A 72,089-nucleotide genomic window follows, 5' to 3' on the forward strand; every position below is an offset into this window, starting at 1 on the left:
TGCCCTTCTCAGGAATGTCCTCACAAACTATCCATTAACCTTCAGCGTGAATGGTCTCTACAGTTCTTCTGTGTGTACAGACACACAGAAAAAAGAACTGGATGTACAACAAATCCAAACGGTGTGTCAGTATGTTTTGTGGGAAACAATAAATGCCAGTCTAAGGCTGATGATTCTTGAACAGGAAGTGGAGAAAAGATTAATCACTGGATGACAGCTGCACCAGTTTAACAGCAAGCCACGCCAGTTGCTTTCCTCTAGGCTTATCTGCACGCACCAAGAGTGACCCATCTGTGGACAACAGTTTCTTTTATTGAGGATTGATTCTTTGCATAGAAAATAACAGTTAATCTAAGTCGAATAGCCACGTATTTGCTTGCTGTAGAATTGGCTCAGTTGTCAGAATGAATGAGATGTTCAAACTTTCCATTATTCTGAACACCTTCTGGTTTTAAAATTTGGGCTTGATATAGCCAAGGTCCCATAGAAAAGCTCAGAGAAACAGCTGTACACTGCTCTTTAACAGAGGTGGAAGTAGAAAAGTAGGACTAGATGTACATTTGACAAAACGCCCAGTTAGTTTAAGTTTGACCTTGAATTATTTTCTCTCGTAAAACTGAAGAACATTGTTTGAAAACACTTCCAATGTAGCATAATATTTAACCTTTGCGTCTCTTGTCAAAGCAATATTACGTAGAAATTGGTATTTTTGTGATTTAGCGCCCCCGGTTTCAAAGTGTCGTAAATACAGACGGTTGTACACGTGTATTCATTATATTTCTATTACTTCTGATCAAAAACTAAGGAGTGACAGTTTTCCTAAGACAGCCAAACGTCAAGCAAGTGGAGCAACACAAGACATAGCAGCCAGCTGATATTACTTCTTTTTCCTCTTCTCCGCTTCATCCATCGACATCAACAGTCACACAATGAACACACTGGGTTTCCTAAAACAACATCATGTCAATCATTAATATCATCCCTGTGACTTTGCCTGTGGGACACTAGTTGGAAAACTCAGCAGAGCAAGAGGAGAATTAGATTTTTTTTTGAGGGTTAAGGAGTATTTAAGAATGTCCTTTGCTGGGTGATGGTGACTTTACTAGTGTGTTTACTACACACATTGGGGCCTCTGGGTGGTTAGAGAGAGGGGGTAGTTGTTTACCTAATGCCACAGCTGACAGGGACATTCACAACACCGCTTGATCACATCACCTTTGTTCCAGAAGCCTTTTCAGAACGAAACATCTTCAGTTGACGGCTGAGTGGAAAAGAGAGGCAGAGAAGAAAAAGATCCCCTCAAGCCACTTTTTTCTTCCCCAGCAGTAAATTCTTTCATAGTGACTGAGGAGTTTAGCACCCAGGGCCCCCCACTTATCCAAAGGAGGAGGGACAGATGAATTTTCTGAGGCTCATTCATTCCAGTCAGATGACAAGAGCTGGGAAAGACACAAGGTAATCCTCCCCCAAGTCCCTCAGGTGTGTTTAGAAGAAGAAGGGATCAACACAGAATAATCTATAATCTATTTTCCTTACCACCTTAACCATCCGGCTTATCTTGACATCCTCATTCCAGTATACACTGGAACAAAAGGTGAGCAGGAAAAAAATCATCCCCGAAAGAATGACGATGGGGGAGGACAGGTGTAACACGGGCGAGTCCAGCTAACGACAAAGATTTCACAATTCAGCTTTGACACATTTCCGAGCACACTCACAAATCTGTTTCCTTGTAGACTTCTGTAATTATTACCCCTCTACTATATTGGTATTTACCTTCTGACTTCTGACAAAAGCACTTATTTGCTATGGAAGTTTCATCATTATTAGGTTAATAATTAATTTTGTCATCATTATAAGTTACACCCCAATCACGTTCATTATGTCACATATGTGAACACTATTTAAGCGATGTCATTTAATGTGATAGATGATAGTACTTTCAAGTAAGTTAAAGTAGTATTGGGTTTTTTTAGTGACTTGGGGTCAAGAGAACCAGGTGTGAACCGTAGTATAAATATGGGTGTCATATCCATGACATTTCAGAGTGTGGTGGCCCTGGCTGCCGCCATCGTTGCAGCCCTGACTCTGCCGCCACCTGGCTAACCTAAAAATGGTCAATGGAGCTGAGGCAAGCTGAATGATGCCTGGTAGCTCAAACAATTGTGAATAAATGAACGTGGAAAGTTTTTTTTTTTTCTTTGTTTGTTGTTGTTGTTTTTTTTGTACCAGGCTATAAACATGTTTATTTCTGCTGTGAAGTAGAACATTTTCATATGGGGGCCTATGGTGACTGATTTGTCATTCAAGGAACTGCAGTTGTTCGCACTTGTGTGCTGTTATGGAGACAGTATTAGCAAACAGTTGTCTATTTTCATAAAAGTCTACTACTTTTAGCTTCAACAACGCCAAGATCAATTTATGGCTCTTTAGCTGCTAAATATTCCACTATGCTCACTGGCTATTTGCAAGCTTTTTGGGGTTGGACACATATTACATTGTATTTTTAGATTTGATTTTTTATTGTGTTACCTGCTGCTGCAAGTTCACGATGGCAGCAAGAATGAACCCGATGAATGAACACAATGAGCTGACAGATGCTAAAACACTCAAGCTGAGTGAAAAAAGCATGCATATCAACAAAATTGCAGTTGCAACCACGTTCTAGTGAGTCAACGCTTTCTTTCCAATGAAGGGAAAGATAGATGGACTGTGGTGTCACCGCGTCACTCCTCTGCAGCACTTGCAGAGTCTGAATCCACAGAGAGGAAAAAAGAATCAAAACGGGAAAAAACACCGCCAGCAGGCAACAGGATGCACATGGCCCTGAGAAGGATGGCTGGTTGAATCCAGGAAATGGAGAGAGAAGGAGAGGAAGTAGAGATTTTGGATCACAGCTGTGTTCGGATTGGGAAAAAAAATCTTGTTTTGAAGCACAGAAAGACCTTTTGTTGTTCTTTCGTCAGACCATAAAGAGGTGGAAGAGTTTGCCACAGCATGGGTTAAGAGTGGTTGTGGTTCTTTCTTGTTAATAATAATAATAATTAGTTTGTTATCCATCTCTCATCTCATTGAGGATACCTTGTGTGTTCTCAGATCTCGTATGACTTCAGACAAAACAAAACTTACTGTAGCTTCTTTCGATTTCCACTAACTGCAGGCAAGATTTGTCATGCTGGAGGAATGCACTTATCAAACGTGCTGTTTCCACACATGCACTTCATAAAAGTCACACAATGATCAGCAGGCTATCATAAATATTTCAGATGCAATCCTTACTCAAACAATGGCTGTAAAGCTCGAAGATCTGTATGCACTGTGTTGGCTCATTAATGCCGGAACCTATTGTTGACGTCAGAAACATACTAGAAAGGATCAACCGGGACAAGTTAGGCTTATAGGTTTGCATATCATGGAAGACTGGACTGTTGGTCTTGGCAGAGGTCTGCGCTCTCCGACTTCCATTGTCTGCCTCCTAATACTTCTACTCCACCACATTCAAGGCTAAATCTAGCACTTTTCCCCCCAGTTTATCTGAAAAACGGTACTATTATTTGGAGCTTATGAAATATGGCACATAGTTATAGAACAAAGTAATTGGAATAAAGTAGGAAAAAGATGTTCAAATGAGCTCCATGTCAGTATGGGACAGCAGTATAAAGAGCCTGATCACATAACTTTTGAATAACAAGCATGTTTAAGTAGTCTGAGGTGGAGTATTCACTTTTTTTTTATTTCACTTGTTCTACACAATAACAACAGTAAATATAAAGAGACTGAAGTCAGTAATGTTTAATGGAATTTTACCCATAAAATTACACATTACACATTTAAGCTTGATTCAGAATTTATACATTATTTACATTTACATTTGTTAATGTCAGAAACATGTTTCTTCACCATAAATAACTCTATAGTCCTGGTATTTAGGGGAATGCGCTCAAAAAATAGACAATCAAAATCATCAATATATCATGTTATTATTATTCTTAGTATGTATCATGCTCATGGATTAGTGTGTGTACACGACGGGTTGGACCCCTGTTCATTGATCATCCACGTCTTGTGTGTATGTGGGCTACGTACGTGCGTCCGCCTTTATAAAGGGGATCAGGGAGGGAGTGCGCGCAGACCTCAGCAGCAGCGCAGATCACACGTCTGCACCGCCGGGCGAGCGACACGGGACTGATGGAAAGGATTATTTGATCATTTTGTACAAAGAGACTTAAAACATCGCTCTTTTTTTTTCTTTTTCTTTTCAATAATCGGCTTTTTTTTTGTTTTGATTGGTTTATTCTCTTCAAGAAACCATCACAGATCGACTAAAAGCATAAGAGAAAATGTAAGTGGCGTCTATTTTGTGTATATATAGATATATTTTTTAAACATTTCATCATTTTAACATGATGTTTACCTGATTTGCCATGTTTTGGTCGAATCTTTTCTGGCATCGTACCGTCACACACAGCTCAAAATCTTAAAACTCCTGGAAGTTACTCATCAAAGATTTTAACTTGAGAACATGCTTCCGATGCTGAAACTCAGAGAGGACTGTATCTTGTGTCACTTGTTTAAGCTTGTTTGTGTGGGGGGAGAAAGAGAAAAAAAAAACACGAACAAAAAGGAATACAGAGTGGGACAGTGAGCCGTGTAAACGTGTGAGAGAGATCCCTCCATAGAGGGGCCACATGGGAGTGTCTCTGGGGGTCGTGGATATGAGATCTGGCAAGTTCCAGGGAGTTTACTTCACTTTCCAAAAACATTCCACAGAACAATAATAGTAGTAATAACAACATTAATAATAATAATAATAATAGTCATGAAACATTTGCATTAGATTATCACATTTGCATTAGATTATCACTTATCATCTATTGTATCCCATTGCATTGTCTGTATGCAAAAATTACTTCCAGCAAAAGCGCACAGTGATGTTAGTATAACGACAACCACACCTCAGGGTATTTTTTTGATCCGCTGGCTGAACATAAAACATCAAATATACCTCCGGACATCATGTTATCATGTGGGAACCTATTCATGGTGACAATATGTCCTCTGCTTTACTTTACTCTGCTATGCATGAAACAGTGCGTATTGAGGTAATTATGTATGTGTGCATTTTTGCATAGATTTCTTGTTATATATTTCTATATTTTCATTAGCCTTATTGCTGTTGCAGTTCTAATCTGTTTCAATCCTAGTACAACTGTTTAAAGTGGTTGTGATTGCAAATCATATAGATCTGATTTACTACTTACTTTTATTCTGGTTTTATTATATGTTGAATTTGTAGTTCAAAAAAGAAAAAAAAGAATAATGTCCAGCAAAAATCTGCCAAACGATGATTTTGCCCCATTTCTGACTGTTTTTTTTGTTGTTTTTTTTGTCTTTATCACTCAGGATGAACAACCGAGATCGCTGGAGGGTGTACAAGAGGGTGAGTGTCATGTTTTTCCTCGCTGTGGTGGCACTAACTGTTGTCCAGAGAGGCAGCATCAATATGGGGACTCCCTTTGAACTCGAGAGGCAGGCACGCATGGAGGTGGAAAGAGTGCAGTCTGCAACTGCTCTTGGAGAGAAGACTGGCTTGTACCACGAGATAAAAAGCTTCTGGAAGTCTAGTAAACACAAACTGGTTCCTAAAGTTCAGGCCACCACAGAGGAGCCTATGATCACTGAGGGCAGCAGCCCCAGAACCTGGGATGTAACCAGTTCCAACTGTACTGCCAACCATAACCTGTCAAGTCAGGACTGGTTCAGGAGCCTGGAGCAAAATTTCAAGCAGTTCATGCTTTATCGACACTGCCGATACTTTCCAATGCTCCTCAACCACCCAGAGAAGTGCACAGGGGACATATATTTGCTCATGGTAATAAAATCTGTGGCAACTCAGCATGATCGCAGGGAAGTCATCCGAAAAACCTGGGGCAAAGAACAGGTGGTTGACGGCAAGAGGATTAAAACTCTCTTCCTTATTGGTAAACCTTCCAATGAGGCAGAAAGAGCAAACCATCAGAAGCTAGTAGAGTACGAGGACTACATCTACAGGGATATTCTCCAGTGGGACTTCATGGATAGCTTCTTTAACCTCACTCTTAAAGAGACTCACTTCCTCAAGTGGTTCCACACTTACTGCCCCAGAGTACGTTATATCTTCAAAGGGGACGATGACGTCTTTGTCAGCGTGGAGAACATCTTTGAATATCTAGAGAGCACCAATCATGCAAAGAACCTGTTTGTGGGGGATGTGATTTTCAAGGCTAAGCCCATTCGTAAAAAGGAAAACAAATACTATATCCCCCAGGCTTTGTATAATAAGACACACTACCCTCCTTATGCAGGCGGGGGTGGTTTTCTGATGGATGGGACCCTGGCAAGGAGGCTTCACTGGGTGACAGACACCCTGGAGCTCTACCCCATCGATGATGTCTTCTTGGGCATGTGTTTGGAGGTGCTTCAGGTCACTCCTATAAAACACAATGCCTTTAAGACGTTTGGCCTGGTGAAAAATAAGAACAGTAAACTAAACAGAGAACCCTGTTTCTTTAGGAGCATGATTGTGGTGCACAAGCTGCTCCCATCGGACCTCATGCACATGTGGAATCTGGTCAACAGCGACCTGGTCTGCTCGCAAAAAGTGGAGATCCTATAGCTCGATGGGTAACACCAGGTGAAGACAGCGCCAACAAGATGAGCTGCACCTCGGTGGATACTAGTATGATGCATGAGTCAAAGGCAGACTTCCCAGTAAAATCTCCTTTATGTGGAGAAGGACTGTGGGCAATATTTCAATTTGCTGTTTCTGTGCAGTAATGCAATTTTTTTGAGGATTTTTCTCAAACATCAAAGTAAATTATATAGAGTTTTTTTTTTATTTAGAATTGTGTATTTATATTGGCATTGTGAAGAACTCACACTGTCAGCATGCAGATTCAGAAACAATGACCAAAGGTGAGCTGCTACATCAATGGGAGGACAGCCCCCTCCCCAGCCCCTTTTTGTGGCCAACACCTATATTTGTTCTTCGATACGGTGGTGGTTTTTCATTGGCCAGTAACCAGTAGTAACCTGTAGTCTTGTGGCAGTGGCAGCTGGCACCAAACCACCAAGGATAGCAAACCCATTAATGTGAATACACATCAAAAAAGTGAAAAAAATATATATATATATTGTGAGAACGAGTGGTAAACAAAACCATGAATATGTTTTATTTTCTTTAGCATATTGTGCTTTCGGATATGTCGGAGGGAAATAATGTTTGACTTAGTTTAATCTTGAAAATATATGGGTGCACAGCCTGTAGATATGTTAGCATTATGGGTTTGTATTAAGTGTTACACACTGCCTTCACTCTGACCGGTATGGCATGCTGTTGAGGCTTCAAATAGCTTCAAGTAAGAGAAAGAAACAACTCTCTCTACCTCAGTGATTTGGTTAAGAAACTTCATTTTCATCATTGGTCACCTTGTGTAACCATGATTCTGTTATCTTCACATGGATTACATCTTCCTAAAGTAAGATTTAAATCACTTTTTGTACCGTAGAGGTCCTTGCACTCGTTTTTTTTTTTTTTTTTTTTTTTTTTTGGGGGGGGGTGTGTGTGACTGACTTGATCTGATGTCTACTACTCCCATACTACTGTAAATTTAAAAAGGAAATGTCTAAACTACTTGTATGCTGTCTGTGGATTTGAATGTGCTGATATACTTGACATGGATTTGGTAGAGGGTTTACAATGACACTGTGAACTAAAACTATTGCTGGTACGAGTTTATGATATGTTAATTTAATCATACCCCAATAAAAGGGGGTAATGTGGGGTCCTTCTATTTAATTTAAAGCATCAGATGAGGATTAGTAATGAAATGTTCAATGACTATAAAGCTGAATGTTGTGGGTGTAGTGGGTGATGATTATGTCTAGGTGATGTAAATATCTGTAAAAATCAAAATGTACATAGAATGTCACTTGTAAATAAACATCTCGACAATACTGTCGTCTTTGAAAATCTGTCCCAGAGAAAATCTGTCCTAGAGTGGCTGTTTTCTGAAAAATGCACTTCGAGACATGCAACAAAAGTGTCCAACCAACAAGTATATTCTGTTTTCTGTGATTTCAGTATCTGCCAACTGTAAGATGTCAAATAACTATGTTCGACTATAAAAAAGAACAGCTGCTGTTCTAACGTTTACAGAACGTCCATTTTGGAATATCAAAAGAAACATGACACAACTTTCTCCAACAGTCTTTTGTTACCTGTTATGAAAAATATTCCCACCGTCTATTTTGTCTTCATTTCCAGAAAGCAGCTATACGTGCTCTAGACTTGGTGTTTAATTTCACACTGTTTATGTTAAGTGTGTCTGTTCACTGAGCAGAACCGTGACTGGCAGGTAACAGTAATGATACTATTTAGAACTTTAAGCTGACCCAAAAAAAAAAAAAAAAAAGGAAGGCAATGCAAAACAAAACAAATGCCTTCTTTTTGTTCTCCACAATCTTTTTCAGGACAAAGGACGAAAAAAAAAAAAACATACAGAAACCGAATCCTCGGTAGTCTTTCACAAGAGGTGCACTTGCAAATGTAGAGGCGTAGCAAGAATGTTTATCTTTTATCTGTCCTCTTTGTTAAACACAATGCACGTCATATGGAGTCACACTTGAGCTGAATTATCTCTTTTATCAGTTTTCTATATCCACCATGACCTGACAATGTACCTATCATTTACTGTCAGTGATTGAGTTCCTATTGAGGTTTAACACAAGAGAGACTTTTAACAAAACAGAACAAAGATTGCAACAGTGGTTAGGAACTGTGTGCTCAAAGTAGATTTATTAGCAGAGATCAGATTTCCTCTGTTGTTTTGGGTTCTGGGAGGCCCAGGTACAGGTTGCATGTGAGTGTTAATAGGGGGGTGACAAGTGGAAGTGAATTCTTCTCTGACATCTCCATGTTCAAAGAAACACAAACTACTCCTTGTGTGAGACTTTGAATTTTGGTTGCCGCCTTATGTCCTTCCTATGACACATCTCTTTTGTGATTACTTGATTAAATGTAGGTTATATATGGCTTGACTTTTCCTCTAGTGCCACCCTGACATTGTGATTTCAGCTTTTGGATGGATTGCTGTAAAGTCTGATATCCTGCTCAGGACGAACTATAATAACTTTGCTGATTCATCCTAGCACCATCAACGACATTCCCATGAGCCTTTGTTTTACTTTTTTTTTTGCTGGTAAGGAGGGCAAACATGGTAATAGTTTCTACTTTTAGCATGCTGCATCCCTGCATAGTTTGCTGATGTTGGCATTTAGCTCACAGCAGCACTGTATCCTCACAGGGTCATTACAGCTTGACTTAATAGTCTTAATCTTGCATTTGTCATATTGAAATATTGGTTTCATATCCTTAACATGGAGTCTAGTTATCTTAACAAATGAATTCATAAAGATCGATCACTGTTTGGTATTTCAGTGGTGTCAGTCAGTGTTTCTGTCACTGCAAATCAACAAAGTAGCGGTGAGTTGAGAGTTGTGCAACTTAAACCAAAGGCAACAAAGCAGGAACAGGAGAAGCACGTGGTTTCTAAAAGAATGCTCACCAAAACCACTTTGCATAAGAGACATTCTCAATTACTTGAACAATTACTAAAACTCATGTGATCATCTGTACTGGATGATATGTATATATGTAGTGTAAAAAAAAATACCTTCATTACAGTCTATAAATCATTGCATCCCTAAACATAAACTATTAAAACTTGTTTTGAACTCAAGACAGAGCTGTAAAATGATTCTCAGTCAAATCACCATTTTGAAATGTCTTTGCAATAAAAATGAATTTGAAAAACACTGTAACTGTAATTTATTATGAACTTCTTTGAGCACATTCATACACTCAGTTGTGTACTGTACATGTGTGTGTGTGTGTGTGTGTGTGTGTGTGTGTGTGTGTGTGTGTGTGTGTGTGTGTGTGTGTGATAAACAAAGTGTGTGGTTACCGGATAAAAAGGAGATAATGACTCATGTCTCCTGCACTTCCTCACTGCCTGTAACACCTGAACTAAAAACCTAAAGATGTGCCAGGAAAAGGTGAGTTACTGTCAAGCTATCAATTGTTCATCTACTATCAGGTAACATTATTCCCAGCCACAGTGAAACTTCCCCCAAATAACAGTGTTTACGGCAGGAAGAATTGACTTATCAACCACCAGCCAAAATTTACATCATCTAGTGTAAATGTACCACTCCAGTGATGATATTTGACTGTATGTGAGCACACACCCAGCTTTCCAACCTGGAGTTGCATATTTGTTAACACTAATTGGAGGAAGCTTTTGATGTCAGCCTGGTCAATAGGTTGGCTGGAAGGGACTGCAAGCTTTCACACCAGCTCTCTATTTTCTTCAAAGACCTCTGGAGCACCATCATTGGCATGGCTAATGTTGTTGCTTGGGCTAAAATTAAAAAGGACATTCCTCAACCTACAGACAGCCTCTCAGGCATCGGGCAATGTCGTGACAGTTATTAATGCTGATGTGTTTCAGTTCACCAAATGTGGTTTTTACATCCAGTAGTGTAGTTTAGGCAAATATGCTGCAGTTAAAGAAATAGTTTGATGTTTTGGGAAGTATACCGGTTCACTTCCTTGTTAAAAATGTAATTATATTGATGTCACTCTAATATGTGTGTACTAAATATGAAGTCACAGCACTGGTTGGGAAACAGTTAGCCTGGCTCTATTTACCTACACATTTAAATGTCGCCAATTAACTCGTTATATATAATTTGTTTAATCCTTACAAACACAAAGAGTGAAAACAACACTGATTTTATTCCAGTTCAAACATGAGCATCTGATTTATGACACTGCAAATGAGTGTGTTGCATAAGGGTGACATGCATTGTTCTGCATTGAAGAAATCAAGTACAGTATGTTCTTCTCTGTTACACACATCCAGGAAATGTAAAGAAGATTGATTCTCATTTGTCATTTCACTCAAGGACCCTGACTCCCCATGACACACTGGAAAAGAGGCCAAGGCAATGCGACTTCATAGTACATCTGTGCTATAGGACACCATGTACTCGACAAAGATCCATTGTGAGGAGGACAGTATACTCCAGTTTAAAGAGGGCCCTATTTAGACCAGCCTCTAAACAAATGAGATAAAGTATCAGTCTCTGAGCGCTCTCCTCTTCACAATGTCCTATTGACTCGGTATGGTGCTTTATCAAAACAGTTTTATGATCAGTGCTTAGTCAACAATGTGAAAATAGAGGGAACATCACTTTACACACTTTTATTCCACAGCTATACTGTATGATTGATGGAGCTCATGTTAATGATCTGCTGTATGGCTGTTAAAAAAGGAAATAAACGCACAAAAAACACGGCAGGAAAGCGATCAAAGATGAACTTGGAGATGGAAAAGAAAGCACACAGGTCATTCTAGATGGCTGACCGAACGCCACAGAGAAATACTAGCATGACCTCTGTCACCATTCAAGGCGGGGGGCAACAAATCTCTAAATGGAGGTATTCAGTGGTGCCATCATCAGTGCCTCACGCCCAGGCACCTTCAGGGAACAAAGATCCCTGTTCAGCTACCAGGACCTCAGGATGACAGCATGATGCTGTCCCCCTGTCTGGTAGTGTGACAGAGAGAGAGACAGAGACTTGTCCAGCTGCTCAGGGTCATTGTTATGTCCTGTTGCTAGTGTGCAACTTTACTGGCCTATACATTACTGTATGCATTTAGCTTTGTTGTTCTTGGTACTATAAAAAAGCCATTAACTTCCTCATATCCCTACACACTAATTTTTGATAATGATTGGCCATTACCTAAATGTTAATTTCCCCCATGGTGAGATTTGCCTTTTGAGCTGCTACTGATTTAGGGCAAGAACTCCTACAAAGACATAAAAATTGAGTTTCTATATGCTCTGAATTTTGTAGGAGGTTCAAATGCTCAATGTCATCTTTACATTCATAAGAGAAATAACCAGCAGGAGGTACACCAAGTGAATAAGGTGCTCAAAAGGGATCTGCAAGAGGCCCTTGCACATTAAAACCAGCAGCAGTTTATGTTGGAACCATGGGCTTCATCTGGTTTCCTTGCTGGTTGTGGACTTTTGTGCATTTCCCAAAGGAAGGCAGTCACTTTAACATTGGTTTGGGGCATATAATCATAGTTTGGAGATGTGATTAAAATGCAAAACTCCGAAGCTGTCAAGGCCCTCAGTTTAGTTTCCAATATGACTTGTGTACAAGTATTCAATATGCAGTTTCCCTGTTTAGAACAGACTAAGAAAGCTACCCAATGAAGACTGCCACCTGGTGGATAAAAAGGTTAGTCAGACAGCAGCTTGACAGTGATGGAGCTTTTTTTTTTTAAAGCAGTGCAACAAAGTCTAGATAAGGTTACTTTTAGTCACTATTGCTTGTAGAACTAAAACTGTCCATTCCCATGGGTTGGATACTATTATAGACATTAATATAATGCAACAACAGCGCCCTCGATAATTAGAGTTGACTCAATTAGTTGTAGTCTTAAGATTTTAACAAGCTTCATAAAGATTTATTGCAGGATGTTTTGTTGCATTAGATACAGCTAGCATCAATCATACTCTCCTACTGTGTTCAAACAGTGACTGACTGTTCTAAATTGATGCTTATGGGACCCTGCTCATACATTCAACTCTTCAGATGGACGTAGGTGCAATGAGGACAGACATTTAAAAATCACCACCTACAAGATTTTATTTAAATCACATGAAAATCTTGGGATTTTCAGATGGGAAAAAAATTAGTCAATGCACTACAAATATTTTATGTTACATACATAAGAGGTCTCAGCCCCTGTGACTCAGACACTGATTGTGCCCCACCAAACAGATATGACATAACACTTTTGCCATATTTCTCAACACCCAACTCTAGAGCACTGACTCGAATCTTCTATCAAAATATGCTTTGCACATTACAGTAAAACTTGGCACCTAAAGCAAACTAAACAACAAACAAAATAAAAACAAAACATATGGATACAGGTGTATTTTTTTTTTTACAAAAGGTAAAATGAAATCATACAAACTGTTTAAATTTACACAATCTGACAAAAACGAGCGTATTTTTTCACAGCAAACTTGTTTGCCAGACCCATTCCATTTTACTCCTTCGGAAAAGCAAGTAAGCTAATGAGGGTGAGGGTTGCAGGTTTGCATTAGGGACATTCAGTACTTGAGCTGAGAAGGTCAGAAGTACCACTCTGGCACAGAAGGGTGGGAACGCTTGAGGGGTCTAAATAAAGGGCTAAAATGCCCATTAACAGTTAAATATATATCAATGACGCTTTCTGGAATGTCCAAAAGCTCTGAAAAGTGATGAAACCAGAGTCCATTCAAAAAGTAAAACAGACTAAGGATTTAGTCATCAAACTTGATTTTCTTCCCCTGGGGTTTGACTCCAAATCCACCGCCACCTCTTCCACCTAAAACGAGAACAAACGTTAGTTTACAGAACAGCATCATCATGTTCACTCAACTCAATTCCCAGAACTCTTTGACCCTCGAAGGGAAACCGTATGAAACCTTTGACTTTAAGCAATCTTCTTTTAAATTAATTTACCTCCAAAGCCACCACGCCCGCGTCCACCTCCACGAGGGCCTCCCCTTCCGCCTCCTCTGCCACCACCACCGCGACCGCCAAAGCCGCCGCCGAAGCCTCCGCCAAAGCCACCGCGGCCTCCTCTGCCACCACCGCGGCCGCCAAATCCACCACCTCGACCTCCACGGAAGCCACCTTCACCCTTCGGCTTGGCGTAGTCCAGGGTCACCTTGCTGCCATCGATCTCACCATCATCCATGGCTTCTTTGGCCGCCTTGCAGTCGTCCTCATTGTCAAAGTCCACAAAGCCAAAGCTGCGTGGGAAAGCAGAAGAAAGGACTAAGTCATGTGGAAAGCTGCTAAATGTTTAGATTAATAAATAATGAGTACTTTAAATTTCAGTCACTGGATTAACTGTTTCACATCAGACATGGGCAACTCCCACTAGGTAGCTGCCTGTTAAACTGCGAGTTTGCTCTACTTCTCATGCGAATCCGTACACTGCCACTGCTGGACAGAGCGGTGCTCACGAGAAGAGTGAACAGCCACAGGGAACATTTACACCTCTATAGACTTACCCCTTGGATGACCCTGTCTCTCTGTCTGTAACTATCCTGGCTGCTGCAGCACCCTCAAATGCATCCCTAAGGGTCTGATCCGTTGTGTCCTCGGAGAGACCCTTGACAAAGAGAGTTTTTGTTGGACCTGGGAGCAGAGAAGGAGATCATTAAAACTCTGGCTAAAGGCTTAGCCTCCATCAAGCTAAAACACCATGCAGACCAGATCAGGACTTGACTATCTTTGATTCATCACAGAGTTTCAGGAGATTAAGTTTTCATCACATCTGGCTTACGTCTGGATCTTTAAGGCAATTTTGCATGAGGCTGAAATTCGAAGACCTACCTGAGTTTCCTCTACCTCCGTCTCCTCTGCCACTGTTTTGGCTGTACTCCAGACGGATCGACCGGCCTTCAATGTCTGTGTTGTTGAGGTTTTCTAGGGCATCCTTAGCATCATCTGTGCTCTCAAACTCTACAAAAGCAAAGCTAAAGAAAGAAGCAAATGTTAGGAATGGGAAAAAACAAAAAACTGGAAAATAGAGTGTCAAATGATTTCTAAATTAGACATTTCTACTGTTGCACAGCAGACATAGGCAACACCCATATGAGTGTAGGGTGAGCCTGTTCTAACTGTGCACGGGGCTCTGCTTCTCGTGCGAATCCATGCAGAATCATGGGTAAGATTAAGAGGAGCTCATGAGAAGGTGCATCCGTTTCAGATTCTATGCAGTATGAGTCTGAAGGATGATGATGCCATACAAAAGACACTTACCCTTTAGGTCTGCCATCTCTCTGTGGAATCCTAATTGAGACAGCCTTCTCAAATGTGGATTGTAGGACTTCCTCTGTGGCACTAAAGGCCAGATTATTCACTACCAGTGTTTTACTGGAAGCTCCTGATGCTATAGAGGGAGAAGAAAGAGGCAGCTGGTGAGGAAAATCCAAAGATAAAGCATTTTCTATGATCTCCTGGACTAAAACGTAGATAGACTAACTCAAAGGCCTTACACACTTAGAAAGTATAACTGGTTACAAATGCAGCTTCTTGCTATTAAAATAGTTCCAGTGACATGTAAATATACGTACAGCATTATATTGCTTTATAATCATTAGTCTTAAGCAATACATCTAAAGTGCTCAATCTCAATTAAAAGCAGACAACATGTTTTGATTGGAGTCAATGATCAAGATACATTAACTCTACACAAAGTGGGACTGAGCAGTGCAAAGCATCAAGAGCTAACTGCTTCGCCTAACCACGGGGTAATGGTAGAATGTCGATTTGGTCAATGCCGCTTTACTAGTATTACAGTTAATACTAATGCATGTAGCTTTAGAAAACGTCCATAGATTTACCTGCTACTTTGGATCCCTTCTGGCTCTTTTCTCCTACAAAGTCAACCATGATGGACCTTCCCTGTACGTCAGCTCCCTGAGCCTCCTCCAGCATCTTCTCTGCTTCAGCCTCAGTTTTGAACTCGATGTAGGCAATGCTGTCACAGGAGAAAAGAGATTATTTGTCTGAAACAAGTCTAGAATACTGCTAATTAACAGTCACCTACATGTGAATGGCAGGTTTGAGTAGCAAGAAACAAAAAGCAGATCTTGACACCTTATAAATTTGAAAACTGGTGGAGAACCAATTATCTTCAACTATATATAGCCTATGAGTAAGGTTGGTGTCATACGCTGTCTAGTCAGATTTCAGGGCTCACATGGAGCTTTCTTGTGTTTCCTATGTATTCTTCCTGTTGGTGTCATCTGGTCCAAGATAATGAGCTAATAATTATGTCTATTAGGCTTGCTCTTACCCTCTGTTTGAACCGTTCTGGCCTGGAGGTAACCTCACATCAACTGCATCTTCAAAGACTTCCTTCAGGTCCTCAACGGTCGCAGAGAAAGGAAGGTTCTTTACAAACAGTGTCCGTGCATCCCTCTCTGTAGGGCAAATATAAACGTCAGTATAAGGACTTTTTTTAACTTTCTTGAAAACATACACATTGGGAAACTCTGCAGAGTCAATACCAAAAGGCAACTGTAACAGCGATTGAGGATAGAACCGGCAGACGATAATACACACCGGTACCGAAGACATAGCGCTGCATTCACTTTTCCTCCGTACATTACACACATGAGTACTACACAACCACATGCATGCCAAGAAATGGAGGGGGTGTTGCCATTTAAGACATATGTCAGTTAGCATGAATGTCAGTACTGGTATTGGGAAGCATCTTTTACCTTTCTTGCCCTCCTGTGAGCTGTCTTTGCTTCTGGCCCTGTCCAGCTTCAGCTCTTGACCCATGACCTTCTTGCCATTGAGCTCCAGTGCCTTCTGCATGTCCTCCTCAGATGAGAATTCCACATAGCCAAATTTCCTGTTGAGGCAAGTCACAAGAACCATTAAACATTCCTGCTTCAAGACAGGACTAAAAGGTAGCGACAACTTAGTTAATGTTTAGTCATCTTTTAATTACTAGATCAATTAGAAGTGATACATCTACATAAAATACAGTTTCTCAATCACTGCCATGCAATGATGTGTAGACAGCATTGGCACTCATCCCAAGTCATTTGGGTATTTAAACAAAATTATATCAGAAGAGAAATGATTGATGCATCCTGATACTTTCTTGTATTTACAGTAAAGCTTATTACTTACTTGGATCCACCTAACCGGACATCGGCGACCTCAAGGCTGTTCTTGGAGAAGAACTTCCTCAGGGACAATTTGATTTCTTCAAAGTCTTTGTTGGAGTTCAAGTTTCCAACAAATAGACAGAAACCTGGTAAAATAAAGCACATTCCCAACTGAGTTTCATTTATTGTGAAAAAATGTATTTAGTATATGAATTACACCAGACAAATTCAGAATAAAACAGGTGACATCACACATCAGTATTAAGTCCCTTGTTGATCATCATAAATTGTTGAAATTTTATTGATTGGGTCAGTGCATTCATTCCTACCATCGCCTTCTGACTTTGCCTTCTTGGCAGGTGGTGTTTCCTTCTTCCCCTCTGCCTTCCTCTTTGTAGCACCCACTGGGGATTCTGCAGGAAAAAAAAAAAATTGTATCATAAATTCACTGACAACAATTTAGCCAAAACAAAGGAAGGGAGTCTCGAACAGGTGGTGTAATAATGTCCATTAAGCTCACCATAAATGTAATCCCTGTTGATTTAATTTAAGACAACACTATTGTCTGTCCAAAACATGTATTGGTTATTTGGGGGTTTGTCTCCTGACCACACATCAAACTACAACATTTGCCGTTTATTACATATACCTTGGACTTTTCTGACACGTGCGCCACAGTGAGAGCACAGTCACACGATGCGGATGAAGCAGAAACATTCATGTACATTTAGTCTGCCTTTAGCGAATAGTCTATATTAATTTGGCCACTTGTCCATGTCAGCTGTGTGTCTCTTAAAACTTACCCTCTTCTTCCTCCTCTTCATCATCATCATCTTCTTCATCGTCGTCATCATCCTCCTCAGACTCTTCCTTGGCCTTCACCATTCCTGCTTTCTTAGCCTTTGCAGCTGGAGCAGGGGTGGTGTCCATCTCCTCTTCAGAGTCTGAAGAACCACAAACATTAAGTGAGTCAGTCATTGTGACCAAATTCAAATCATTGAGCACCCGCCATTAACCTGCATCAGATCCATAAAAAGGTGACATCACACAAAAATCAGTATTAAGTCCCTTGTTGATCATCATACTGTAGCTCACAAGGCAGCTCAAACTTGTCGCCAAAAGTCAAAAAACAGAAAGAATCAAAGGTTCAATCTTACCATCTTCATCATCGTCGTCTTCAGACTCCTCTTTGGCAGCCTTGGCCTTCGCAGCTGGTTTAGCTGGGGTGGCTTTCTTGGGAGGTGGGGCCTCTTCTTCTGAATCCTCATCATCGTCTTCTTCATCATCAGACTCCTTTGCAGGTGCGGCTTTTACCTTGGCAGCGGGTTTAGCTGCAGGCTTGGCTGCTTTCTTAGGTGGTGGGGCCTCTTCTTCAGACTCATCTATAGAAGATATACACATGAGAATTGTGCATTTCAGAAAAAATATCTACCAAGTGAAACCTTAAACACCCAACAAACGTATAAACGAGGACAATTGTAACAGCGATTGAGGATAGAACCGGCAGACGATAATACACACCAGTACCGAAGACATAGCGCTGCATTCACTGTTCCTCCGTACATTACACACATGAGTACTACACAACCACATGCATGCCAAGAAATGGAGGGGGTGGTCAGTAGAAATCAATTTCAGTCCTTAATTTTCTACAATGAAAGCTTTTTTTTTTAAATAAAATTGGAGGGGAAAAGGCTAAACACTTCATACACATTAATATCTCTGATGTGTTTAATAGCAAATACTGTGTTCATGATCATGTGGATCATAATCTCATTAATTGCTTACCAAATACAGTTTTTTAATTCAACTAAGACATTAACAGCGAGGTCTATGACCAACACAGTACAAAGCAAGCTATTAAGCAATAATTAGTTTAGAACTAAATATCATTATTTCCCCAAATGAATTACAAAATTACTTTCTGCCACGAGCACGGCTTTATATCTTACCATCATCATCATCATCCGACTCCTCAGCCTTTGCAGGGGCAGCCTTGGATTTGGCCGGTGTTGCCTTTGCAGGGGTCTTCTTTGGTGGGGGGGCTTCCTCCTCAGACTCCTCCTCTGTAGGTTACATTGACATTTCCAGTTAGTGAAAATGTGTCAACCTGTGTTATCTGTGAACTTGAATTTCAACGGGTGGACATGCACATTTGACATTTTACCACTTACCAGAATCGTCATCATCCTCATCCTCACTTTCTGCTTTCTTGGCAGCGGCGCCGTTCTTAACAGCCGGGGCGGCTTTGGCTGGTGTGGCTTTCTTCACTGCTTTAGGTGGAGGAGTCTGCAAAGCAAAAACAAACAAAAAAAAGTTAAAATTGACTGGTAATTACTTTAAATGTCCACAGATACAACAATAAAGACAGAAAAAAGTCAAAATATATACTGCACCTCTTCCTCCTCGCTGCTTTCCTCTTCACTGGACTCTTCCTCCACTTCTTTTGGGGGTGGAGGGGCTTTTTTCTTCTGGGTTGCTTGCTTGTTTGCTGCCTGTGAGAAGAGCAATAAAAGCAAATTTAAAATAAATAAAAAAAACACACATGGTCACACAGCTCAAATCACAGAATGAAATCCTGTGGTATTGTTCTCTAGATAACCTACTCCAGCATGTCTGCTGGCATTGGGGTTTCCACCATGAGGCGCTTTTAAAAGTTAAACACCGGAACCTCGCGCCTCTATCAAAACTCATGATTTAATCACACCAACAATTATCTGACACGAGCTTTGTTTAGAGATAAACTATTCGCGGGTCTGGCCGGTAACGTGGACCCCCGGTGTTGGTTTTTCACCTCGTGTGTCACTCGGAGCAGGCGCACAACCCACGTGGAGCTCAGGAGGTCGGGCTGTTAGCATGTAGCATGTGGGCTAATTTCACGGACGCATGCCGACAGAAAGCAGAACAACGTGCTCCCGTTTTATTTAAAAAAAAAAAAAACCTATTGACGCCATTTGAAAAAAAGGCGAAACACGATGAATGATAATCTGCATGGCAACAACTCGACGGAAATGAGCTGCAGTTCTGCATTCAGGCTGTTAGCATCGGCTAGCGGGATGTTAACCACAAACCACACGACAGCTAGCGTCGTGTTTCTCTAATAAATGTACATAAAATATCAGTATTAGCACACGTGTTTATGTGGCATGTAGTTTAATGTCGCTTCTCTTCTTTGTGAATGCTTAAAACCGAGAGTGCGCATGAGTGCCGTCTTTAGCGTTAGCAGGCCAGGCCGGAAAAACAGCAGCACGGTCCAAACATGGCCGATCACAACGAAGGCGAAACATTTTGTACGAGCGCATTTACACCACGCTTCGACGAAGTAGACTTTTTTTTTTCCTCCCATTTTTTTTTTTTTTTAGAAAAACGATGTAATAAACGAACAAAGCAGCAGCTGCGGTGCATGAGCTGACATTTTCCCTCGCTGCCACTTTCATTTTGTGCTCACACACGCAGCAACTTGAACGCAATAAAAAAAAAAAATAAAGGCCTCATGCGTAAACACAGCTTTCTATCACGAACCATGAATACAAAAATAAAAAAAATTACAATTTCTTACCTTTGCTAACTTCACCATGGTGCTACTGTGTGTTTCAACGAAACACAAGGAACTGGACGTTTGGAGACAAGTAAGGAAATAACTAACACACACACGTGGCTCAGCCTACTCGGTGGGACATTAGGCAGGAAAGACAGATATGTCGAAGACGCGCTCCTTACTCTCCTGCTCTGCGCGTCCACGCCGACCCGCCCACATGACTGTTTCCACCAATCACAAGCTGGAAACATTTACATCGTGCCCGCGCACTCGCCTACATACAGAGGCGATATGAAAAAAAAAATATAATGAAAAACATGATTACTACAGTGTCATTACTCCACGGAAACAAGCGGGGGTTTTATTTACAGTAAATAAATTAATTAAATAGATTTCAAAAATAACCCACGTGATATTGTCAAAACCTGTTTGAAATGTCCACGTCTTAAGACACAAGTGTGATATAGTGGATTTAGACAGATTTTTCTTTTTAATTATTTATAATTTTATTTATTTGGCTTTAAATGTATAGAGAATATATATAATACATAAATAAATATTTGTTATATGGCCACACGGCACAGCATGTCTTCAAGTCGCATGCAGCTGTTTATATGAACCACGTGGTTTGAGCCAGTTGCAGCCGCCCATCAACCACGTGTTGATCTTACGAGACAGCCGGCCTCGCGAGATCAGACTACCTACAGTCAGGTTAACCCACATGTCGCTTACCACGCGGCACGTGTGCTACATGTACTAGTGTACATACTAGAAGTGCTAGTTTACTACTTCAGTTTCATGCTGCTGTGTTTCTCCTCCACCACAAGTAAGAGAAAATAAACTGTTTTCTAAAAAAAAAAAAAACTTACCATAAAATATAATAAATAATGCATTAGTAGCTTAAACGGCTTCCTTCTCAACCACCTACTCCAATAAAATCTACTTTACATGAATGCATCAGTAAAATATAGCATGCGCCCTAATATAAGAACATAACACAGTAGTTTTGGTAGTTTAATTACCTCCATTTTCCTAATAAAACTTATGCATTAGATACCATTCAAATACAGGACTTTTAATTTGATATTAGTACTTTTAAGACTATTGCCTAAGATTTATTGGACTTTATTAACTGAATCAGAAAGTTTCTATTAGTGTATCACTTGAAAATAAGAAGTAGTTTTTGTTTCCTTAGAATTTCATATTACAGACACTGTGGGCGCTCTTCATGGAGAGTCAGAGGCTGTGCTCTGCTCAGAAGCTGCACAGTGACACCTGTATCCAAAAACATTTGATTGCCAGCCATCAAATTCCTCTGATCATCGCCAATGCTTCTGCATACAGCAAGTGCACTAGAGACTTCCACCGGCAGAGGCACTAACTTTTAATTCCCTCCCCTGTAACTTGAATGGGGGAAAATGATTTAATAGTGCAGCTTTTCTAGACTTTCCAAAAGTTATCGGCCACAATGGATCAAAAAGTGAGGGTTGTGTATCCACTGTTTTACAGCCACTTCTTTAACAGTGTGTGTGCGGCACATGATGGACACTATGTAAAACTGTCTTCGAAGCTCAGTGCACTTCATGGGGGATTGGTCATCTACCATGGAGATGGTTGCTTTGCCATGTTTCTGTAGTAGCCGAGACCAGACAAACCAAACACTGGCTCTAGATAGAGCTTTTCTGCAATACAAGAAAATGAGTAAAACATCCTCATCAACTTGACAAGATATGTGCAGCAATTAGAAAACACAACACATAACACAACAACAAATTACAGCTGTTTATCTTCATGGTGGATTGACCTATGCTATTCTACGCACCTCGTGGGAGCCAAAAAGGAAATCCTTTCAGAGGTCACCTGCATTATCATACATGCATCTGTCAACACTGGTGAACCAGATGGTTTAAGTTTGATACCTATCATTAAGGAATCTTTAAAATGTCCACTTCCACTTTTTGGCCCTGCAAAGTCCTGAGAGTTCCATGCTGCATTTATTTCCACGCAGAGCAGAGCAGTAGTACAAGTCAGTTCAGACATTAACAGAGGTTACACAGACCATTTCTAACTTTATGTGTTGTGTGTGTTTGCAGCATGTTCTAAATGTTGCTCATGTGGTGTCATACTTTGCTTTTGTTTTCTGTATTTGCGTGTGTTTTCTTAATTTGCTGTGTATTGAGCGCTCTTACCTTTTCACATTTTTGACACATTTCTCGGCCACTGTAGTTTCTTCTTCTACTTGCAATACAAGGGCGAGTGGAGGCGGTTGCAATCCTTAACTACACTAAATGCCACCCAGTACAACACACTGATTCTTTAATGTTATTGCATGTTTTACATGTTATTCCAGCACTGATAACAATTAATAAGATTGCTAAATTGTGCCGCTAAATGTGTGTTAGAGGATGGATAGCCACCACAGCACAAAGAATATTACGGTTGTTGACAAAGAAAGCAACCCATAGGGTGCATTTAATAGCAGCAAATTTTCAAGTTTCTATTTATTTCTGAGCTCATTCAAACTTTACATGGAGTACAATGGCTCAAATGTTGTGATTGAAAGTTCTCTCTTGACCTTGGAAACAGCAGTTAACAAAACATCTCGCAACAAAGTCCGTTTAGTAGCTGTTCTGGAGTTTTTGATCATATTGTACAATTTTCATTCAAAACATTGACAGTGTGACACCCAAGACTCAGTTGATTCCCTGGGGACACCGCCAGCACATTTGAGTAATTAACCCTCAACACCACACAGAGGCAGCATTGCATTTTACATCTCTCACTTATTTCACAGAGGTAGAGAAAACCATCCTGTTTCAGCCGGTTTCAGGTCTCACAGTGAAATAAGGATACCTATTATTTTATTAATGAGGAGGTTTCATTGTCTTCATTCACTAGTTCTTTTTTAACTGAGAAGACATTTGAAACTTAAATTTTCTAGATGTTTATAAGGAAAAATTTAACATTTCTGTGTAGAGTTTGCATGTTCTCCCTGTGTCTGCATAGGTTCTCTCCATGTACTCCATGTACCTTTCACAGTCCAAAGACATGCACTCAACAGGTTAATTGGTGACTCTAAATTGGCATTAGGTGTGAATGTAAGTGTGAATGGATGTCTTTACATGCCCTGTGATGAGCTGGGATAGGTTTCAGCCCCACCATGACCATAATGAGGATAAGCGGTTACAGATAATGGATGGGTACAAGGTCATATTTTTCAAATTGAAATAGTTACCTGAATAAGATAATCTCTTATTACAGACTGTTTGTGGTTTAACTTGTTCCCCAGGGAGAAATTTGATGGAGCAGGTGGTAGTGGAGTGGGAAGTGTATAAATAAAAGAAACATGTCATCAACATCAGTGTTTTAGCGTTTCAATACCCTTGTGTTTGTCAAATCTAAAAATGAATACATGTTTAAGATGTTTAGATTGGATTCCAGTTGCCGATTTAAAGTCTTAGTCTCCTCTTTAGTCACCTAATTACTATCTTCTCAATGTCACCCATAATGTCTGCACCTGTTATTCACTGCTGAGTAGGGATGGAGTAAATTCAGTGAATTCAACAAACAGAAAGGGCAGGGAGAGAAATAGATGCATCCTGGGATTTTAGGTCAGAAGAGATTTCCTTTATCATGGGGAAATACACATTTATTTCTGGGCAACCACCCAAAACAGTCTGGATTAAGATTTATACTCAAATGCAAATTGTTTGTAAAAGCATACAGTGGTAAATCAGTGGTAATGTTTCTTAAAATGTCAATATTTCTGCCAGCATTTGCATCATTGCTAATGCAGTTAAAAACTGAAATACTTGTCTGCTGTTATGAGTCACCGTCTACAGCTGTTCTACAAATTCTCAACAGGACCAACTTCTCATCATCGTAAAAAGCTGGCACATGGGGTGGACAAAATAACTGAAGCACAGACTACATGTCTCAAAGTAAACAACATCAGTAGAGTCATTGTTTTTAGAGGTCTTTTATTCTCCTTTCTGGACTTTATATTTATAGATTCTAGGCATTTTTTTCCCCCAAAAAAATGATCACTAGTTTTTGGAAATCAATATTTCACATACTCTACCTTTTACCTTACTCTACGCATTCAGACATCTAAAGTAACTATGTCAAATCTGTATGAGACACATTTTATACAACACTTCTTCCCCAAATGTTCAGAACGATCTAGAAGATTGAAAAATCGAAAGCATGCCATTGTGGTGTCAATGAGTTTCAGTTTCAACCGGTTGATGTCTGATTTTTGAATTGCCATCTTGAATATGGGAACATGTGCCATGGTGAGAAATGAATCTTTTAAGATATTCTCCATATACCTTGACTGTTATGTAACCGTACAGACCAGAGCTTCTATAAGGATTTGTGCTTTCACACATTTATCTTTTCACACTGGCCTCTGTTGCAACTTAAATGAATGTCACAACTATGAGTTTAACAAAGCTCACAACGTGGGGCATTGAGCTTGGCACAGCAGTGTTGATTAAGTTCTGTGGGGTACTTTTAGCAGCTATCGTGTTCAGTGCAGTCTTCAGTTGTCAGGCTTTCGCTTGTGAGAAGCTTTTCTCCAAGCATGTGGCTATCATGTTTTGCACACTACTTCCATTCATTTTTCATTTGTTTTTCTGACTAGGGTACCTGCAATTTGGACATACTACAGTATGTAAGGTGTCACAGTTATTACTCCATACTGCACATGTATTATTGTGGTGCTATTTCTAATTAACCTCACCACATGTTAAAATGTATGCTCATGTTTGTATGCCTAAGCCTCTGACATTTATTAAAACGTGCTTTTTAGACTCTCAGCGGTACCTTGACAAGAGAAAGACATGTCATTCATAATAAATTGCGTTTTCAAGTATAAAACTGGGTGTATGAAATCTCACTGCCGTTATAATATAACACAAGAGAGAATTACTCTTTGTAGATTTTGAAAAAAACATCCATGGAGTCCCTTCCTTTTTAAAAATGTAATATTTTTCATTGTTCAGTAAATGATTGGGTCTGTTGAGTGTGCAACAGGTGTCTTTTCTGTCCTGCCCCCTAGTGTGAGAATGTATTAGTGCAAGTAATCAATGTTAACTTGATTGAGCACATCTTTTGCAATGTATGAAAACGTGATATTTACACGTTTATGTAGATTTAAAAAACTTTTTTCAAAATAGTTTGGACTTAAAATCTTATAACCGTGACTTGTGTTGTATTGTACTACATTTTTATATCTACAGATGACCACAGTAACTTATATGAAGAGTAGGCTATAACAACTGTAGAAGACACCAAGGTTTGAGCCCTTTCTCAGGCACAAAAAGCAGAGTGTACACAGCCTTTCTCACCCCTCAACCCTCTCCTGGTTGATTATGCCATGAGACTGTGGAACAACTTGTCTCAGAAAAGTCACTGAGCTCATTCATTATCACATTTTCCTCATAAACCCAGGTTTATAGACTCGCCTTTATCTTATATTCCTGGGTGGCTTGTCTGTTTCTTTGAATACCTCACATATTTATGTCCTTTTTTTGGTTTCCTTTCACGCCTTTCACTTTGGAAACTCTGTTTGTTGTTTGTCTGTTCCATACAAACAAAGACAATATTGTTAACCTTAATCATAGAATTTAAAGCTGTAGAGGTAAAGGTTTGACTTGGCTCTGAGATTCAAGAGTTACTGCAACAAAACCTGAAAACCTACTGCTTTAAGAATCTCCTCATCTCCTTTGCTCCCTTTGCTCCTCCATATTTCATTGGATGCTATTAATCTAGATTACAGGAACATCATGAACAAGTCTGCATTTGAGGTTTTGGCACACTTACGTCCCTACAATTACTGATTAACATGGTAGTAAACCATATTCTACTGTTGCTTTTACTCACTCTAGGACACAGTATGGATATAAAATGTAATGATATAAATGCCATGTTTCCACTTTCTTTGAAATGTCTGTCTGTATTTACCTCAGTAAGCAATTCACATCCAACTTGGCTTACAGCTTGTCTGTATGGTATCTTAATTTAGGCAGTTACTCTTCACCACTTAATAAGAATATGATGCCAATAATATATCTCTAACTACGAGGTGCAGGTCAAGTGACATATCTTACTATCTTACTTATCCAGAATAATTAAATCTAAGTGTGGCATAGGACCACTCCAGGAAGTAGATGTCATTCCTCAGGTTGGTTATTTTACGTACCCCTATTCTTGTTGAAAGTTTTGTTACAGTCACCTGATTAAAAAGTCTGAACTGCAGAGAAATAGGTGATGTTCAAGCTGACAACAAGGCACCCTTACCCTTAACCCCTTACAAGCTGATACATCCAAGGTGTTGCATTTTCACCATCAAGCCATACAGAAAGTGTTCTGTGACTAGAATTGACCAATGTTATTGAAACATAAAACCCTGAGAGGATACATGTAAGTGCACATGGAATGTTCTTTTTATCATTTTTGAAAACATTTACAACTATTTGAGACAAAAGAAAAAAGTTACAAACAGAATTGACCTGCAGTTTGCATCCATTTTCAAAATGTTACATAAATAAAACTCATATTTATAAATATCTCTTTTTATAAACATATAAATAGTTTTTTAAACATAAATACATTTATGCAGGGGAAGATGAAGTACATGAATGTACAGCAGCAGCAGCAGCAGCAACAATATACAGCTTTGCGGTTTGTAGTTTTTACACCATTGTCCGCCGTCTTGTAGTATGCATCTGTGTTTGTATCTGTTTGACCTTTTGTATGGTATACACATATGTATATATGTATATATACCTGCATATCTATTATATATATATATATTTATATGAAGGTTTTGTAGCATTGTCATCTCAGTCTTTGTTTACGCTGGTCGTGGTGACTTTCGTACCGAAAATCTGTCACTTGGTGAGTTGTTGTTGTTTTTTTTCCGCCTCAGGTGAGAACAAACTGAACCTTTGTTATCCAAACCCATCGTCCAATGATCTGCAGAAAGAGAAGAAACGGGAGACGTAAGGTTAGACTGAGCACTCAGAAACAACTCAGTTCACACAAGTTAATTTATTCAGTAATTTAGCAGGTTTTATCTATCTTTATCTGTGTATTCATCTGCATAGCCCTCTGAAGCTTTCAGTAATATGTTGCCCTGGCTCTTTACTTTACATGTCTAACACAGACTTTCACATTTACGATACGCTGATGCCCTTGAGAGGTAAAGATGGGTGTCACCTGATGAAAAACACGTACACTCACACAGTTAGTCACAAAATCATACTCCCACATCAGGGTTTCACAGTTTGCTACGACCACAAAAAGGCCCTCAGCGTCAGGACTAATTGTGCGTCACCTAACTTCCTCATTACTTCATTCACCGCCACAGCCCCTTTGTTGTTTTTCTTAAGAATACTTGGGTAAAGAGCATGGGTTTCCCAGAAAGATCCTGGTCACCACAGGGTGCTGTGTGTTTATGATGTGTGTGCGCTAAACTCCCTGCATCCGCCTCTTCCCTCCTCCATTTCTCCCCGTCCTTTCCTTCTTCCTAAACTTGATATATGCTACTTGTCTTTAGATGAAGCAGATGGAATCATTCATGATGATGTGCATGAATACAAGAATGGACCGAAATAACCCCTGGGTTGCTTCTCACACATCAGTATACATCAGTTTAAATGGGCTATCCTGTTGTCCTAAGGGGGTTTCTGTAGGAGGAGGGAACACTGCTAGACTATGGGTCAAGGTTTGATGATATCATATGAAGAGTCAGTCAGGAAGTTGAATGTGATTTCCTACGTCAAGCAAATCTTTGACCCAGACTGTGAGTTAATTGCCTGACAGAATACAACCATGCATGTACATCCCATCTGAACTGGACTGTCTTGAGACGCCCACCAAAAGCAACGATAATCTGACTTGAATATCTTTCCTTTATTTTATGTTGTCAGCCTACTTTCTCCCTCCCTATTTCCTTCCTTCCTTCCTGTCCTTTATGCAGCTACAGGCTACAAGATCTTTTTTGCTTGCTTCCATTCTCTGACCTTCTTTGTTATTGTAATTTCCTCCCACCTGTCACCTACATGGAGTCTTTAGATGACCAGTAACAAAAAAGAAATGTACATTAGTACTGTTCATCTTTCTTCTACCTCCTTCCCTTCTTTTTCCCTCATCCATTCTTGCTTCCTACTGTCTTTCCATCTTTCTTCACCATTCTTCCATACACATTCTTGCTTTGGTCCTCCAGTTTCTGTTTATCTGTCTGTATGTTTGGTTACAGTGAATCTGAGTGTGAAGTGGTTCTGTGACTTTGAAGAAAACTCACCATCACAGCGCTGCTCCAACCCTAGCAACCCATGCCGCTGATGGTTCCTATTCTGTCCATTTTGTGTCCGAAGCAGCCACTCCGCGTCGTGGATCCCCCTTTCTTGTTTCCGGATTTGTGCCTCCTGGGTGCGGGTTGGTCGTTGAGGAGACGAGCCCACATCCCTCTGGCCCGGGTGTCCATGCGTAAATCGCGCAGTAACCGTATCCGAGAGCGCACAGCGTCTAGCCGTCTCTCTCTCTCCTCCGACTCCAGAAACTCCGCCAGCTCCTCGCCCAGCAAACTTCTAAGAGACTGGAACACAGATTGAGAAAGTAAATACACGTTGTCTCCCTTAGGCAAATGCGTTGTTCAAAGAGATAGTTTCGATCAAATTAAAAAACATGCTTGGAGCCTGTTTGAGCAAACCATCCTTTTACATAATGCATAATATTTTAAATTGTGCCAAACCTCAACTTGATGTATGTTTAAGTACTTTCAAACACAATGTGCACTGGCCAAGAAAATGTAATCATTCTCATGCGCGGCGCTATGGGATGGATAGTGGTCCTGCTGATCAAAAATCAACTGTCGTATCCTGTAGATCTGCAAGACGCTGCAGTTATTTGATTCAAACAATAAAGCACACACGTAATCTCTAGTGAGGCTTCTCTATTTCACTTTTTGCTATGTGACTATTCAGCTCTGAGATTCTTCCTGATGCCTTTAGTGAAGAGTCACATAAGGCAGGTGCCTGTAGCCCGCTACTCCGGTGTGAACGCAGTCTGTGGCATCAGCTTCCAGATATCCTAAATTCTAACCATCGCAGATAAAATCTAAAAGTGTTTCTTTAAAAAATATGTTACCTCTGAGGTATCGGTAAATTCTATGCGTAATGGTGATTTTACGCACAAAGAGGTTTAGTTTGTTTTAGGTACATATTATCAAGCATTAGGAAAGTATGAAATTAAACTTGAATATCTTCATGGTGTAAAGTCGTTTCTCATATTCCTAAAAAAAAAGTTTTTAATTTGAATGATTCCGCCTGAAGGCTTTGGTTTCTTCTTTTTTTTTCTTGGGAGCGCTTGTCAAATGACTTCATTGGGCGCTTAAATGCTAAAACTGGAGCAAAACACGGTGCTTATGATGTCTTTAGGCGTTACACATAACTGAATATAAACCCTACTTCATAAAATATGTTGGATGTTTTAGATTCAGTGCGTGGAGAAAAAAAAAGAGTCCTCCATGAATTGCTAAGTATGACTGAAATTATGAAATATGATGCGTAAAACAACAGTCAGGAGCGCCTGGACCACAGAACAGCTGTTCACTCTTAAGGCAGCTCAGCTTCCAACGTTTAATAGTGCGAAGCAAATAAACTGTGTTAGTTCTCAATATTGATATAAGTCACTTGTTCTTACCTTTTGCTGCGACTGAGATAAAGGTTTTGCCCCCATCCTTACTGAAAGCAGGGTGACCATAAGTCCACACGCTACCAAGTACGACAAGTTCATTTTGGCAAGTCTTGAATTCTTTTTTAGGGATTCCTCTGTGCTGAAGTTCAGAAAGAGGGACGGTAGCAGCAGCCAATCAGCTGTTAAACATAAGAGGCTTCAGTCCGTCCTTTACTCCAAAGCTCCCCAAGTGCTCCTCTAACTCTGTGTATTAGTCCTCACCGCTTTATAGCCAGCCCATGGTGATGTCATGTCAACCTGCGTAATGGTCCTCCTTCCGCGCCAACTCCAACCAAACTGTTTTCTCTACCTGCCTTGGAGCACGTCATGCCAGGGATTAATTAAATGATATAAGCCCCGGTCATCGGGGCTTTGGAGGAAATGAGATAGCCTATGAGCTATCAAAATGCTCCGTTTTTTAAACTTTTAGACCTCTGGCTGAGATGCAGCAGCTGAAATCGAAGGTGGTTTCAAAGGCTGCGCGTTAAGAGCTGAAGAGCGACTTTGGCAGGGAAATGGCCTCAAAGATGCCAACCGCCTGCCCTGCGAAACATCTTAACAAGTCATATACTGTGAGAGTGTGAATGACATATTTTCTTAACAGAAGAAGTGAAAAATCAAATGATGCCACTGGAATTAAAGACTTTAACTTATTTGCAGAGGAGTTCCAGGAATACTCTATGATCAAATGTCACTTTCTTAATAAACACTTTCTTGAACACAAGTGAAAATTGCTCTTGGAGTAAGTGGATATGCCTCACTGCAGCCACATACATCATTTCTTTATTTGAATGAAAAAGTTAGATCTCAGTATGAAACTGACAGGCTGGTGAATGGGCAAGATCCTTGCGAAGAAACAGGGATGAACTTTGTAATACATCGTGGATCAGATTTAAGCATCTGTGCGCAAATAATAAAAAAAAGACGTTACTGGAAAATTGATTTTGCGCAGAGCGATGACATATGCCACTACGGTGCATTTAAAGTGAAATGGATCTGTTGGTCCACACGACACAAATGAGTCACATTAAACAGGGAGCCTCATCATGACGGAATTATTATTGTGTCTGGATGGGAATTACATTTTGCGCAAAAAAAAAACCTCATACATCATTAGTACATAATGTGACTGTGTGAGTTTGTTTTGTGGATCTTGGAGATATTTGACGGTGTGGGTTTCATTCAGACCTGTCGCATCGCACTAGGTACCGCGGAACAAAACAGACGCGCTGAGGCACAGCCTCACATGAGGAGTGGTTAAACTCCATGGACGTGCGTGTGCTTCAGACAGCCACCTGCCCTCAGAAAGGAGGTTGATTGAGACTTCTTTGGTTAGTAATTATATTAGATTATAGTGCTTCAACTCTATATAGAAACATAGACCCTAGTTTATATTAATAAGAATTACTACAATAATGTAAATTCAGAATGCATATTGTGTGTCACATTGCAGATTTAGATAATTTTGTTCTGTCTTTACACCACAATAAAGGTCCAGAATAGAACCCTTTAAAGCCTGGTGGTATAAAAAAATCTTTTTTGAATTAGTTTAGTGCTACATAGAATCTTTTTTATAGCACCAGAAAGGGTTCTTGGGATAAGTCCTTAATTTTAGGGTTATAAGGGTCCCTTTTCAGGAAACAATTTACCTTAAGGCCATACATAGAGTAAAACCAAGAAGATACTACCACGAAGAACCATCTTCTAATAGTGTTGAGCCTCACATTAATGCTCCATCACCTGATGCCATTTAACATTAAAGTGCCACCTAACCATATATTGACTTTTAATTTGAGATAATTCCACTTATTTATCTATGAAGTTTAAAACTTTACTCATGGATACAGGAACGTTTCAAGAAACGGCACATTCCTTAATCTGTGTCAAGAGAATGACGTAACACTGAAATAACTTGCACTAGATTAAGTCCACAGACAGGTTGTTGTCACTAGGTTTAAGAAAAATGTGTATATGAGGTTTAAAAAAAAAGCTCACTGTTGAGTGATTCTGGAGCAGTCTAGGGTCCTGCAAACTGGAGCTGCAATCTCAGGCAGCACCATCTGTTTTGGAACACAGAGTGGCAGTATTTGCTGTGCCGTGAATACACCTCAAAGTCACATGTTTCTGGATCAATACCATCTTGTAAAAAAAACAATAAGTCATTATTCACAGCAGATCAGAGGTGCAATGTGATGGAAGGAAATAAAGAAAGGTCCTATTTTCTATGTTATGCATCATTTTTTACAGTTACTATTAAAGCCCTACTAAAACTGGTGGATTTGTACTAAATTGTGTAGCAGTTGTAATGTTTGGATACCACCATATAGATTGCTCTCTTTCCTTCTTTGCACGGCTTGACTGATATGGTACAATAGTCACTTATTAGCAAAAAACCTTCAGTGTATCATCTCAAAACCTTACTCTGTCAAATGTGTGAAAGGATAACACACATAATACACACTACTAAATAAATTGTGCAAAAACAACTTTTTTCCTCCAGCGATTCTGAAGAAGGAACTTCTATTGTTTCAAAGATGAATAACACGACCTGCCAACATCTGATAATTACTGTTATAACTGATCACTCGTCGGGCAAATGTATAGTCTCCTATCCCGACACACACAGAATCACATGCTCACACTTTAGTTGCCTGTGTTGTAGAGCTGGCCACATCCAGAAGGGTCAAACACACCAATATTTTCTTCTTTGGTCCTACAACATTTAGCAGTTTGTGTTTATGTACTGCACTTCTAAGAGATAATTTCCGAATAAAACAGTGCATCGTCTTGCTTCAAATTCTTTGATAAATTTTTAGTGAGTTTTAGTGGTTGGCACTCTTGAGCTTATTCGTCACAGCCGTGGTGATTCTTTTCAATTCATTCCCATATGCCCAGGAATAAACAGAAGAATTGCATGGGCAGAATTTTCCCAGGAAAGAGCAACCAGACACTACAACAACAGACTCAAAACCTCTCGTGAACTGGGAGACACTATTGTGTTCTCTTAGTCAGTAGCAGTATGTGGTGAACCAGATATTTACTGATATGAAAATATTGCAGAGTTTTACTATAAATGACTGTGTAAGGAAATTTTTAACTTCCAAAACTGCATTCATGTGTTTGTTCACAAACTGGTCCTATCCGGACAATAGGGATACCGTCAAGCATCATATTAGAGGTGAATTTATTATTTCTAAGAAAGTTTTCTTAACACGCAGACTCTTTTTCTTTACTCTGCTTTGTCCTCTTTAAGAACAGAGGCACAATTTGACACATTTCCCAGTTTGGTGTAAGCAGTCGTCTACCTTTAAGCAGCTCCACCAGGGACATTTCAGGGTAAAGTGTCTTGCTTCAGACACTTTGACAGACAGTTGAGAGCATTTTTATTCATTCCCAAGCCAGATTGTCCTTATTTTAACTAGAGGCTATTGAACTTTGTGATCTAAGTGATGCTGATTTTGATTCAGCAGTTGCCATGAAGATTTTCATGGCTATTATCTTCTGCCAAAACAGTGTGCAATCAAACAGAAGCCTCTGGAACAAAGTAAGACGAGAGTGGGCAGCTTGAAATGCGATAATTATCTATGCTTCTTTGATGGTCAGTGAGACTGTGTTGAAGATGGTGAGAGGCAGTGAAACAAGAAATGTGATAATTTGATGAAATTCTCTCATCACACCATTTGTGGTCATTCACTGACACTTTGTTTCACAGTTCACGAGGTTTGGGTGTGACTGTCCTCATGATAAACTCAATGAAACTAAACTAAACATGTGCACAGATAGTACTTTGCCTGAAAAACATATAAAAAGTTATTAAAAGACAACTGTTTCCTCAATCACCATCAACATGTAGTTCTCTGACATGAGTCATATATCCTTACTTAAGTGACACACTGTGGAGTAACACCGCAATGACATTACTTTCACTGACTCACCCATTTGTTGTCACAGACACATAATTACTGTACATTGCATGAAAACATTTGGGAGCATAGTTTATCTGATCTTTTTTTGTTTTTTTTTGTTTTAATTAACATGGATGACTAGACTGAAGTGCAATTCAACTGATCACACAGCTGTTGAAGGACTTTTACGTGCCTGAACTTTTCGTTTAGTTCACAGTCTCTTGCAAAAGGCAGAAGTTGCATATGGAAGTCGCTAGTTTGTGCATGAATATGCTGTGAAAACAGACACTGCGTCAGTCAACACATTATGTCCCCGCACATTTAACGCACTTACTGATGCTCATATGTTTGCGGCGAGCTGGGAAAGTTGGATGCAAAGGCCTGTGAAAAAATTCTGATATGTTCAAGTGCAAGTTTCCAGACCTGGGCTTGCCCTGTCATCAAGATTTTGTCCAAAAATGACAGACTCCATGCTCTATTGCAGCTTTTTGTGGCAGTGGGGTGCCGCAATGCCAGCTATCATCAGGAGAGATGCTTTTGTTTCCCATACTTAAGACGAAAGGAAGTCTCATTGAGTTGTTTCTATGAACTAATTGAGGGTTTGCCCCTTTCAGCAACTGCAACTGGAAAATCACACTCACATTCTGAGGTACCTGTAGTGGGAGGGAGTAGATGATGCCATTTCATATCTTAACTGCTCCACAGTCAACTTCTCTTTTACAACAACAACAACAACAACGATGTTGTGTAGCTGCTGAACTCTGCTGACCTTGTGTCCATAGCAACTTCTCTGGTTTTATACAGAACATTTTTCTCTGACTGCTAATTCCTTTATTTTGAATTTTAACAAGTGAGCGACACATTCTTCCTTAGTGCCTCAAGTGTTGTGTCACAAGTTTGTCTTTTTTTGTATAGTTTAACAATGTTACACACTTTTCCCAATGACATCACACGGGTTACTGAGAGCAACTATTTTGCTCTGTCCTTTTGTTCCCCCCTCTTTCTCGCTCTGCCTTTGCCGCAAATTCTTATCCGCTCAATTTTCAATAAATCTTTTAGCTTTCATGTGGCTGAAAAAACTCGACTGGTTTGCATCAGGAGGCTATACAAAACCAGCGGAGGGGCCATGTGTTGCAGTAGCCTTAGCAGTGAGTGTCTATGGGAGGATTGAGTGTCTTGGTTCCTCCTCTGGGGTTTGTGTAAGACAAACTACAAGGCTGTTACGGTCCTATAAATAACGGTTTTATTGAGTGGGGAATTTTAATGCTTTTTGCACAAGTGCTCTGAAGGCTTTCGCATGTACCAGCAACAGGCTTGGCTTCAATGGACGGATACTTAAATTTATGTATACACACATGCCAAGGTGCTTTTTTTCAAGAGGCTGATGTTGCCATCTTTCTGGTGTTTTGTTGCGTTGTTTTTAGGTGGCTTGTACAAAATCCTACATTTGCTTCACTACTTTATGGAATAAAACAATGTACACAATCATTTACAAGATTTACAAATGTAAATGAAGTTTTGTGAAAAATACTGCACTGGATCTTCAGATCTTCATTTGACGATCATGATTTGTGCAATCGTCCCTAACAAACTGTAAATTAAAACCCATAAACAGATATTTTTTGCCTTATTTTCGAATGCAAAGTCGTGAAAAAAGGCACTTGTTCTCAAATGCTTTGTTTCACACATATGGATCTTGTTTTGCACAGTTTTTTCCAATGACATCCACACCTGTATGAATCAATCATGTCATTTTTCCTGCTCTCAGAGAGCAGTAACCTCTCGAGATGCAACAGTCCCAACAATGAATTTACTTTATTGTGCACAAATATTCATTTATAGGTACAGTTTCTTATTAACTCCATATAACCTTGTTCACATTTCTAAATCATGTAAAATTTGTCTAAATCATTATATTTCAGTTTCAGTATCCAGATTTAACTTACACCTCACATCCCAGCATACCCTTCTTTCTTCCTGGTGGAAATCAGGCCTTCATTGTCTTCTCTCTGCAGCAAACCCTTCCGTCCTTCCCCTCAACTACTGAGTCTTTATTAGTGGTTGTATTATTTTTTGCTAAGCTGGTGGTTTGTGTTGGGTAAACCTTTTTAGCAGCTGGCTGTATGGTGCCAACATTTTTTGCTGGTACAACATAATAATCTCTTTGGTCAAAAATCACTTAATTTCTTCTCAACCAGGATAATAAACTGGATGGGTTGTAGGGTGTAATAAATCACAGCACTATCGCAGCATAGATGTAACTGCGAGGTCTCCCAGTAAACAAACAAGGATGTCTGGATATCATTGAACCCTACTATGGAGACTAGTGCATGTTATATAATAGAGGAATCTGTGCTATAAAGCAACAATAGGACATATGCGGTTTTATGGATCTCTGTCAGTTCTGTCAGACTGAGTAATGCAGGTGTAACAGCCTGACAGATGAATTTTCCTCAGAAATATTGTTCAGCGTTGACCATGCATGAAGCCAATATAAAGAAAGAAGAAGCCACAAGTTGAATATAGTCATATGAACAATAGAGTTTTTTATTGCCCATTCCAAAGCATGCGCTTGTGTTTTTACTTTATTGTAATTCCATAACCAAAATATACTCATGATTTTTTAGCAGACATTGAGATGACTAAAAAGCGGAAAAAGTTCTGTCATCTACAAACAATTCAAATTGTCTGTGAGATTTAGCATCTCATGATACCATCAAACAGCCTTAGTGTTGCTCTTTAAAACCACAGCCAAAATTCCAACCATGCCAAAAAAAGACGCCTAAAAAGATTAAGTTGAAATCCCTGTGAAGATTTTAATTTAGAAAATGCTGCACTACTTTTAATGGCATGACACTACTGACTATTGAGCCTACTGTTCATATATTTAACTCTTTTGCCAAAAATACACTGCAGATTGTTTCCCATGTGTAATTTTTTGCTCTCATGGCATATTGCCTCAAGTCTGAAAAACATTCCAATCTGGAGCATGAGGAAAGAACATATGAAAGACACTCTTAGGTCAAAAGCTATTCTTGCACAGATATTTTGTTTTGTGGACCACAAAAGATGCTGTCTGGCTTTCATTTTACTGGGTTTGTGTTGAGCAGTTGAAATGACTGCAACTGCACATGTACAAATTGCTAACATCCGCAAATACTGGGCCAATGATATCAGTGTGACAGCATGTTTCTCTTCATGGCATCATTTTAAAAAAATAGCTACAATCATCATAGTAATTATTTAGATAAAAAAAAAATCGCCCCCACTATTATTGATGTCACTGCCAATGTTGCCAGTACTATTAAAATCGTAAAAAGTGAATAATATCCAGACTGTTTTAAGAGCATTTATTCCAGTGTTCACAGCATTGGCACACATACTTAGTGGCTGAAATGTTTTTCTAAGCCACTCTAACACTGGTGTGTCACTTGTGTTTTTCAAACCATGTGGAAAAACGCGTGTTTGGGGTTTGGGTGGCACAAGCTGTGACAAAACCACATGGAAACATGGACATTTCATCGCAGATATATAATCTTGGATCAAGGTTACAAATAATTTGCTTGACTGTAAATTAAGTGTCCTGGTGCTAGACAAATGCCACTGCACAAAAACACTGTAACACACTGTTTCCCTAATTATTTTTTTTATTTGAGAACAGTATTTCCCCAATATCTAATTTATGAGTAATTGCTTTTAAAACTCACAGTGAGTCACGGGGATGTAAAATATGTCATTCATCGTTTTGCAAGTATTAAGAGCCATTTTATCTGCGCTCAACAGAATGACATGTGCTGTTACTCAGTTGCACTGAAACACAATCCTATAATCAGTGGTGTAGAGCAGGGAACATACAAGACTACTCATAGGCTACTATGTAGTATACGTTAGACTGCTCCATTAAACAGTTTGTCATCATTTCGTCATTATTCAATTTTCATTCATTTTAACTATTCATTGTTGAGTATTGACACAGAGGTCTAAAATAAAGACAGTAGTCTTTGGGGTAGGACACACCCTTGCAGAATGAGTGCAAATTTTATGGTACACAAGTGAGTTTATTCACTTCTAAAGCACCATTGATACATATTTCCACATAGCACAATGTCATTATAGGAGAAAACATAGAGCCAGCCATTACACAGAAGTTCGATACAGTTCGAGACCTATGACTAAAAAGACTTCTTCTTCTTCTGTGAGAAGTTAAGTCACTAAGGTTACAGTGATGTAACCCAGCATGAGCTGGACTACAAATCCAGAGCTGTAGACGCTTCACGTGAGGTCACTACATTGCTCCACTTGAAAAACAACAAGGAATGTGTGTCAGGATGACCACAAAGGAAATTCAAAGGCTTGGTAAAGGGTTTTAGGGCATCTAGCTGACGTTTCTACCCAGCAGCCACTTAAAATGAGTGAACAAGCAGACTCTTGGATGGTACAATTTAACAGTGTTTTTATAGAATAATGAAAAAACAGGTATTAAAAGTTGCTGTCATGAACTGGTGTAAAAATAAAAATTAGACCTGTGAATATCCAGCACTGCCTTGGTGGGACCTTGTTGTTTCCGATACCACTGAGACAAAAATACAATTCAAGAAGGCTGGTTAATGACTTGAAGGCTTATCAGACGCCACAACATTGCTCAGTGGTTTAAGACTATGAGAAAGGATTTTACTCTGAAAAGACATCACAGTGACAATCACTTTATCCTCTGTTTTGCCAGCACAGTAGATGTAAACAGTAGAATTACCCCATTCATGTTATCGAAAGAAATCTACCAAGAATGTCAGCTTGTGCGTATTTAATTATTGTGCCAAAGCAATGGTCTCATGAAAATGAATGAAGTGGCTTTGATTTTTCAGACTGTATTGTTGTCTGGCCTAAAACCGATCTACAAACATCGCATTGACTTGTAGAACTAACTTTAAGGACAATGACAGTGATTCTTCATGTTTTATCCCATCGACTACAAATCACACACCATCAATAGCGGTATCAAACATACTGACCCCTGTGGTGATTTCTTGTTTAAAACTCCAAATACTTAGATTTCTGTCATATTTGACAAAGTTAAGCTAGAGATCCTCACATTTGAGAAGCTGGAATGAAATAAAGATTTGCATTTTTTGCTTAAACAATAAAAAGTTGGTGACCTGTTTTCTGTTGATTGGCTACACAGTTAATCACCTTCTCATTTCAACTCTAACTGCAAGTGCAAGTACAGTTTTAACTCGGCATGAACTGATGGTAACTGAAACTTCTTATCTGAGCAGATTTTTGGCCTTAATTTGACAACTGCAGACAAAAGAAGATGCATGTTTAATTACCTAACCAAGGTATTATTTAACAAGACACCAAGCTTTTCATCTGGACTTTTCTTATTCTGATTTACAGATATTTATGAATCTAATGATTCCTTGACATACTATCTCCCATTCGGTTCTCTAATAACTTATTATCACATATATTCCTTGATTCAGAATTATTCAGAAACTACCCATTATTGGTTTAATATTTATCAGGTTGTTACTTAAATCATGTAGATTTCTAATTTATACCCTGGGGGACAGAAGGAAATGTCTGAGACTGATTAAAAAACCACTTTCCTTCCTCAAGGCTGGCAGATAAGATGCTCACGAGCAAAATTTATCTGAGCGTTAACCCCAAAACTGGCTGTATTTCCTCAGTTGCCTGGAGTAGATAAGCAGTTTTAGGCAGTGCTCTGCCTCTGATAAAACTGAGAATGATTAAACTGTTCATGGTAAATGCACAGTACACGGTACCCTGAGGGAAGAAAAAAACAAACACTTTTTTTCTGAGAGTATGTTCACTATACCAGTGAGTGGCAATAGTGGATTTTTGGTACCATTTAAAGATTTTTCTGCATGTCACCATAACCTACATTCCCAGATGCCAGATTGCAGATTCTCTTTGTTGGAAAAGTAAGAGAATATGCCGGCTGACTGGAAACGAGGTGCCATTATGGCTTTGCTTTTCACTGAAACCTGCATTTAGAAGTCAAGCTGCCAATTGGAGCTGTTATAGCCACTTGCACAACAGAGCAATTCCAAACCAGATGAAACATTTGACAAGTGGTGTGGTGACCATGTGAGGTCCAACCCAAATCAGACAAACCAAGCCAGTCTGCTGATGGGGTTTTCAAAATAACCCTCAGTCCCATGTGCCTCCTATTTTGTAGGTGATTTCTGACGTCAAGTTAGGTAGACCTGCGCAAAGGCCACACAGGTCTATAATGAGAAAGTTAGTGCAGAATAAAATGCAGACTCTCTATATTTACAGTATGTGTGTGATTTGCATATTCTGTAATTTTTGTGTTCTTTGGTGGAGCAAGTGTTTGAATACAACATATTCAAATTGCTCTGGAGTCTGGATTTGGCTCATAAACTCATTTTGCTTCATGTTTCATTTAATATGCATGGATTTAATCTTGCACGACCTTGCAGATGTAATATTGTTTAATCTTGTTTATTGTATTTCATTGTATGATTTACCAGAATGAATGCCTCACTTACCTTTGTATGACTGCACACAAAGGCACTGCGCAATGACAAGGCAGAGGTCTGGGATCCTTACGCATTAAGGGAAACCTGTTGGCCTAAGACCTGAGAAAGTCTGTAGCTTGATGGCAGTTAACTTTACAGTCAGGAGCTAATTCAATAAAGATCTTTTTTCACCCAGTTCGCCTCTACAGCTGAGTCTGAAATGAGAAAGGCTAGAAGACAGTAACCCAAGTGCTACGGAAGGGCGTCTGACTTGCCACATTAAAGGCAAACTCAAGCCGCTGTCAAGCAGCGTTAAGCACCACTCTCATAAACTCCTGTCACATACTATAGACTGGCTGTGAGAGATCTACACCATAACCTTTGGGTAACCTCTTTCTCTATATTAGAAATCAGAGGTCAAAGACAGTTCCAGTCAGAGTGGTCAGTATTCTTCCATAGACATTATGTTATTTTTTCTGACTGGCACATACTGAATCACAAATTTTCTACACCCAAATTAATAGTGACCATTATAGACTAATAACCACAAACATGCCATCAACCAAGTGAGGTCATCTTAGGTTACGGTAAATGACTTTCTCCAGTGTGGCAAACTGGGGTGGGGTTGTGACTATGAGTGGCTCAATGAACAGCTAGGCAGTAAATATTAACTGTACATAAAGTCCCACTCAAAGCAGTGGGCTAAAACAATGGTAAAAGGATGGATATAAGTAAAATATAATTAAAATGGTAAACTATCGGAGGACCTAATCTAGTCTGTAAGCAGGAAAAAGCCATAACCAAGAATACAGACATATACCTTGTTCACCTGGCTGTTGTATTAGACAGTGCTGCAAATGCATAGCATCCTCAAAGCAATGCAACAAGACCAGTAGGAACAAAATATACCCTACTATATAAAAAAAATACAACACTTTGCTCTGGTTTTGCATAAGTAAACTTCTTCTATGCACACAAAAGCTCTATTCCTCTCAAATTTTGTTCACAGATTTCTCCATGTTTGTGAACGCTTCTCTTTTGCCAATATAATCCATCCACCTGACAGGTGTGGTATATCAAGATTCTGATGAATGCACAGGTGTGCCTTGGACTGGCAACTCTAAAATGTTTTGTATGGAGTCCAGGCACTTATTTCACATAGGACAGTCAATATCTGATGCAACTTTGCCTCATGCAGTACAAAACAGATGCATTCTTCACATGGAGTTAATGTGGGCACTCTGCGATGCTGACATTAGCAAACCATGTGCCCACACAATGCCATACATAATCCATCCATGAAAAGAACACTTCCCCAAAGTGCCAGACGCCATTGAGAAGGAAGCATTTAAAAGCCAGTCAAGACAACGAACTGCAGTCAGGGCAAGGCCCTGGCAAGGACGCTGAGCGCTCAGATGTCATAAGTGTTAACAGTGACAGTGGCCCAGTATGCTCTCATGTGCACCCCAAATGACAGGCACACATAAAAGGCCAGTAAAGAAAGAGACAGGGCTGGATTGCTGGTAAAAACAGGATTTTTGACAGTCCACCAATGTGACGGCCCATCAGGGTTTATCTTGGTTCACTCCCAGTAAGTGAACAGGGTATCATTATGAAGTAAAGCATTAATTTAATTAACCATTGACCAAAATTCCCTCTTACTTTAGTAAATGCAATGGTTAAAACTGCTGAATGCTGGAAAGTTATAGTCAAAGAGAAAGGTGGTAACCCTACCTGTAATATTAGTTTTATAAAACAGTTTTTTATTCTGTCGTCGGTGAGGTGAAAGCAAAGGTAATGGACATACTGGTAGCTAGCTAGCCAGCTAATATGACACTCACCTTACATGTAAATAAGACAACTTTGGAATACAGGAATGCCCTGTTGCCTCTTCTTTTCTTTCTTTTCTTTTCTTTTCTTTTCTTTTCTTTTCTTTTCTTTTCTTTTCTTTTCTTCTTTCTTCTTTCTTTCTACCATGAAATGCTTCTTTTTGTTTTTGTTTGTATCATTTTGCATTGATAATTAATACACAAATGTTTCCTCTGCCTCTTCTTCTGCCACTAACGTAATGTGACGCGTCATTTCCTGGACAAACCAAGCCCCCAGGTAGTGTGCTGGGATTTTAAGCCAATTTGACACAGTGGCCAAACCATGTAGTGATAGCAATGGCCTCTGTTGTGTGATATGCACGGTGGACTAACTGGGACAACTCCCACAAAATTACTGACAGAATTTTATTCACTAGGTCCGATAAGATTTGTAAAGTCTGAAAGAGGATAATTTTTCTCTTTTATCTTAAAAAATACACCTAAAGCACTGTGATGAGACCCATTTAGCACCCAAAATGAAAATCCATGTTTACACAGCCAACAGTTAACTATTTAATATAGATTGTGGATTGTAAGTGAAAGTGGATATGTGCATTTATTAATAAATGTTTTTTTCTTTTTTGGTTTCCGAGCTTTGACTCTACTGTTTATGTCCACCTCAGATAGTAAACCATGAATAGCAAATCTGTTCTACATGTTTACACATAGCACACTGGCCTAATCAAAGCTATTTTACTATTTGAAATTGAAATCAGCATAATCCAGGTTGATGGCCATCTGACACTGATGTACGTGCGTGAGTCCGACTCAGTTTAGAGCAGACTCAAACTCAAGGCCTGAGATAATTCCATACGTCTATTATTAATGGCCCGCCAGTAAATCGCTCCCACCGCTCATACTACAAACCCCACAATGCACTGCAACAGCCGCTGCACAGATCAAGATACTGTCATTGGTCAAGACCTTTGCAGCTCGTTGCACTTTGTTTATTGACAAACTATAGTCAGCAGATGAACGAACAGTGACATTAAAGCCCCCCAGCAAATGGCCAAACAAAAAGTTGACTTTCAGAACAGGGACTTTCAAAGCAGGTGGGAGGCTACTGCCAAGGCACACAGGCTTACCAACATAGGAGGTAAATGTGTGTGTTATGGAGAAATTGCTGAAGTCAAAGGTCAGTGGTTAGGTCAGGAAGGAAGAAAGTGTTCAGGAGCCTCTGATGTCTTATGCTGTATTATTTATTGATGCTTGGCCAAGGATAATTAATGACACTCTCAAAGTACATCCAAAGTGCCTGAGTCGGTCTCACATTCTCCCAAACTCGTCCTGGTGGATAAACCTCAAACCCAAGATCACATCCCAAATACTATACACCCAGAAGTAGTCAAAGAGAATGTCTTTACCCATGAAGGTGTTATTGTCAACACATTCTAGCCTGGTGACACAGATGTCTGTTTACGTAGATTGGAACTTCAACGGCAAGCTATCTATTATGTCTAGGAAGGCAGCAACAGGCCTCTTTGACCCTGGCCACCACAGTGTTGAGATATGGTGGCACATTGCATATTGAGCTGGCTGGAACGTCTGCTGCAATAAATGGAACGGGACCTAATTAGTATTGTTGTAAACACCTGTGTTGACCCTACTATTTTATGTTAAACTGGCTACCATGAAAAAGTTCTATTTTATTCCTAAAAACAAGCTATTTCAGCCTCATACTCCACTGAGCAGCTTTCATAAGAATGAATACCTCCAATGCTGTATCCAGTTCTCGTTTACATATCCATGGGACAAGCTTTTTTACACAGGACAAACTTCTGGTAAGATAGCAAACAAGTTACAGTATAAACCTCCCAAAATGTTAGAGTAAACAGTGTTTTCAGCATTAACAATTATAATGTAATTTTCATTACTTACATTACTAAAAAGGACAATTGCGTTAGTGTAAACATTAAAAATGTTGTGACAGTGGGTGTCGTTTAGCTCAGTCAGTAGAGCATCCACCCCATGTACAAAGGCTTAGTCCTTGTCGCGGCGGCCCAGGATTCAAATCCGACCTGTAGCTCTTTCCCATATGTGATTCCCCATCTCTCTCTCTCTCCCCACATTCCTGTCACTCTTCAAGCTGTCTCTATCAAATAAGGCCAAAAAAAATCTTTTAATTATTGAAACACTAGGTTTTACACTATTGCACATTACTATTTTACAGTGGTGCATAGCAAGCCAAGGTAAAGTAAGGTGGCCTCCACCTTCCAAGTAGAAGTTAGTTTGCCTGTCTTGGTAGGTTTTACTGTCGGAATGGAATTCACAGTAGATGGGGCCAACCGCACTAAACAATGCGAATGGCAGCAATAGAAAGGTAAGCACAATAAACTAAATAAGCTATCTATCCAGTAATTTTTTCCAATTTTATTCTTATAGCTAAAACGAACAATACTCTTGAGACAGTAGCATTTCTTAGAGATCCATTGGTGGTTCTAGCACTGGGTTGATAGCAAAGCATTTGCTCCAGCTTTAGCATCAAGGTACAATATTTGGCCAGGGAGGGGCAGAGGGCTGTCTCTCCCTATCCAGGCCTGACGCCTTAACCAGGCTTTTACAGTAGGAAGGAGTGAAGCACACCGAGGTTTACCGCCATGCTGGGATCACCAGTTTAATGGAGGCTCGCCCTAGCCCACATTCAAACCCTGCATCTCTTGGCTCTACTCTGGCTGCTGGGGTATACTGGGGAGCGTTCCCATGGAAAAGCTGTTAAACTAGCCACGGTAGTGAGGATGAGGAACAAGTTTCCATCATGTTCTAACTAGCTACAAAGAGATTCACATTGCCATATAGACTTCTCTCCTGTAAGATAGTCCTATTAATTATGATGTGTTGGGTTTAATCAGGCAGTTGGAGTTTTTTTCAGCCCTTTTTCATTCTAGTAGTTACAGGTGTATGCATTGTCAGGTCTGTTTCCTTCTGATGTTTTAAGTGACCTATGAGGGGTCTGAGGGAGCTTGTTTTTGCAGCGTCTCCATGTTGCTATGCAGACTGACTTTTCCGTTGGCTGGGTTTTACCAGTCATCCTTAAAGACAAGCCTGGTCCTGATTGTTCCGGATCGTACGGCGGAATCAAATTAGGGACTTGTAATGGCCATAAAGTCCATGTCTGAGGCATTATACTCAAGGGCGTGGGCCCACCTCACATTTGCCATCCGTACTTCCTTTCGTCCCCGTTTCTGAGCGGGGATCGTCAGCTTTTTTTCATTACCAGCTAATCTGGAGGATTTGTAACTAAAACAACAAACAGATAAAAAGGCACAAATCAATGGGAGAGAGTGATGTTCCACAAATCAACTGTATGTTCATAATTGGCCAACTCATACATCATGCTTATTCTTCCACGAGTGGGCCCCATGCTTTGCAGTTGTTTATAAAATCCAATAATGTCCTACATCACAGTAATTTAAGGTGCATGTCCTGTTCCCCTTTTTTTTTTCTTTTCCTTGGGAGATATGGGAATCCCACAGTGTTTACCTCACTTCAAAGCATTAAGTTTAATATTATTATTTTCCTTATAATAACCATGGGCACTTGGAAGATGATTTGTATCGCTATGTGGGAGCATTGAGACCACTTCAATATGTAAACAGTAGCAACCATTCAATAACTAATTACTTGACTGCGGCTGTTGTTTCTTTAGTTTTATCCTCATTTACCCTCTCCTGTGGGCATGAGAACACTGAATTATTGTTTGCTTTGAATATGAATTATTGAAAAAGGGCTAGCAACCAATTTTGAAATGTTTCCAGACTCCTACTTATGAAATATTGGAAGCACTCTTGTTATGATTACCTTTTATTTAATTTTTTCCTTCTCTACAGGACCCTTAGGGTTTGAAATTATACTGTGGCATTTTGCTGGCAGTGTTAACAGGTAGATATCAATCTAGCATTTCTGAAAATGTATTCTTCACTCCTTTGCTTAGCTTTTGATGTGTGAACTTAGCACCATAATGATTACCTTGTTGCTCAACACCTGTCAATCTAGTTTAGGTTTTCACATATTGTGACTTGCAGAATCTTCTCGGAAATAGAGCAGATATCATCTCTGTTTATTTTGCCATAGCTGAGTCAGTATCTCTGCTCAGTATACGTGCCTTTCTAAAGGCATTACAGTAGCAAAAATGTGCTAGCACGTATGCCATAATCAAGCATTCAGATCTTCTATAACAAACATGTCTCAACATTCATAAATTATGATTCAGTGCACATTCTACCCATGTAAGCACACATTTCCACAAAACAGGGTTAGGGTTCCCCTCATAGTCCAAATATATTCAGATTGGGTTGTTGAAGGGTCAAAATTAAATGTAGGTGTGAAGGTGAGGTTATCCACCGCCATTGCCTCATGTTGCAGCATGATAACGTACAGCCTCCTGTTGTAGAGATCTGTACACAATGGACTGGTTCTATTCCATTAAGTGTCCCAGTATAAAGTGACAGTGAACCAGCACGCACATTGACAGGCCCTTCCTAAATGGAATTAGGAAGTTAATACCCCTGTGAGTTTCCTGCTATGACCTGTCAAAATGTTTCCTGCGTAACCTGAAAGCTGAAACATTCTGTTTTTTTTTTTTTTGCATGACCCGCATACTCACCAGACATGTCACCCACTGAGAATATTTGGGATTCTTAGATCGGCATGTACGTCAACGCGTTCCATTTCCTGCCAATATCTGCCATTGAAGAAGGGTGGACCAACATTCCACAGGCCACAATCAACAGTCTAAGGCACACCTGAGGAGTGTACTATGAAGCAAGTTTGACATAAACAGGCTTTTTTCAAGTTATTTGACCTGGCAACCTCAGTCAGAGATAATGATTATGACAACAGTAGTTATCAACTTAATTTGTTAACTTCTGCTCAGGCTCTGTACATGCTCCCATAAAAGGGGGTGGAGCATTTGCGTCACTTGACTATAATGCCATTTGTTATAATGGAAAGATATGAACATAAGGTTTGGAAAATTAATACAGCAAAAAGCAACATTGATCAAACAAATAAGGCAAGAGAGGAACGCTGGCAGAAAATTGCTAATCAACTCAATGCACTCTTAGTGCATCTCGTTTATTAACTGCACGTTGTAGAGCTCTTAACCTTTACACTTGATACAGCATATTTCAAAATTATGCTCAAGAATTGCATTTGAGTCTCATAATGAAGGATAGAAAATGGAAATCACTTTTTGGCTAAATCAAAGTGTAATTAATGATATTGATTTAATACTATCAATGATAAATACTAATAGTTTTATCAGTTTTATAATGAGTGTTCTATTTCAATAAGGACAGAAAAGTGAATAAAATAAAGATGATTGTTTATTGTAGGAAATCAGTGTGACCATGAGTGAGAGGAGTGAATGGCAGGATGGAAAGAGAAATTGAATACAGGCCTAGCATGCAAAAGAATATTCTTCCAGCCTAACTGACCTTTCGCCTAAGTTGGATGGACTTGGACAAGACAAGATCAAGCGTGAAAACATCATCTAAAGTGGACTGTAGTTGTGCCTTTATTCTTTTAATGTATAGATGATATGTTACGACGACTATATGTAACATTTAAAGTATAAATATTACCTGAAGCAAATAGGCAATTACAAGCATACATAGCAATTATGTTGTCACCATAACATAATTATAAAAAACAATTTAGTATAATATACAAATTAAATTTCTTGGAGACAGGGTTATAAAACGACAACATAATGTATAGTTTGCACTACTAAAATTAGGCTTTGTTCGGTGGCAACAACGTTAAATGGTAAATGGACCATTTGATGTCTTCCGACCACTCAAAGCGCTCTTACACTACATATCTCATTCACCTATTCACACAATGACGGCATTAGCTGCCATGCAAGGTGCCAGCTGCTCATCAATTTTAGGAACTAAACATACCGATGACACAGCTGTTCATCTGATTGGTGGATGACCTGCTCTACCTCCTGAGCCACAGCCGCCCCCTATATAATTGCATAAACAGTGTTTATGATGCAATCAGATTAAAAGAGAACCACCTATGTGACATTAAACACTCTGACTTTCAGCTCAACATACCTCGCTAACCCATTAATCTTGCTTCTTACTACACCCCTCTGTGTAATAATCAAGATGTTCAATCAGCATCTTGGATGGATTATCTTGGTAAAGGACAAGTGCTCACTAACAGAATTTAACTATTAATATACAAATTTATGAAAATGTGCAAAAACAAAATGAGTATATATTTTTGTGTGACCTGCTTCTCCTTTATCTTTTAATGAATTACAGACATGGTAACAAAAAAAAAAAAAACATTGTGGATTATAGTAAAATGAATGATTCATAACTGTTTGCATTTTGGATTGGAGACATCTATTGACAACAAAGGTGATGTCAGTCTTGTGTGAAATGGTCCTACCCAGTGCTCTCTGAAGAAAGTTTCCCCACATATATTAAGATCATTTACATAAAGTGTAAGGCAAGACTGCGTCTGTTTTCATTATTTTTGTTCCAGTGTGACATTGAGCTATGTGATATATTATAAAGACATTATCTTCTTCTATCCAAACATTGTTTTTCTCATTCCTTCACCTACTTCACAGTGAAGTCTTAATTCCACAGTGTGTGTCTTTCTCATCAATGAGATGCGGTATTAATGTTCAGTGGCCGCACACATTGTGATAAATTCTTTTTGCATGTTTATCTGCTCCATGAGTCACGATGTGATTTTAAGGCCTGACGTTCTATATTTAATATGAAAATTTAAAAAACACTCCACTTAATTCAAAGCATGTTAACATGTGGTGAGTAGTCATATCCAGAGTGACTTTAAGTGACTGAGTGACTGGTTTCAGCATCTTGCTGAAGGGCTTTTGGCCAGAACATAGGGCTGTTACTGCAATTGAACCTTTGTCCTTTACATGATGGGATGGTCACTGTAACCACAAGGCCACCCTGCTACCCTGAATAATCGTTATTAGGTTCTCCAAATAAGTAATATACTTGTGGAACGGAAGGGAAACCTTTCTGTGGATGTTGAGTGGGTGGTTGTAAAAGCACTAAAAGTTCTTCACTTTATAAGACCTGAAGCTGCCCTCACATCTGGGAGGAGCTGTTTCCCAAATTATTGCCATCAATTGTCGCTGCACTAGCAGCTGGCAGCGAACATTGGAAGTGGACGTTTGTTTCCTAAAACAGTGCAGCACCGGATGGTGGTGTCAAGCACTGGAGCAGCCAGCTTCCTTTGGCATGTAATTAGCCATGAAGCAGTTTGGTGACAGCATTGCTCCTTTGTCACTTTGAGCTAATATTAGCTTACCTTACCTCACTGACAAGTGAGGCCACCTTTTACTGAGTTCATGTTAGCATAAAGCTAGTCTGTGACTAGGCTGTAATTTTATCCTTTCAGTAGGATAATGAACCCCCTAAGTGCTCCCTCACTTCTGTGTACAATATCCATCCAAAACTATATTTGTTCTTTTATGTTGTTCCTTTGTAAAACCTTTTTCAAGCCTTGTTACTGTTACAACCTGACAAGATCTGAACTTGGCCACAGAACACAACATCCAAAAAAACTCTTCTGCAGAGAAACCATAGCTTTTGCCCTGCAGCTATAAATGTTGAAATAATAATAATAATACTAATGCGAAAAAAAAAAACAGCTAATGAAAATATTATTTCCCAAAGGCCATGGCAAATTTATGTAGAGACATCGGATGTGTTTTTTACGGCTCATTTAAAACTCATGTCAACGTCGTCACCTCAGTGATTAATTGATGTTAAACTGTGTTTACAGTACAATTTCCTTAAACTTAAACTGATTCAGTCAAGTGCATTTAATGGGTTTAAAGTAAATATTTGCATAATCTGAGAACCCATCTTTACTGTGTTCATCACAATATGTGCACAGCTAAGGTGAGCCCAGATCACAGCACAGCAATTAGTCCCTGGAGCCCTAAATGCTTCTGTTAATAACTACTTGCAGCAGAGGAAATATTTCTGTCATCATAAATATCTCCCACTGACAGGCTGCCCTTTGTGCATTTTCAACACATTGTACTGTTACTTAATAACCCCCTTTACAAACACGTTCAGCATAAAACTGTCAGGTTTGAAACAGTACTTGTATAATCAATCTATTTGTCTTGTCTTGCCATGCTCCCTGAAGAGATAATAGCTGTGATGACTGCAGTAGTTTTTCTAATTCATGATACACTGTGCATGCATTAAGTGTATATATGTATTATGCAATGCATAATGAAATTTAGTGCCGTCTTCAGTGCAGGAACTACAAGTATAAAACATAGAACTTTAAAAGCGGCTTTAAAAAAACAGAGATAAAAGGGTTAAAACATGGAAAAACTAAAAACAGCACATATATCCACATACATACAGTATATACAGAGCACCAGTGAGTCAAACTCAAACAAAGTAATTTAGACAGGACACTGCATCCACATTTATCAAGTGACAATTCAAGTGCAGTCTCTCAGATCCACCTTTCTCAACGCATTTGTCACACTATAAGGGCAGCTGTGGCTCAGGAGGCAGAGTGGTTTGTCCACTAATCACATTGCAGGTGGTTTGATCCCAAGCTCCTCCTGTCCACATGTCCAAATTGCTCCGTCACCACACATGGTAGCTATAGCAATGTGTGTGTGGGTGAAGGCTTCCTTGTGCCCTCTGCTTTTGTGAGATATTGATAAAATGAAATATCCAAAATCCATTTGAGTTAAAAAAAAAAAAATTAAATTTGAAATAATCTGGGATTATAATTAGGCTGAACAGATATTGATATACAGATACTGGAAGAAAAAAACATTATTGATTTAGATATGATGACCAAGCACAAGCAGACATTCTTCATTTCTCACAAATTGCATTTTTTAATTGTAATTTAGTGATTATAGAACAAACGCACAACCTGCCAAAATGAGCTTGAAGACAGCCATGTCCAAGACCTATGCTGGTGAAGGATTATATAGTACAATTTGACCGTACTTGGGGACACCCTTTGGGATCCCCCAGGAGGAGCTAGAGAACATGAGTCATGGCTGGTTGGCCAGCTGACTGTATGAATGGACGGACGGCAGAACCTTTAAAAAACACCACATAATCATACATGAGTTTTATATATGAATAATTTCTCAGGACAAGGAAATATACATCCATGTTTCACATATGTGCATGCTTTGTTTCAATAGTCAATAGATGTTAGGCATATTAGGTTCAGAGTTTGGGGAATGAATGCAGTACATGAAAGTCCTGACATGATCACAAGTTTGGGTGTGCACTGTGTGTTTCTGTGTGGTCTGTCTAATACTGTCTGTTCTGGCATGGGTTATGTTTATATGGCTGCATGCCTTGTATTTGCATGGTGCTGTACTCACTTAATATAGATGTGTGTGCATATTGGTTTTGTAAGAGCATTGTCATGTCTGTCTGCATCCGATCTTAATCTGTGTGCACTGTTTACATGCATGAGGCGGAGGGAGCTTGTTTCAGCACAAAGCCCTGTAAGCCTTAACCAAAAAAAGCTTGTGTGGCTGCCGCAGTGAAGTGCTGTGTCAGCCGAGGTCTGCCAAACTACTCTTGGCAGTTGGCCATGTTCTTCAAGTCTTCCTGCTGCCTTTGCCATGTTGTCTCTTGCCCTTCTGTATCCTCCCTGAGGGAGATTCTCCTCCTCCTCCCTAGTCTTCCTCTGCTCTCTCTTTGCCTTTGACTGACAGACCCATTGGGCTGCACAAGTTGTAAATATACAATTCAAACATTTCAATGGCTGAGTTAATCCTCAGTGATCTAGCCAAAGAGCTTCAAATCTTCTGGCTAAGTAATGTCTGACTGGTGTCCAGGTAGAAACGCATGACAGTAAGAGGTTGCAAACATGAAACCCGAGACTGCCATGAAAATGAATGCAATCTATACTAGTTTATGTAGTCAGCCTACACCATCAATCTTTCAAGATCATGATTGAATGATAAATAAGTCACTGTCATTCATATATTTAATTTGCTGGCAGACTGTTGTTAATTATGTCCGCCTGCTGTGGTTTTGGCTCAACCAGTCAGATTATTTTAGGCTCTAGTTTAGCTTCAGAGAAATGTTTGTATAATTTCAACTCATCTCTCTTGCTCCCTTCAAAGAAAATCTCAATGTAACTTAGCTGATTTAAATGATTGATATTGAGTTCCTATTGGGTTACCATGACTATTAATAATAAATAATTTAGGGCTCATGGGGTGTGTAATCATTTATCAGCTTCCCATGTTCTGTTACACCCCGCATACTGTCGTGAATTTCATTCACCATTTTCACTCATCTTGAGTGAAAATCTGTCGGTCCACTGACTGGACAGGAAATACACAGCAAAGAAAAACATCAAAACATTTGATCCGCCTTTGATCTGCTGAAACACTTGACGAGGAGAGGTTCCTCGGAGGGCTTTCAAAGGTTATAGGAAACACAGTTGGAGACCTGGGCTCATCCTGTGTGATCTGTTTTGAGAGTCATCTGAGGTAGACCATTTGTTCTGGGTGGGGATGTTGATTTGAACTAAATTAAGGGCTGGAAACCCAATAGTGGTGCCTCAAGTAGGAAGAAACACCCGAAAGGCGCCTCACTAGTGCGATTTGGCACAATATAAAAGGCTTGGTGTCATTAAAAGCAAGATGATTAGTTTAGATAATATATTTCTGGATGCTCTGTGCAAACATCAATCTGAAGAACATAGGAAATTATCACTGCCAGTATTTGGATTGATATCAGCACATGGTGGTTGAAGTTTGCTACATAGTTAGTCTCTGTTATGGTATCCTTTGACAGATGAATAGGTGCATTGTATGATGCTTGATCAACATAATGAAGAAATTTCAATTGTTACACTGTTGAAAGCCATGCAAATCAGCAAACATAATTCCAGGCCATTTATCAAGAACTGAAAAGATCGGTCAATGTGTGATCAGTTACGAAACCTAAAAAAAGCCATGTCACCATGTTGTGCCAAAAAACTACAAAATGTCACATAGGAGGAAAAGGAAGATATCTAAAGGTCTTTGAGGGGAAAGTTTCTAAAGTTCATCTCAAAAATGTAGTAAGTACTGTCAGTCTGTGAATTACTACTTTGGCAACCAAAGACTTAAGCAACTACAACAACTTTTACATTTTCAGTGAAAAGGAGCAGAAGAAGTCAATTGAAGAGTTCAGATGGTGCTTATCTAATTTTGGCACACATTTTCTCATTTGTTCGTTGAATGCGAAAGTGGAAATTCGAGCAACATCACTTTCCACAAAAACAAAATTAAACAAATAAGCTATGGAAGGGGAGTCTGAGGGCATGGTGGCATATTTTGCAGCTGAGGAGTTGGAGAATGAGTCAACAAGAACAATTAAGACTACAGAGCATCAAAACAAACTTTTTGTTTTACCAGCTGACAGTGTTTGGAAGTTTGTGGCAGGAAGTTACATAGGTTTGGATAAAGGAAACATGCCGCCTCTCCAAGTAATAACCAAGTAACTTCACTCTTGGCGGTTTGTTTTGTAGTCAGTTTCTAGGTTTAATCACCCTTAATTCCCCCTTGCTCTTTCCATCATTTTTTTTTCTTTAGAAGGGGAATGTGTGAAGTGTGTTTTGCTGAGCAAAACTTCCAGGAATCAGGTAATGTAGTCTACCTGAGCTGTTGATGTGGCATTCAGTTAAGCACTTTGGCACTCAGCTCCATTTTTAAAAAAGATCAGTCACTAAATCTGGCTGTCTTTAATAAGGATGACACCTTTTCCTGTTTGTAAGATATACTCTTCTGTCTCCATATTATGTGAATTTGGTCATTTTCCACACTGGTTAGAGTGAGAAATAGCTACAATTTTAGGCTAAAGGGCCAGACAAATATCTACATTGTAGATATAATACATAGTCACTATTATTGCTGTTTTATACCAAGAGATGTACAGTTAATACATGCAATCAGTTAATAAATATTGCTATTCCAAACAAACTCAGCTACACTCATCCAGCCTGGATAGCCATACTTATTGCACAATTTTGGATTTTCTACCAATGAAGTGACCATGATGGTGGTAAACTGTCAACCCAACCCCAGTCATCTAAAAGTCCCATATATATCATATTGTTGTTACAATTTATGACTGTGATTCCCAACTTTTTGGCTTGTGGCTCATGAAAGCAAGGCAATGTCTACTTGCAACCTCTTGTCACATGTTTTACTATGTCTATAAACAGTTTAACCAAAGGATGATGTTCACTTCCTACATTACTGTTTTATGGTAAGACATAAAGGTTTGAGGTCAGAAAAAGTACACATATTTGTGTAACCACTATATCTCATTAGTTTGCAGTCCTTTGAAAGATGTATACTGCTTCCCAACCACAGGTTGTGTTACCAATAATAAATAAATCCAATCATTAGCTGATATGGATCCATGGTGGTTCACTTGCTTTGTGTGGAAGCAGAAGCTATGGTACACTGCAACTACATCCCTACCTTAGATGTACCTGTCTTTAAATTTCGTATTCACATGGATCTTATGCACTGGTGGAATTATTCAATATGAAATTCTTTGTTGGTCATCCCTTTGCTAGCCCAAACTAAAAATGATCAAGAGGGAAAGACTATAAATTTGTTACTCAAGAAAAAAGCTATTTTAAGAAAGTAAAGCTTAGTGCGCCTCTGCAAATCAGCACGTATTCAGCCACCGCACTCGGATGAATATGCCAGCCTGCATCACTTCAATAGACTCAGTTCCTGTCGCAAAGAAATCGAATTCTCTGGTCCCACCCTCCTCGGTGAACCACAACCTTTAGACAGGAAAACGGACAGCAGGAAAAAGCTCATCAAACTGCTCTTAACATCTTTGGAAACTGTTACTCAGACAATGATATTAGACTAATCTGACTTCACCGTCATTCGGCACATAACCATACAGCTTACTAGACGGCTTCAGCACTCGTTCTGTGAAGACATGACTGCGTCAGGTTCAAATCATCTGCTTTGACACTAACCATACTTGGCACTATGACTTCAGTGAAACTGGTGTGACTACCACAATGTCTAGCCACAAAAAGCTAGTCCGACTGGCATGAGCTTAATCGCTACCATATGGATGCAATCACAAAACGTGTAGCAGCACTCTGGTTTCATGAGCATATGGTTATGGCAGCGATGATGATATAACATGTTGAAAGAAATGCATTTGGTTTTTTGATTCTGTTTGTGCTCATCTGGTTAAAAGTTCAAGTGGTAATCCACAAGAGCCTTATTTTGTCATTCTGGCAGCATCTTTGGTGTGAAGTGCATTGCTTTGGTCTTCCTGCACTGTACTTCCCAGAGTTCACTTGTCAATCAAAAGATGCGGCTTTTGCTGGGATGTCTTTTCCTTGGATTTTCTGTTGATGCCAATGTAGCTTCTGGAGGTGGTTATAGGGTCATGGAGTGCAGGTCTTTTATTTTATGTATTGTTATGTTTATTCAAAAGAGAACGAAAAAAAAACACTGCTGCTGAAAATAGAAATAGCATCACTTCCTGTGAGGCACAGAGTTTTTTTTTCCACTAAATATCTACCAGACGCTGAGTTTTAAGGACAGCAAATCAAAACGCATTAATGACCTTGGCTGAAACACTATTTTGCAACATCAACTGGCAACAGAGAGTGGCCAAATTGAAATTTATTTTCAAGAGGGTGTTGGACACAGCGTTAAAAGACTGTAAACTATTCCAAAGGTTTTTAGAAGTGAGGGCAGCCTAAAAATAAGAAGGAACTGCCATTTTGTGTTGCTTCATTCATCAGTCTAGAATGGTTTTCATGTTATCCCTTTTCTATTTGGCACAGGTCGTTTTAACTCAATCAGTAGCAATGTCTTAATGTAAATTACAGCAATCTGTACGGCTGGCATTGTTCTCATCCACACTTTTCATGTTGCCATCTTCTGGCTTTGGCAGACAGAGATGATGTCCTCTTTCTTAAAGGTTGTACAGTCCAAAAGCAATGCAGAAAGCATATGCTGATTCTGTACTGGGTATGTGCACAGACAGACATGTTCACGCATCCTCATGAGCATGAGCAGATGACAAAATCTGTGTCATAGATGTGGAAAGTAAAAATTCAGATGTCCCTAAACAGGCTGGAAACTGATTCAAAATTGATGAAGCGTTTCTCATTGATACTGATCTGTAACCAGGTAGCACTAATTGCTAATAATTGCTACATGAACTTCTGAAAGACTTAGACTTCTGAAAGTCTAAATGATGAATGTGCATACTGTTTGCTTTCAGGAAACTATTATCACTATAAAAGCATATCCATCTTCATTTTAACAGAGACAAATCTTCATTTTAACAGAGACAAATTGAAAGTCAAACCAAGACAATTTACATTGCGACAGTTTGCACACCCTTTAGGCAAAGAAAACTAAATGATCACCATTTCTCATGTTTCCACAAAACCGCTGAGTCAAGATGGATCTTTTGTTTTTCTACGAACAAGCTGTAACAGTCCCTCAATGTAGGGCAACACAGAAATCCCGTAGCATACTGGCTGAAGATCAACTCTTTCAGCTGGATTCTGTGTGTCCATTTCGCGGTGGTCCCCGATCATGGCTGAAGACCCCCCTTCCCACCCATCGCCCCTCCTTGTTGTTCAGTTCAGACGTTTCTGTTTTGTATCAGCTTGGTTTTCCATATACCTGTTTTTGCGCAGCTGTGTTGCCCTCTGTGGAACCTGGTACACTGTGGGCTCTGTGCTAATGTGCTTCAGAGAACTGTGCTCAACTCCAATTATGCTGGTGTTCGCCCCCCACACATCCACCCACATAAACACACAGAGACACACACATACAGAGGTGGTAGTGATGGTGGGCGGCATGGAGAGTGTATGTGCGTGAGTGTGTAGAGAAAGAATATACCTGTGATTCACTGGCTACTTTGCTGGTAACATAAATTGCAAGCAATGATAAGAATGCATAAGAAACTCTAACCCTAAATAATGGAGTATTTGTTTACCTTGATCACCTGTTAATAAAGACTGCAAAATCAGAAGGACATAAAACGATGAGATATGTTTGAAAGCCCTGGGAAAAAAAGCTCATATAGTACTAGTAATAGTGTTTCTGGAATATTGACTGCCAGGACTTTACCTGTCTCTTAATAACCTGAACACCATCCTATCTAAGATTGTAGTGAAATCTAATTCTATGTAAATAAGGATTTGTCTTGGTTCAATTAGGACTAGTGTTGTTTTTGGCAGCCTGTTTTAATTTTAGTCTAATCTTTGTGTCAAGTTGTCATTTTAGTTTTTATTAGTTTTAGTCACGTTCATATTATTTTTAGTCTAGTCAAGTTCAGTCAATTTTAGTCATATTTTAGTCAGAATTATCCATGACTATTTTCTTCTAGTTTTATACAACGAAAACTGATGACATTTTAGTCTAGTTTTAGTCAATGAAAATTGTATTTTAGTCTCTTTTTAGTAATGCAATTCTATCTAGTAGTGTAGATGAAACCAAAATTTTCTTTTAGCCAAACCCATTTCATAATTCAAACAAGGTGGTCTTATTATTATAGTACTGTTACCTTATAGACTCAATAATACATCCATTACAGACACCGAAGACGCTCTGATTTGAATTTACAACATTTATTTTACTAACCAAACATGTTAGAAGTACACACACACGTTTTCTTTTCCACTTCTATGTAATTAAAGTGTGTCCAAATGTCGTTTCTTCTTTTTCTCCCAATGATGAACCCTGGTTGGCTGCTCATCGGTCTCTGTGTCAGTTGTCTGTCGTTCACGCGAACCCACTGCAGCTGCATCTTCTAAATGCCGCGAGTGGGGATTGAGAAAGTGATATCGCCTGCGACTGCGCAGTGCGACCTTATGCAGCCCCTGAAGTGAGACACAGGAAGCAGGAATACTGCAAAATTATAAAAATAACGAGAACAATATTGCATTATATATTTAATTATAGTTATCATCACATAACCAGCATTTACGTTCCGCCTCGTCTTGTTTTCATCACGTGATAAAGGCTTGTTGACGACAATATTTAGTCATAATTTTTGTTGACGACAGCAACACTAATTAGGACTTGGCAAAATGAAATGGAACAATGTCAAAGTTACAGTACATAAAAGCAGAAATTCCCAAAACCGAATGCAACAGTGAAACATATGTAGAAATATATAGAAAGCTGGTTAAGCTCTTTAAATAAGCCAAGCTGCAGCAGCTCACTTGTGAGTCCTAAATTCTAAAATGTGAAAATAAAATGATCCAAACCTAATAAATATTTGTTGGGTACTGGGCACTCGTAGAACATAATCAATGCCCTTACAATTCATCACATCATTAATGTTGTTGGGAAATTGCACTGTGGTCTTTCGCACAGATCAGAAGGAAAAGTGTTGACTCAAAGATAGGTGGGTGGAGTAATAAGGATTTGAATCCAGAAACAAAGGGCATGAGCTGTGTTCCTGTGAAACCTGAAATGAAGTACAGGAAAATGTCAGCATGAGCAGCTTCCTGTACCGTAAACCCAAATGTTTTATCATACTCATTCAGTTCAAGGATTTGATTGTTTTGTTTAAGAGGAAACAGATGTGGGAAAAAATCTTATCTATTAAGGTCATATATTTTAAACATGATTTTAGTTAGCTTCAGGAATATATTTGTTGTCCTGGAAGCAGACAGCAATCTTAAAGTTGTTTTCTGTCCCTAACTTAGAATTTAGCATGCCAAGATACCAAGGCTGTCTGATATTTTTGGGTATTGCAATCAATTAAGGGCGTTTCTGGGTTTGCAGTGAGAGGCCCTTGAACACAGTCTGCTGAGTAATGCCTGAGTAATAGCAAATCATATGGGTTTCCCCACTTACAAGATACAGGACAGGAAAAGCTCCACCAACATCCTTACACATCAGGAACCTCAACAATGTTAAAGAGGTGGAAAATCGGAGGCCTCTCTGAGCCCCACCCAAAAGAATAGCCCCTTTCTTCACCTTGTTTTACTTATTTTTTACATCTACTTAGATAACCCTTTTGGACTAGTATGGCTGATGTCTGTCAGACTGTGTTGTGCCATTACATTTTGTTCATTACTAAAAAGAAAAAAAACACAACACGAGTGCTGTTAAGACAGAATAATGTCTCCAAACATGCACTAACAAGAGGTAGGTAAGTTTCCCAATTCCCAGAGTCAACCATGTCTATAAAAAAAAAAAAAAAAGACTACACCAGAAACCAAACTTCATGAAAATCAGCTTGCAATTAGTAAGAGGAACCATGAGAATTTGTAACAGTGACAACGTCTGCTTCTCATTTTCCCTGGTGGCCTTGTCAGGTCGGAGTCTGCATTTAAAGTCAAGTAAATCCTATCAAAATAAACTGTGGAGAGTGCTCTGACTTTTATGGCACCTGAAGCATTGTAGGTATGACTCCTCCAACCATTCCAGATGATGATTTAATTGTCTCAAACCAACCACCACCCATGTGCCGTATGCATATTGTTTCATTTTCAGGCTTGTCTGCATGTTTATATGTCAAACCACTGAAAAGTTATACAAATAGTCATGTACACAAACCACATTTTGAGAAGAAATAAAATCCACATCAACACTTTCTCCATTACAGAATTTTGTACGGAGAAATGAAGCTGAACACTGTTAAATTGGCTTAACCTCAGGGGAAAAAAGTAGACATCCGCTGTATGAAACAGTATGACACAACATAACAAAAGTTCTATAGGGTTCAAAATGCTACCAAACCATAAAAAACAAAGCACATGTCATTAAAACAAATGGCCTGCACAGATATAGCCTATAAAAATCTGAATAGTAATTTTATTGAACACTTAGTTGGAATTTAACCTGTGGGTTTGCGTCGTAATAGATAAACGCTATTACTTGTCCAGTTGCCATGTATGGAAATGGGTGCAGGCATTGGAATAACAAATTGGACGATTCAAGATAGAATCTGTCTAAGAGATGAGATATTTTAATGGAATCAGAGGGAGGGGTACAGCTCTAACTAACCTGCCTGTGGTGATTTTTGACTGCATGAGATAAGCCAAGGAGACATAATGTTTTTCCTCCCCTCCCAATGAATGCAGCATAATAGCCAATATTCACTTGGAGACAATTCTACTTCTGCGGCTTGACACTGAATATTGGAAAAGCAATGAAATGGAGGGTTTGCAAATCACATCATAATGGTCATTATGTGATCTAAGTTGCAGATGCTACATAGTTTTTTCTGCCTTTTAACATTACACAATTGTAGTGCAACATATTACTTAGCATATTTAATTAACTTAATCATTTAAACAACTTTTTCATGTTACTATTTGTAGACATCATTACATCATTTAGGTGGTTTAAAATATGGTACGGAGAGCATACGATATAGAGCTATTGAAACACAACATCCCTTCATATGTGAATCTATCTAAATATCTATACGATTCTTGTTTAGTACTTGGCCTGTATCAGTTACTGCAGTAGAAGCAGCTATGTATGAATTGTTCTACACTATCAAAACGTCCAATTAGGGACATTGTTTTCATCCATTACAAAGGAAAGAGTTTAAAGGGGGTGGGGGGTCGGAGGGGTCTCAGCAGACTGGTGAATTAGCTGGAAACTTCTATTGCTTTCTTTGGCGGAGGACCACTTCCTCTAGCTGTGTGTGTGCTATGTCCCAGGTGTGCTGTTCTCGACCTCAGAGCTCCTTATTAAAACATATGTGGCAGACCGCACTGGGCAACAGTCACCAGCCACTTAAAACTTCACTCAGACACATTGCCTTTTGGTTTTTCCCTTCACTGATTGTGTTCAGAGGGAATATATCACATCAGTCAGCTGGTGTTGTTGTTAACACAGAACTGCATTGATTGTTTAAAGCTTCTTATACAGCTGACTGATCATGTTGGAACGTTAATTTATGTGTACATTTAATGTGTTGTACCAACTTGCATGATTAATATCTCTGGTTTAGATTTTATTCCCATCATTCTACTTTCCAGGACTTCTGATGCACCTGTTACAAGACCATCCATGAATATGATTTTGGTTGTTCTAACTGAATGAGTGGATAAGAGCATAAGCTAAAACCTAAAATATGTATGGTATTTGTGTGTAGGTCTGTAGGCTTCAAAACTTCATGTATGCTTTAGTGCTTATTATGTAACCAATTAAAACTGAAAGTCTCAGATCAGATTTTCCTTTTTGGGAGATACAGTATGTGCTTTGGCTCTAGACATTTGTCCTTGAGAGTTGGAGACTCAGACACATGACTAGTGCTGCCAATGGACACTGCCCTCGCAATCTCAAATCCAGATTTTGCTTTAACATGGAGGAAGTTAATTGCCATTTACCCTGGTCGCTCAAAATCAAGATTTGCCCTGCCTGTTGATGTAATGTGCTCCACTGGGAATAAGCCAAAAGAAATGGTCTGACAAAGGCAGTCTTTCCTATACTGTAGATTCCACACAGAGCACCAAGCATGGAGTCCAACAAAGCTACTATGTATTGTATGTGAATCAAATGTGTTTGACATGCTTGCTTTTATCAATACTTAATTGTATGATGGATGCTACAATTATAAAACCTGAAAGTGTCTGCATTGTACAGCAGCAGCAGCAGAGTAGTTGGAGTCATTTCACTTATCAGGAGTAAAGGGAGTTGGCCCCACAAGACAAAGGTGGATGTGGTGTCAACATCTGGAGGCAACACCTCTAATATACACACACCTTAAAGTGATGAGACCAAAGTAAGCACACATATCACATATCAGTGTTGGGTTTTAGATGGATTAAATTCATAAATTACTTTTGTTGCAAAGGATATTACACTTACCCTAATGTTCATCACCTGTGAGTCACCTGTTTCCTCTGCTTCACTCCATGTGTGTTTCACCAACCCTGCCCTCAGTTATTGATGTCTATCACTGGATTTTGAACGTCACTGACAAGTATCTTTTCTTGTAAAATGTCAAGTGTAATTGGTCACACCGGTGTTGTCACAAGTTTATGGGAAAATTTCCTCACTGAGCCACATCTACCAGGTTACCTTTATTTTCCATATGTGGATGGCTCATGTTCTTTGCAATGTTGCAGTTTATAACCATTTTCCATCTTGGGATTGAAATAGCTATATGTGACAGCTTGCCTTAAGGGTACAATATGTCTCAAAATATATTTTTAATGTTGTCGTTGCCACTGTACAAGTATGACAGACATGTATAAACTGATCATTCAAATAAGGATTGTGTACAGTTATTCAAGAGCATTGATGATGGAACACAATGCGCTAACTCAACCCAAACAACGCGTCTCTGTTTATGGTTACCATTCCTGCCATCTACTGAGTAACTAATGACTCACCAATGTGGCTCAAGATGTGGCATAGTTCAACAGCAAACGTAAACTTATGAGATAATCAAACCTCCGGCTCACCATGGAACTAACGGAGGTGTGGCTTTGAGTAGACCTTCTTTGTTTTGGAATCAGAAATTGTTATTTGTCTCATCTTCCCTTCGCTCATGTAACTGCCAAAACATAGCCGACGTCTTTAATCTAAAACAGACTAAGGCTTCCCCTTGGCGACCCTTCCATGAATTCCCCTCGAAGCTTCCGTTCCTGTCACTTGTTGCTGATTCGATGGGTAAAAGAGAAATGGCTAACTGCCTGGGTACCACAAGCAAGCAAAGTTCCAGCTTATGAAGTGCTTTGGTTTTTGCATTAGGCTGCTGTAATAAAGTTGATCTGGGACTGCTTAAAGTTCTTATCTTGGGGTTTAAGGTCTGCTGTTGGCCCGTCCAACAGGAAGGGAATGGTGACACAAATTCATACTCCCATGACGGCAGTCTCTGTACTTAACATTAGGTGAACACTGCCCCTTTCCTTCCCCACAAAACTAAAGAAAGGTTGAAGAGCTATTTCAAGCCAGAGCGGAGCTCTGCACTAAAAGGGCCACATCTTTCAGTGACCCGCAGTCATTAAAAAAGGAAGTGTGTGTGTGAGTGAGTGGTTAAGGAACACTTTATCACAGCTTATTCAGTGGTATGCATGATGACCAGTAAACCAAGCCCTCAAACTGCAGGGCATTCAGCATGATGACTGAGTGACCTCAGATGTCTGTGAGCCAGAGTGATGGCCGCAGTCTTTCGGTGTAACCAGCCATCCTGCTGGCCGCAATACAGTATAAGCACCTGCTATATTATTAGCACAGTATTTTTTTAAAATATCTGTCAAATTAGAGTGTGACATCAGTTTGCTTGAAGCGTACTGTTTTTGCTTCATAAAGCTCATGAGTTAGAGGAACAGTTGCAGCTATTGCCCTTATAATCAAGAGAAGAACGGGTTCTTTGCAGTCTTTATGCTCAAGTTAAATTACAGTGTTGTAACAACTATCAATGTGTCAGCTGTGACAGGTGAAAGTGACTATACAGTACGTGTCAGATTAACAATTCATAGTATATGTTGATCCAAGGTCTGACACAAGGAAAAAAAAAATCAGTATGGCCTCCAAACCAATCTGTTCGGCTTAGCTAACTCAACAGAATTGAGACAAGTAAATGGAACTCCTGTCATCTGGACCTAATAAAATAATACTTGGTGGTGAGTGTGTCTTTTCGTATCAATCTGACTGAGCAGACATTAAAAGGTGCATTCAAAGAAAGTTATTCTTATTGATTTTAAAGCATGGTGAGTAATGCAGTTGATTTCTCACTTTCTTATTATGACTTGAATGTTTGGCCAAGAAGCATGTAGAAATATCTAAAGGATTTGATTGATGAAGTCTAATTTTTTACTTCAATATATCTATACTTCATAGCATTTCTATTCAAAATTATATATGGACATGAGATGTTATGTCCTGAGAAAACCTAAACATGAGAGAGTAAACTTCTGGTATTAACAGATTGTTCTGTGTAAATGACAATGAATATGCCAAATAAAACAGGATGTTGACAGTGGTGCTCTATCCACAAGATTACATGAAGACATACATTTGTCGGAACACATCTGAAAACACACTTTCAAAACTGGCAACTGTTATGAATTGAGTAATTTGGTCTGGGAAGCAATGCGGTCCTTTCTTCGGCTTACTTATAAGGTTGGATGTTGTAAACAGCCCTGACAGCTGATATACACAGTGTCTAAAGAAATTATTATGAAATAAAGGTAAGCCTGTTGTTTCACTAGGCAACTGATTTACCCAAACTAAACGTTTCCTCTAAAGCTAAACAAGTGACATCTGAAAAATGACATCAGCTGGAATGACGTGTAATGTCACGTTTATGTGTCACGCATTTGTCCTTTTAACTACGCTACATCATTTGCATGTATTTCAATATTACTAATTCCTTTAACTATGGAAAATGAAAAAAAAAATCACATGACATCTTTTTTCATGGCCCAACTCAAAAAGTATTAAGGGAGAAGAATTACAATGACCAGTTGTAGAGAAGAGAGAGTCTGTTCCTTCACATTAAAGAAACCAGTTAACATGCTTCGGGCAAATGATTAGGATGCCTGCTATACACCTCCTTGAGGAGCAATGCTGATCCCTTTCAGGAAGAACAAATATGTTATTCTATAACATTATGTCTGGGTCACATTCCAGCGTCTTTTGCCAGGACATAAATCTTTGGATTTGTGGTTTGGATCTGATGGATTTCATTGTGCTTTCACAAGAATAGACATAAAACTTACCTGAAGGTTCTTTGCTTTGTATTCTCGTTTTAATTTGTGTGCCCTGTCATATCTAACCAAATGATTCCAAAATGAAATACTGCTGAATTTCACACTATCAAGGATGCAAATGGATGGAAAAGGAAAAGGAAAACACTCAAATTCATTACAAGAAGTACAAATATTCTCAAAACTAACTGGAACAAACAAACATAACTGTAGTTTAAAGGTCAGAGCTGATTGAAGCAGCCCAGAAATATTTGTCAGTCTTATTTCAGGAAAATGTCAAGTTCACTTCTTGAATTGTAAAAACTGAGATCATGTTCTTGAGAAGTTAAATGAATTAAACTCTTGATACTGATAATCATCATGTGTATGAATGCATGTTTTCAGTCATCTGCTGATGAATAAGCCTAAAAAGATGTTGACTGACAGTAAAAGAGCAATAACAATCTTCAACTTGCTGGCCTCTTAATGATAAAGCCGTTCAAAGTATTGTGATAGTGTGATGGGGTACTTGGAATAATTACTTCCATATACCTCCCTTTTTCTCAGTGCTGTCAGTGGGGAGCCTACACTGTAAAAACAAATGATTTGAGTTTCTTCATAGGGAACCAATGAGCATCTTAGGATTCTATGTCACGAACCTACATATTGAGTCCTAGTCCTGACAGTTTGTTTCCTTCAGAAGAGGCTCTTCAAACATCACTCTGCAACTTCCTTGTAATTGCAATCTGAAAAACACTTGTTCCAGTTTCCTTGATATTCTCTTCAATTTTTAGAGTGTAGTGACCAGCGCTCTCAAGTAGCAAGAGTTCAGAGTAAATTACAGGTCTGATAAAAAAAAAAAGAGGGAAAGTCTGGCAGGGGTCTTTTCTCACTAGATTAAGGTAACAAGACCTCCTGGCTCTGTACTAGCAAACCCCTTTAGATTGTAGAATGATTACGAGCAAAACTGCACTCTCACAATGATTAGTTAAAATACCCGAGTTGGCAGCAGGCCCAGTATTGTTTGTACTCGTAGTGTGCTTTGATGTCTTTGCAAGTGTGAGAGACTTCTTCAGGCTCGTTCAAAAGACTGACTTTATTTCTGTTTTGATACTGACTCTGCAGTTCTCAGGCAATTAGTGTTCAACGGAGGAGAGGACTGCAGGGAGCTACCGCTAAACAACATGTACACTGCATAGGGCTGCTCAGTGGGGAATGGGACCACCGTGAGTCGATTGAAACCTGCACATATGCTACTCCTAGAATATTCATTTTGACAACTGTTTGACTCTAGAGCAGCACAACATCCTTGTGTTAAAAGTCTGAACATTTTCATAGTTGTCTAAATTGTAAGGAAAACAAGGCAAATGTCTCCATTTCCATTACACTGAGAACTTTGTTTGAAATTCTGCTATGTTTAGAGGCAGGGAAATTGATTTTTTTTTTGTCTAGTGATGAATCAATAGTGGCCTCACTGTGTGTATACTGAGAAAGTGGGGTTCATTCATGTAATATGATTCAGATCATTCAGATATGTCAACTAGTTATAATGCCTTTCATCGCTGTAGATCTATGTAACAAACCTCCAATACAAGGAGGAAAAAAATATACAATACATAAGAAAAGGCAGTGGATAAAGATCTGTATGATATACTGGACAATCAACAGTCTAGGTTTTGATATGAGACATGGAGACTTTACTTATCAAAGACTGACAGCATACAAGACTTTAAATGACTTCAGCCGTATAGTTGAAAGGCAAGATTTACATACACGGCAGATGCAAAATGACAACTATGATGATGATTACTTTCTTTTCTTTTGGGGTTCTTTCTAAGCCTTTTTTTTCTGCAGTTGAATGTATACCAGTGCTTTAATATTGCAGATGCATACCCTTACAACTACCTAATCTTACCTACCTCTGAAATTAACAGTGAAGAAGAGCAACAGGATGAAATGACAACATTTCACTGTCTTTATTATCTTTAAAATAAAAAAAAATAAAGTTGGCACTGTGTGAAAATCTATTGTATTCTATCGTATTCCTCTGTCCTCACTGTGTATGAGCCATGCAGTGGGATTGACTAGTTGTACTGTCAAGTGTTACTGCAGATAGCCTTGGATATGTGCAATTTGTTAAAGGTGAGCTACAGCAGAAAAATATGTCTACAGTGTCTACCTGTTGGAACAGTGTATGATCGTTTTGCTTGTTGTTTTTGGGGAGTTAGTTATCCCCTCACTTTCCCACTCTATCCAGGAATTCACTGAAGTGACCTTTGCTTTATCCTTTAAGCTACCACTGACATCCTATCCATCCTGTCCGAACACTTTCCACAGCTTTTTGGTGTTTGCAGTTTAGTCAGCAGACGAGAGAAGATGAAAACGTAGCCTGGCCTAAATCTTGTAGTCTTAGTCAACTGCTCCACAGCAGTGTGACTGGTAAATTAAGTACTGTTTATGATCTATGTTTCTACTGGGCAGAACTCTGGCTCTGCTGAAGTCTGAATCCCACCTTTTTCCAAGCTTTAACACCCTAACATGCCACTTCAAATCTGTTCCATTTTACATGCGAACAATAGATAAATTACCTCTTTGTATTTGCTGAGAGATGGCAGAAAAACAAATGCATGGCCCGATTAGAAATATGGAATAGCACCTTTAGGTTATACAGGCTATTCATGCCTCTCTCTCTTTTCTGCTGGATTATGCCAACTTTTGTAGGCAACATATTAATCCTCGAACTTCGGCCTGTCTCTGTCTTCACTCATGGAGAATGTTCATCAATTGAAATGGGCAACAGACAGCATCAAGAATAATCTGTTTGTCTATATGAGCAATCATTCTTTTCCTGTGTCTGTCACTGTGACATTTGAAAGCATACAATAAATCCACTACTGATGCCATCGTAAGTCAAGACCGATGGCAGAGGTATTTTAAAACAATGAGCACAAAAGTCTGCTGAACAGCTGGCATGCTCTCATTCGTTGGCCTGAACACCGAAGTTGGAGGTTCAGTAAGTAGCTCTATCTTCCTTTAAAGAGTGTTTGTAAGTAATATCATTAGGCCAAAAGACAGCAGGTAATTAGGTACAATGTGGCTAATTGCTCTAATTACCTGATTTGAAAAACGATTGTCTCAAAGGGACATGCCAGTGTCTAGCTTTGGAACAAGACGCAGCTGTCGGCCACTGTGGCTGTATAAGAGATGGGCCTAATTTCAGAGTAATTCGCACAAATTAGTGTCTGTCTAATGCACATGCAGCCGTGAGAGGAGAGGAAACTGAGGAAAGCAGGGGATGACGTGTGAGAATCCTGACCACGTAAATGCTCGAGAAAAATCCTTAGAGCAGATAAAAAGGGAACATCAAAAGGTTTCCTTGAACCTTAATTTACCAGGGGCAGAACAATACATCAAATCCACTTAGTTGCAGAATGTTTCACGATCACTCAGTTACAGATACAGGTAATCCCCTCTGAGACCTGTCCATGTTTTTAGTTATTGATGAGGGAGGGGAGATATGATTTGCCTGATTTGCTTGTTTTTCACACTCACATGCTACTCTGCCCACTAGGTTATTACTTACCCTGATGTTGTCTTGAAACCGTTGGTAAATCTTATGAACTGTCTGGAAATGCTGTACATATTACAGAAAGGTCTGATATCCTCCAACTCTAGTTACTTGAACCAAATCTCATGAGTGCTTTCATCTCTCTTTTATCAGCAGCTGTTACACCTGCGGCCCAAAACACTTTTCTGATCACTTTTTTTTACAAAAAAACTGTGTTCCATTTTCTGTCACAAGCTTGTAATGTTGCCTTGGGCTAAGTGAGATCAATGCATTTCACTTTGGAGTTAGGGGTACGGGCCTGCCTTTAATTCCTTCAAGGATGTGACCTCAGACACCAAAACATCGGCGGCATGTTGAGCCACTTACCACGAGGGAACTTCAGTAAGACCGGACTGTTAGTGGTGAGCACATTATTAGTGGTGATAGGAAAATTAGTGCTGATTCACTGAGATTTCCCTATGGACTTGTGCAAAGATGACTCACTCGAAAACTGACTGCCTCTGTTTGTGTGATCTGCATGTGTGTTTGTGTGCCTGTGTGGTGTGTGTTTCATTTTAGCGTTTAGTTACCACAAGTACAAAGGGCACATGCACACCGGTCAGTCCGTCATGCTTGTCTGCGTCATGTGTGTGATCCAAGAACCTCATCAGGCCAAAGAGTCTTAGAATATCTTCGGGATCTGCAGGCATTACAGGGCGCAGTAATTTCTTCCATACAACCTTCGAAGTAGGAAATTTCTCGTCAAGCTTCCAATCTGCCTTCACTTAATTCTCAGGTAGTGCTCCCTGTGGCTGCTATCCACTTGAATGCAAACAGGCTTTAAACAGGTCTGATAGATCAGCGTGTGTGTGTGTGTGTGTGTGTGTGTGTGTGTGTGTGTGTGTGTGTGTGTGTGTGTGCGTGTGTTAGTTGATTAATCAAGCAAATCAAGGCATACAAGGGGATTGTTTTTTTTCATTAATTTGATATAATGAAACTTTTAATTACTGTAAACAGTGATATTTGTATCTTTAAAGCCTATATAAGCACAAAACATTATAAATATATTTACAGATATGTTTGTTTATGCAGAGGCCTATGTAACTAATTGTATACTAATATTTTTGCATTTTCAAAAACTTCTTTAAGAACATCCATAAATAAGTAATAAAGTTTGAAAGTGGGAGTAATTGCTGGTTTGTCTGCAGCTGGGATCAAAACACATAATAAGACGATGGTATCTCTGTTAAAAACACCTGAAATTAACTCTAATGATTAATGACTTTAATATTCTAAAATAATACGTTAGCTTTCACTGACTGTTAGAAGTGCACACAACACAACTTTAAACTTGGTGATTAGGTGTTTCTTACACTGGGAGTGACTATCTTTAGTTATAAAATATTCTTGTACATTTAAAGTGTTTCAATCATAATTCTATTGGTGATTAAATCTGGGCAGTTTCATGCCCATTTAAGCTGATGAAGCACTTTACAAGCCAGTCATTAAAAAATGAATGAATTTTACTTCAGGGCCCCTTGACAGCAGGAACGATCCCTCTCACTGTGCAACTCTGTAGTGATGGTATCATCTGAATGCCTTTATTAAGTAAACCTTCACATGGTGCACTTACTGTCACTGTCACATACACAACAGAGCTGCAACACATTCTTGCATTATCTACCCTAATCTTTCTTTTTGACGTGATGTGTTTGCTGTGATGTGACTCCTAGAAACTCTTCATACTAATAGGACAAGTATAGTTTTTAATGACATACATTTTGCATGATTTTTACAGAACATCATTGTAATATTAAGCCTCTTAGCTTACACGACATTCTCTGTATACTATGCTGCTACAGTCACACCAGTGGATTACATATATTTCAGTGGACCCTGAGGTAGATTTTGAGTGAAATATATTAAACTAACATGGCACATATGTGAAATCTATTTCCTCCACATATGGAATGACCATATTTCTCGATATGTATTTCATTTATTCTCAGGTAACAGGTCTATTTTAAGGCTTAGTTAAAATCACACCCAGGCTTTCCTTGCATTACCTGCACTCCCGGAGATCCAGTTCTTTATCATGAGAAAATATTACTCAACTCATGTGGTAGAAACAGTGACAAAGGAAACTAAATTATACCAAATGTGTACTTTAGATATGGATACTAACAGGTGATGACATGTCTAGGTGATGTCTAGATATCAGATTCCTGCTGTGGCAAGATGTAGGATTCAACCCCAAGCTTGGCAGTATGAAGGATATATTTGCTTTCTGTGGTCATGAATGGGTCCTTTATTTAGGGTCTGTATGGCAGTCTTCTACTCGTACTCAGAATGTGACTATTTTCGATCCATGCCTTCAGCAGTTTTGGTACATTGTTTACATGAGCAGGGCCCCCGCCATAGTGACTTTTTTTCTTAATGCAGTTTTTTGGAAAAGATGTGTCCCTGATCACTAACAGTAGGCCTGGATAGCTGCCTTTAGTTATTCCATCGCTGAAATAGTGTCTAGGAAGTATTCTCATTCTAAAACCCCCAGAGGGATTCTCTCACCTCGCTACACATTTCCAGCAAACCCCCCCCACACACCCAAAATATACAACTGCTCTTTGCTCATTATGAGCTCGACAAGGGGTGCCTCCTTTCTGGATTTTCCACTTCTGGTGCCTAAAAACAACCCCTCCTTGCAATACTTTGAAGGAATTGGAGAATGTAGCCCCAGATCTGGTGGCATTTGAGAGTCTGCCACTGCTCTGTGTTTACATGTTCCAGTTGCACTTACATTAGATACGGGAAAGCAAGTGTGAAAAAGAAGAAAAAAGACACACACACACACACACACACAGTGCAAGTTGTTAAATGTTAGCATTCTTTCCAAGCACCTTCGTGCAGTGTTTGGCCCTTACCTGCTGTTTGTTTATTATTGAGTCAGCAGTTTAGTTCATTTAACAGGGGATTCCGTTTTTCCCCCTGCAAATGGTTTCTGTTTAACTGTGTTTGCTCCTTGGACAGTTGTTGTAATTCAGTCCAGCAAGGGGTTGCCCATGATTTGCATGCAAGGAATAGAAATTTGCATGGAAATCAAATTGCCCAGAACCAAAGCCACTCAGTGTTTCCTTCTCAAAGTTACCAGAAAATGCTTAATATACAGTGGTTTAAAAAACTCACTGACCTTTCTGTGATGAAGTGCAGGTCTGCATAAAGATTTTCTGTCATATAGCTGTCGAGCACTTGCTCATCAAACAGGCTGATGTGTAACGTCTACAATAACTTGCCATTCATATTACACCCCATTCAGCAGAGTCTGAATGCCCATGGTCAAGTCAGTATAGGATTTTCTATATTTCCCTGTCAGCAGTGAATAATACATACATAATAGCTATTGAACTCGGCAGGCTTTGATAGATCTTTCGACAGGACTCGGACTGGAGGTGCTATGTGCAGTAGAGCGTAGTGGCTTTCAGACAAGGGTTGCCATGTTGGTTT

At 39.3% G+C, this 72,089-nt stretch overlaps 3 protein-coding genes and 4 non-coding genes across 8 annotated transcripts; 1 reads left to right on the top strand and 6 right to left on the bottom strand.

The window, feature by feature from the left end:
* Positions 1–3,925: 3,925 nt before the first annotated feature.
* On the top strand, positions 3,926–8,015 carry b3gnt7 (UDP-GlcNAc:betaGal beta-1,3-N-acetylglucosaminyltransferase 7). The gene is made up of 2 exons (XM_019256640.2): positions 3,926–4,342; positions 5,404–8,015. Coding segments are annotated over exons 1-2 (1,254 nt in total). The 5' UTR covers positions 3,926–4,340; the 3' UTR covers positions 6,656–8,015.
* A 4,725-nt stretch (positions 8,016–12,740) lies between these two features.
* Positions 12,741–20,538, bottom strand: ncl (nucleolin). 2 transcript variants are annotated; one of them, XM_027290332.1, is made up of 16 exons: positions 20,372–20,538; positions 19,208–19,307; positions 18,987–19,103; positions 18,765–18,878; positions 17,970–18,191; positions 17,616–17,756; positions 17,142–17,225; positions 16,835–16,958; positions 16,414–16,550; positions 15,984–16,110; positions 15,529–15,665; positions 14,945–15,074; positions 14,516–14,658; positions 14,191–14,317; positions 13,634–13,926; positions 12,741–13,496 (listed from the first exon to the last, which is right to left on the bottom strand). In XM_027290332.1, the coding sequence occupies exons 1-16, from the start codon at positions 20,387–20,389 to the stop codon at positions 13,432–13,434; spliced, it is 2,079 nt and encodes a 692-aa protein (XP_027146133.1). In that variant the 5' UTR covers positions 20,390–20,538; the 3' UTR covers positions 12,741–13,431. The 2 variants fall into 2 exon arrangements, with proteins under 2 accessions (XP_027146133.1, XP_027146132.1); XM_027290331.1 differs by having other exon boundaries at positions 17,970–18,194; positions 18,987–19,101; positions 19,209–19,307; positions 20,372–20,536.
* LOC113748047 (small nucleolar RNA SNORA75) lies at positions 14,744–14,878 on the bottom strand. Its single transcript, XR_003464086.1, has one exon. It is a non-coding gene; the product is annotated as a small nucleolar RNA SNORA75 (small nucleolar RNA).
* Positions 16,206–16,343, bottom strand: LOC113748050 (small nucleolar RNA SNORA57). Its single transcript, XR_003464089.1, has one exon. It is a non-coding gene; the product is annotated as a small nucleolar RNA SNORA57 (small nucleolar RNA).
* On the bottom strand, positions 17,036–17,103 carry LOC113748049 (small nucleolar RNA SNORD82). The gene has a single exon (XR_003464088.1). It is a non-coding gene; the product is annotated as a small nucleolar RNA SNORD82 (small nucleolar RNA).
* LOC113748051 (small nucleolar RNA SNORA57) lies at positions 18,287–18,424 on the bottom strand. Its single transcript, XR_003464090.1, has one exon. It is a non-coding gene; the product is annotated as a small nucleolar RNA SNORA57 (small nucleolar RNA).
* A 6,374-nt stretch (positions 20,539–26,912) lies between the features above and the next one.
* Positions 26,913–30,311, bottom strand: nppc (natriuretic peptide C). Its single transcript, XM_010748052.3, has 3 exons — positions 30,062–30,311; positions 28,662–28,955; positions 26,913–27,331 (listed from the first exon to the last, which is right to left on the bottom strand). The coding sequence occupies exons 1-2, from the start codon at positions 30,152–30,154 to the stop codon at positions 28,683–28,685; spliced, it is 366 nt and encodes a 121-aa protein (XP_010746354.1). The 5' UTR covers positions 30,155–30,311; the 3' UTR covers positions 26,913–27,331; positions 28,662–28,682.
* Positions 30,312–72,089: the final 41,778 nt, after the last annotated feature.

The sequence above is a fragment of the Larimichthys crocea genome, chromosome XVII (assembly GCF_000972845.2).
Source record: "Larimichthys crocea isolate SSNF chromosome XVII, L_crocea_2.0, whole genome shotgun sequence".
NCBI lineage: Eukaryota > Metazoa > Chordata > Actinopteri > Sciaenidae > Larimichthys > Larimichthys crocea.

What these genes read in the sequence shown, in the direction of transcription:
- ncl (XM_027290332.1), bottom strand. An exon ending in CTCACAGGAGGGCAAGAAAG is followed by an intron (nt 16,111 to 16,413) that starts GTAAAAGATGCT and finishes TTTGCCCTACAG; the next exon opens with AGAGGGATGCACGGACACTG. An exon ending in AGAGATGGCAGACCTAAAGG is followed by an intron (nt 14,659 to 14,944) that starts GTAAGTGTCTTT and finishes TTCTTTCTTTAG; the next exon opens with CTTTGCTTTTGTAGAGTTTG.
- nppc (XM_010748052.3), bottom strand. Translation starts at nt 30,154, where the DNA reads ATGAACTTGTCGTACTTGGTAGCGTGTGGACTTATGGTCACCCTGCTT. An exon ending in TATCTCAGTCGCAGCAAAAG is followed by an intron (nt 28,956 to 30,061) that starts GTAAGAACAAGT and finishes TCTGTGTTCCAG; the next exon opens with TCTCTTAGAAGTTTGCTGGG.